Source organism: Humulus lupulus, chromosome 8 (genome assembly GCF_963169125.1).
Source record: "Humulus lupulus chromosome 8, drHumLupu1.1, whole genome shotgun sequence".
In the NCBI taxonomy this organism is placed as follows: Eukaryota; Viridiplantae; Streptophyta; class Magnoliopsida; order Rosales; family Cannabaceae; genus Humulus; species Humulus lupulus.
Window position 1 is genome coordinate 81,800,271 of NC_084800.1, and position 72,089 is coordinate 81,872,359.

The 72,089-nt window shown below is 36.4% G+C and overlaps 1 protein-coding gene across 9 annotated transcripts; it reads left to right on the top strand.

Annotated features, from left to right (window-relative positions):
• The first annotated feature begins 33,445 nt into the window (after positions 1-33,445).
• On the top strand, positions 33,446-43,066 carry LOC133797950 (uncharacterized). Of its 9 annotated transcripts, none has more exons than XM_062236089.1 (10): positions 33,446-33,718; positions 34,019-34,153; positions 36,281-36,370; positions 36,604-36,666; positions 38,342-38,415; positions 39,031-39,132; positions 40,542-40,658; positions 41,050-41,110; positions 41,720-41,872; positions 42,343-43,066. In XM_062236089.1, exons 5-10 carry the CDS (start codon positions 38,384-38,386, stop codon positions 42,442-42,444), a joined length of 567 nt encoding a protein of 188 aa, XP_062092073.1. In that variant the 5' UTR covers positions 33,446-33,718; positions 34,019-34,153; positions 36,281-36,370; positions 36,604-36,666; positions 38,342-38,383; the 3' UTR covers positions 42,445-43,066. The 9 variants fall into 9 exon arrangements, 6 of the variants coding, with proteins under 6 accessions (XP_062092073.1, XP_062092072.1, XP_062092071.1 ...); XM_062236088.1 differs by having other exon boundaries at positions 33,447-33,718; positions 36,281-36,321; XR_009875746.1 differs by lacking the exon at positions 36,281-36,370 and having other exon boundaries at positions 33,448-33,718; positions 42,343-42,582; positions 42,799-43,066.
• The last annotated feature ends 29,023 nt before the right edge of the window (positions 43,067-72,089 follow it).

The following is a 72,089-nucleotide window of genomic DNA, read 5'->3' on the forward strand; positions in this document are numbered from 1 at the left end:
AGAAAGGTATATGCTCAAGAAACACAACATGACGAGAAACATATAGTTTTTTACTAACAAGATCATAACATCGATATCCTTTTTGACCTTCACCATAACCAAGAAATACACAAAGAGCGGAACGAGAAGTAAGCTTACTACGTTCAACATGAGGACGGAGAAAAAAACATGTGGAACCAAAGACTCTCAATGAAGAATGACATTTTTGGAGTGCCATCAGCGGTCATGACAGATACAGAGGGTGCTGATTTAATGGACAAGAATGAATTGGAATTAGGTGACATATGATGTGAAGCTCCAGAATCAAGAACTCATATAGAGGAAGATATACCTGGTGTACTACTAGAAGGAAAACCTATGTGTGAGGAGGCTGACATGGCATGTGGCTGCGAGGCAATGAACTTCTGAAACTGCTCTGTGAGTGTAGCAATCGAGGTACTAGGAGTGCTTCCAGAATCTGCAGGTGGAATAATAGATGCCATGTTCGAAGACATAGAGTGAAGAAGTCGATGAGGTTGGTTGCTAGATTTTCAGTGAGGAGACCGTTTGGGACATTGAGCCTTCCAGTGTCCCTTTTGCTTGCAAAAACTGCATTCGTCGTAGCCAACCTTGGCTTGAGTCTTGTGTTGATTGTTAGAGGCTGTCCAGTGAGGAACTGCAAAGACAGAGGGATTCGGAGAAGGAAGAATCCCCTTTTCTGCCCCCCCCCCCCACTTTATCAACACGAGACTTCAAGCGAATCTCTTCTGCTAACAACTCATTAACCACCGAATCAACCGATGGAAGAGGACTGCAATGTAGGATTGTTCCACGAAGACCTTCAAACTCATCTCGAAGAGCCATCAAAGACTAAATCAGACATTGTGCGTCTTTCCGAGCAATGTAAGGGGCAAATGCCCGTAATTTCGCTGATTCAGTCAAAGCAAGCTGATCCCACAGATTAGACATAGCAGAATAAAATTCCTAAACGTTCATGCTATTCTGTTGAAGGGCCCGAATGTCAATCTCCAACTGGTACTGCTTCGCGAAATTAGAATGTGCATACAGCCTTTCCAAGTGCTCCTAAACTTCCTTCGCCGTTTCATATTTCGCCAATTGGATACCGATTGATTGTTGAACCGAGTTGTTGATCCAAGTGATGATTTTCAAATTGTTGGCATCCCAAAGATCCAACTGTTCTGCAAAGCTCTCATCCTTATCGTCCTTCGGTTTCGTGGAAGTTCCAGAAACATAACCCCACATACGTTTCCCTTTCACAAAAAATTTTCATAACATAATGCCAATACGAATAATTTTTCCCATTCAATTGCACATTAATGAACTGAAGCGAATCATTTTTTGCACCAGCCATGACGAACAATCGAAATCCAAATAGACAGAACAAAGTGCGAAATCCCCAAGATTGGTGCGAAAACCTTAAAATCAAAGCCAAAGACAGAGCCAAATTCCTAAAAAAAGGAGATTGTAATCCTAGCGCAACCAAATCAAGGGTATTCAAGAACATTGCTCTGATACCATGATAATTTTGCAAAATAGACAAAAGGAGATTTGAGAGAGAATCAAAAGGGAGGCTAGGTTTTCATTATATCGAAAGAGATAAAAATAAGAGTACAAGAGCAACAAAATATATAGTCAAAATAATGAGAGGCTAAAAGACTAAACTACCCTTACATATTAATAAAACTTATATTATTAACAAATCTCTACATGCCCACACACGTCCTGTTGTGCTGAGATTACGGTGTGGAAGACTTTAGTGTAAGTCTTGTGTGCTTGAATAGGATATACTAGAAGATAACAATGACACTTGATAGGTTTCAAGAGGTAAATCTTCTTCTATTAGATTAATATATATAAATTATTAGGTCGTATGTATAAAATAGTTTTATATATAGAACTTTTGTAATATACTGGGGCCATAAATCGCATTCCGCTGCGTACTCGGAAAATTTGTTTCCAACAATTAGTACCAAAGCAGTCTATGTATGTATATATATTGATCGTTGTATGGGATTCTTTGCATGTTTACAATAGATGTTGATATATATATAATATGTTTATGAATGAATTTGAATTTGGTCGTTAATTATATGATCTCTAAAGATTCTTTTTAATGACATTTTTTTTTCACTCTTGTTTGAGTAAGTTTTAATTGCTCTTACGAGAGCCAATTTAGTTTTTGCAATTTTTTTGTGGTTCTTGCGTGAGTTGTATTTTTTTTTTATAATCGATTGTGTGTATATATAATTATATATGATATAATTTATATTTATGTTAGTTACCTAAATGATAAAGTAAATGTATATTAGATATATATTGTTTATTGTTTTAAAAACCTCATTTTTTATGTAAATTATTTACATAAAATATTTATTCATTAAGTTATATATGTGACATATATTAATTTAATAATATATATATTAGATATATAATATGGGAGTATTCTATGGTAGGGGCTTCAAAAAGAGTCCCACTGACTTGTGAACAATTTTTTGTGGGATTTTTTTTATGATTGTGTATATTGTAGTTATTTAGAGCATCCTACAAATTTTCAGAAAATTTCGAATAATTTACAATGCCAAAACTAGGTTAAAACATGTTATTTTCCACTCGCATAAAAAAATTAGTTACTTGCGCAACAACCTGTTTTTAAACTAGTTTTCGGCACTGTAAATTATTCTGAATTTTCAAAAAATTTATAGGATGATCTGAATAACTACAATATACACGGTCATTAAAAAAATTGTGCCAAAAACTGTTCATGGGTTGAGAACACAAAAAAGCTTCATCGGTAGGGCTCTTTTTGAAGCCTTTACCATAGAAATTTCCTATAATATGTAACTAACTAATAACATTATATACGCTTTATATATATTGATATATATTGTATAAATAATATTATATATATAAGTTACGTGTACGTAACAGACTGAGAGACTCAGTCTTCTTCCTCACCAACGGTCGATTAGCACCACCACAGTGGAAGTGATCGACAACACTTATCCTCTTCTCCTCAGCGTCGCTTCACGGTGGTGACTTGTACGAGATCGAGAGAGTCCCGACTTTGCCACCATTCGACGATGCGGGCCACCACCAACACGACACCCTCTCGGGACCACCAACACGACATGTAATATTCGTTTTCCCGGAAGGACAATTTCGTAATTTTTTCTACTATGTGCATCTTTGTCATATTTTTTTTTCTTTTCCTTTGATAGAATATTGGATATGCATGATTTCCAATGGCGACAAAATTTATGGTTTTTTATGTTTAAATATCTTGGAAATGATTGTAAAATCTCGGCATGTGCATAATGCCAAATAAATAAATAATGACTCCGGTTAAAGTTATTATTTATTTTATGAATATTATTATGAGTATAATAATAATAATAATATGGTATGAATTTTTTTTATTTTTTTGAGTTATTATATTATTATTATTTAAATGGATTAAATAATAGTAATTATAAGCAATTATGAAATGACTATAACGTCCCCATTTTTGGGATTTGTTGAGGGATATTTTGAGGACATTTTATGATAAACAATATCCCAAATATCTGATTAAAAATTCATGATATAACAATGTAATGCCCCAAATTTCCTAATAAGGTTTAGGACCTTGATTAGGAGGCCGGGAGGGCCATAATTGATTTAATATGTTATAAAATGAATTTTTGCATGTTAATGTGAATTATATTATTATATGATGATAAATGCATGCATATGGGTGTACTTATAATGATAAGGGCATTTTGGTAATTTGGCCTATTGGGTGCATATTGTAATTTGTGAATGAGATTTCATTATTAGGAGATATATTCGAGCTATTCGACATGAGACGGTCGTATATAATGGATTAGCGGTTTTGTCATAACGGGGTCAATTTTGGGGTAATAGAAATATTTATTTGGTGATAGATTGGGAATATTTGAGATCATGGTGAAATTCTGGAAGTTTTGACTATAGTGTCCCCGGGGGGTGTTTTCGGGACCCCGAGCACTAGGTTTTATTAAAGGTTACTTAAGCTTGAAGTAGCTTGTCAGATAAGAATGTACGTTAGAAACTTCTCGTTCTCTCTCAAAACAGTCCGTTTTACCGTTTGAGCCTTTCTGAGGGAATCTTATGTTCTAGGAGTCGAAATCAAGCGAGGGTCGAGGCATAGCAATCCTAGGAAAGATTAGAAGCTTCGTAACCGAAGGATTTGACGAGAAACAACCCAATCGAAGGTAATCTAAGTTTGAAGTTTTAAGTTTTTTTAAAGTTTTTAAGCTTAGAATTGGACTTTGTTAATTGTTGAGTTTTTGGTTGGTTTGAGCTTTGGGTTTTGAGGGTTTTGGAGTATTGGGAAGCTTGGGAACTTTGATTTGATGATTGGGGAATGTTTGGGTGTGTTTTTGGAAGATTTGGAGTGTTTAAAACGCGTTTGGGAATGGCCCAGGGTTGGGGGCCGCGACCCTAGTTTGAAGAAGCAGGTGTCAGGAATTTGTCTTCGCTGGGCACCGCAGCCCTTGATGGAGGGAGCCGCGGCCCTTGCCTCAAAGAACCCTGGGGGCCGCGGCCCAAGGTGCTAGGGCCGCGGCCCAAGGTGCTAGGGCCGCAGCCCTTGCCCTGTTTTCACCCCGTTTGCTCGTTTTGACCCCGGGAACTTAGCTATGGGCCTCGGGAGTGTCCCTACTACTTGGATTAGTTTGGATTGATCTCTTGGGGGCTAGATGTTGGTGTGAAACCTTTTATTATCATGTTATTGATGGTGTTTCATACTTGGTTATGATTAGGTGACCGCTAAGGGCTTAAAGGTTGATCGTTCTCAAGGATTGTTCTTATATTGGTACTAGCTCGAATCTGAGGTAAGAAAACTGCACCCTGTGTATATGTGACATGCATGGCTATTATGGATGCATGTTGGTTGGTTATTGATCATGACATGCATGGATATTATGATGCATTTTGATTGGCTATTGAGTATGACATGCATGGCTATGATTGATGCATGTTGGATGTTTAAATGTAAACATTGTTAGCATAATGAATGCTTGGCAAATCTTGCCCATTTGCATATGCTGTTGTTGAGGCATGCTAGATAATTAAGTGTGATGCATGTAATGCACGAGAAACATGTGATAGGGCATGCCATGAACGATGAATATGAGATTGGTCAGAGCTTGAGTCTCTAAGTTTGTGCATGATCATGACTGTGCTAGAAACTGTTTAGTAAGCATGATGAATGCCCTATTCTTGGATAACTGGCATATGATACATATTGATAGCATTGCTTACTTGTGTATGGTACTGACTAACTAGTCAGATCGACAAAAGTGTTAGTATCAGCTGTGAAGCTGTGACTTACTTGTCAGGTTCGGCAGTGATACTGGACACAGGTCAGGAAGCGCTGACTTACTTGTCAGAACGGCCTTAGCGTGAATCACGCAAGCCAACAGAGATTAGATCTAATCGATTACTAGCATTGAATGACTCAAGGAGCATAATGCCTGACCGACCCTGAGGGTCGATGAATAAACAGAGCTTGAAGGCTAGTGGCTTACCTATCAGCCACTCTCTTGCTAGAAAACAGAGCTTGTAGGCTAGTGGCTTACCTAGCAGCCACTCTCCCGCTAGAAAAGAGAGCTTGGAGGCTAGTGGCTTATGTAACAGCCACTCTCCCGCTAGAATCATGTGATGTGCACCCATTGGTTTGAAAGCTTTATATTCAGTGTGATTATAATGATAATCATTTGATAATGTTTATGAAAAGTGTTATGTTTTCTTGCCGGGCTTCGGCTCACGGGTGCTATGTGGTGCAGGTAAAGGCAAGAGGAAGCTAGACCATCCTTGAGTTGGAGGGCTTAGGTGATGACGTGTACATATGCAGCTGCTCGTCCGTCATGGCCGAGGTTTAAAGTGGAACTAGGGTTGAACCCTGTTTTGCCGCTTAGAACGGCCTGTTGTAAATGTTTTCTGTAATAGACTCTGAAACTTTATTTTCGGGATCCCAATGTATATATTAAACGTTTTAGTGAAACGTTACATCCTAACCAAATTTTTAATCCCTAAACCGCTAATCATACTTAGTTTCACGATTTTGGCCAAATGACTCGATTAGCGAGTTTAGCACTGTTTACAAGGCACACCGTAACGGTCCCTGGAGTTTGGGGCGTTACAAACAAGATATTATTTATTTTAGTTGTTTAATTTTTAAAATAAATAAAAAATCTCTAGTTTTGTGGGAATTAGAGGAAGAATCGTTCTAATATCAACAAGTTATGTTTTACTCGTTTATTTATTGTTATATCACGATCAAGAGAGTTCTGAGGGAGAGAAACCGTTTTTTTTCACAAAACCTAGAGAGAGAAAGCATAATTTCGGGTTTGGGAAGCTTAGGGAAAATCTGGGTTGTTTTGATTATTTTAGATACATTATTTATGATCTAAGGAAGGTTTTTGATGTGATAAAAGGACCTAGAAGTGTTGTTTTCGAAATCCACCATTTTTTCACCATTAAAGTTAGGGTTTTTGCATAATTTCGGATTTGAGAGTGTTTAGATGAATTCTGGGTGTATGGAGGCATGTGTACAAGCTTAGGGGACTCCAAGGATTAATTTTGACGTAAAGAATCAGAGTTTAAAGGCTTAGAACGCAAAGTGCATTTTTTTGCTCCATTTTTGGCGGTACACCGGACTTGGAGAAGAAGACTTCGGAACAAGGGGTTACAGACATCCTTTTGGGTTGGGGACTATTGTTTTGAAGTTCTGGACACAAGGGGATCATTTTCCAAGCAAGAGAATGGTTGGAACGCAGAAAAATTCAGCCCTAGAGTCGCGATATCTCCGGAGAAGTCGATCTGGGCATTTCCAGAGGTTTTTTTTTTTTTTTAAAAAAAATTATTGTTTTAGATTCTACATGATAATTTAGAGTGTTTGGTAAAGTTTGGTATTTTTTTGATAAATCCTTGATTTATTATGAATTATTTAAATTTTCTTAGGAAATAATTATGAAAAATACTTAAACTGTTCAGAAAATTCTGAGATAATGTTTGTATGATCTTTGATTGATACCAAACTGTTCTGTATGTTTAGATTGAAGATGTAAACGTTTTTTGTAATTTTCATGAATTTATTTGGTTATTTCTTAAATAATTATAGAAAATACCTAGGCTAATATAAATGACTCTGAATAATTATTGTAAGCATGTTTAAGGATTAGAAGCTATTCTGTGCAATTTGGGATAATTATTTACTGTTTTATTATTTATCTTGAATTATTTGAATTAAAATGGGTTATCTACGTAGATAAATTATAGAAAATAACTTGGTGTTGCTAAAATTATTGTTTACTGTTTGGGCACTGTTCTTATGAAGTTAAAATGGTATCTTAGTGTCTGGTATTGATTTAGAACTATATTAGGTTGATTTGTTATTTTTGGTTAATTATTTGGTATTTTATGCATGTAAAAAAAAGGGGTAATTTATGCATAAATAATTACAATAATTTGTATACATTTCTAAGTTGTTTAATCATGTTTCATAATCTGTATAAATGGTTAGGAAGCATGTTAGTTTCTGGTTTGGGTAATTTTATTGAGTATCCAATAATTATTTTGGGAATTATGTATAATTAAAATGATAATTATTAAATACAAATAATTATAAGGAAATAATTAGTTTAATCTGACTTTATAGGAGTAAAAATAAACTTAGAATCTGATTTAGTAAATTGTGGTCATTTATTTGATTATTTTATTATGATCTATTTGTTTTGTACATAAAGATGATAAGAAATGTGATGATTAGTATTATTGGTTGTAATTTTGTGGTGAAACCTTGATGTGGTTCATAATTGTGTTTTTAGTGTGTCATTGTATTGTTGGGTGTTTAGGATCTAGTTCTCAACAAGGACACTCAGCGAGGGGTTCGAGGTAGAACAAAGGAATATTTTTGCAATTGAGGTAAGAAGAGTGGACATCTACGCACAGGGTGTATGTTTAAGCATACAACCTTGTTTCTTGCTTTGTATTTATTTATGTTATGTGGTTGATTACTGTATACACTTAGTATTATTAGCATGAGAATAGTGCTAGGGTTTTCACTGCTTGTGTGAACATAACACTTGCATGTACACTAAGAGCTTATCATTGGTGAATACAACTTGTGCTAAGTGAATGCCCCGTTGGATGCCAAGTGTGAGAATAACAGGAGGCAAGACATATTACATTTCATGTCTGATTGATTATCGTATGTGACCATAATGTGGGGTATGAGACTTTATTTGTTAAGTGTGTGAGTATAACTTGCATTGTATCAATATTATATGAATTGTTATTGCTTAAGGTTTTGATTAAGCTATGTTGTATTATCTGGTTAGGGGGGGTTATGTCTATTAGCTCATGGGTACTCTGTGTGCAGGTAAAGGAATAGCAACGTAGTGAGTGAAGCGGGCTCGAGGCATGGATGTTACATGTTAGTGGAGGGTTCACAACGTTTTAATGTTTTAAAGACTTATGAAATTTTATCACTTTTGGACTATGTTTTTTTTTTTATGTTAGATTAAGTTTTAAGACTTGAAAATGTTTTATTTTGAAGAAATAATGAGATCTCATGCTTTGTTTATTTCAATAAAATAGTATTTTAAATGGTTATTTTATTTATTGATTTAAATGGACTTTCATAAGTGACGTCTCGGGAAATCGGGGCGTCATACGACACCCTCCCAGGACCACCACCACGATAAGCTTCTCGCCACTGCAATCGCCATAGACTTCCTCCCATTGCCAGCAACCATCTCCTGCCACGTAAAATTGACATTTGACGTTTCCTTATTCTCGGAAGCTGTTTGAGCTTGAAAGAACGTTCGACGTTCTTCCGAGATGATCTTGGTCTAACAAATTTCACCTTGACACCACCATCTTCGACGGAATCCGATTGGGTTAGACTCAGAGGTGATCAGGATTAAAGAGGAGAACCTTGAAGCTAGAAAAATGGCAGTCATGGCTGCTCCTCGATATTGCATGGTTTCATGCATATTGTTTTTAGGTTTGGGCCTAAAGTGGTATTTTTGAAAGAGAACTTTACATAAACATGGAAAAAAAGTAGATGAGTTTTTATATTTATGGGCAAAAAATAAATGCTACAAAATATGTTGAATTTTAAAAAAAAAAAAGCTTAAAACATGGGAATCCCATAAAATATAAAAAAAAATTACCATATTTTTATACAAAACTCTCTCATACTTTCTCATCCTTTTATTTCTCTCTCATGTTTATACTCTTCATTTTCTCATTTCTCAATCTCTCATTCCTCACTTGGTTCTTTCTTCTCAGCCCTCCACAGAAGACACGACCTCCGCCCTCCGCCGGTGACGCAGCCCCCCATCCACCGACAATGATGCAGCTCCAACGCCCTTTGGTTCTTCTTCTTCTGGCGGTGGTGGTTGTTTTAATGTTATTCTTTTGGTTGTTCTTGTTGCTCTTTTTTTTTTTTCATATTTGGTTTTGCATTTTAAATATGATTTTGCACTTTAGATATGATTTTTTTTATTCCAGCCCTAATTGTAACTTGGTTACCTGTTTAAGTAACCAAGTACTATGGCGACTAATTCTTTTTATTCATATTTTTTTTTAGACTTAATTGTAACTAGTTACAATGACGATCAATTTAGATTTTTTTTAGATCAGGTCTAGATAAGTAACTAGTTACCATCGTAACCATTTTTTTTAAATCTAATTTTTTCGCAAACCTAGTTGTAACACCAGTTACGATTATAATCATTTTAGATTTTTTGTTTGAATCCTATTTGTTTTCTGGTCTGGCTAGGTAACTGGTACCATCGTAACTAGTTAATTTTCATATATTTTTTTTCAAACCTAATTGTAACCAGTTACCTTCACGATCAATTTAGTTTATTTTTCTCCAAATCTCACTAAGTAACCAGTTACAATTTAACTGGTATTTTGATAATAGTACATTACTAAAAAATCAAAATTATTTTTATAGTTGTAACCAGTTACTACAACACCACATAAAAAAGAAACGCAGGTTTTTATAGATATAACCAGTTACCACACATCACTAAAAAAAATTGACAGTGGCAAATGATCCCTACCATAAAAAAAAAATCAAAATTGTTTAGATAGTGGTAACTGGTTACAACAAAGAAAATGTCGATTGAAGAAGATAAAAAATATAATTAAAGAATAAAACAAAACATTTTTCAATATCTGAACAAAAAATAAATTAAAAATAATACCTACAGTTACTGAAATACCATCACAAAAATTCAAAATTAGCCAAAATAATGAATATAATTAAATATGGTAAAACTAATAAATTATTACACATACATGGGAAAAAAATCCCATAAAAAAGCAAGAAAACATAAAATACCATATAAAATACACACACAAAATGTCATATTTCTCAAAGTTTAGAAAAATTTCCCATATTTCATGTAAATTCCTCTTTCTGAAATATCACTTGGCCCAAGTGTTATTTTTAGAGAAAAATAAACCAAATGATATTTTTAAATTTAGTCTAAAAACTAATAGTATTTATGAAATACTAATTAAGTCCAAATATTATTTCTGAATAATTATTTGGCCCAACGTTATTTTTATGAAAAATAAAGATCTATTAGTTGTTCTTAAATAAAATTTAAAAATTGTGGTATTTTTGAAATACTTATTAAAATTAAATTTTAATACTTTTTAAATAATGAGTTTGACTCATGGGTAATGGAGAAGTTATGGAAGCTTAAGAATGATGGAGAAGAAGTTGAAGACCCATTTTTTTCTAATAGATTAGATTTATTTTATGGGTTGTAATTATCCTTAGAGACCTGGTCAAAATCCAAGTGTGCTTTATTATATGCTTATTAATATGATTAATAATATGTTCATGCATATAACATGTCATACATGAATCTCATTCAATTTATATTTAAAGCATGCATCTTATTTGATTAGAAACATGTTTTCAATAGGATCAACATAATTGATTATTTGTTCATGTTTAATGTGATTAAAAGGAGACAAATAATTAATTTAAGTTTAATAGTTAAACTTGGTAAGTCACACCTAATGGGCGTTTGCTTTATGTTAGACCCATAAACCAAAATTAATAAATGTGATTTATTAATAATGTAAAGGCATTAATTATAATCTAGGTTCACCTAATAGTTTTAGGGTCAATTTAAAAATTGATTTAAAATGTTTAATGAACATAGGCTCAATGTGATTGGTAATTAAAGCCATTTACATATATAAAATTAATTAGAATAATTTTAATTAACTTTATTCTAATTAAAAAACATAGGATGTTTTGAGAAAACATATATTTTAAAATAGTGAGTGGGAGAGAGAATTATGACAATAATTCTCATGGTCTCCATTATTGGTTGAACATCGAGAGGCATAGGAAGGGCATCGTGTCGCCTCCGTTTGCGGCCTCCCTAAGGAAAATCTTCCGAATATGTTTATTTTATCTCAAGGTTGATTTCTCCTACGAGAATAAGATCACTGATATATTTCAAGTTTTACTGACCCTAAGGCACACTCTTGAGTTAAGTCATTGATCTAAAATAATGGGTTACACTCACAAAGATGAAATTAGGCTTTCGAGCGAACTAGTTCATCTTGACCAATTTAACGGTTGTTCGTAAGTCGAAAGAGAAAATATTTGATTTTAAGTTTCATCTTATGAATTTGAGATTGTCTCAAAATTAATTTGAAATTAATCTGACCTACCCTAAGGCTGGTCCATTAATTGTCAAATTAATTTATCGTGTTTTAGCAACAGTTGTTTTTTATGTGTTATTTTGAAATTTTTGCATTCATGCATCATGTTTACTTTACTGAAACTCGATATTTATATTTGATTATATTAAAGATATTTAGTTTATTATTTCAACAGTCAATATCTTCAATTAATAACCTCTTTATTATTGTTGATTTACTCAACAAACACAAATTAAAATGGTGATAATTTCATGTTAATATTGTATTAATGTGAAAAGTATAAGTTTGTCTTGAAAGAGGAATGTCCTCAAGTGCCAGCTGCCACAGCAACTAAAGAACAAAAGAGAAGTACCTTAATTAGATATGATCTGATGAAAAGGCTCGTGATTACGATATGATGAAAAGGCTCATGATTACTTACTGTTAGGCATGCCTAATGTTTCTTATTAAGAAACATGAGAGGTGAGAATTTCATATTTTGATATGTCATTCTATACATGCTATATTGGAGATATATAGCAAAGTAATATTAATTACATAAAAGCCAAGAATTTTGTTTTCTCTCCAATCTTGCAAATAAACACAAAAAGTAAATTTGATTTACTTACTTTAAAGCCTATTAGTGGGAGATTTTTGTCATCTTGGATAGTTGACCCGAGAGCCACTAATCATGCTTATTATTCTTTATGGAAACTTAGTATTTTAAAGAAGTTTGATGAAGGCAATGTGATCATGAGAGTTGGCAGTGATGTCATTGTTTCTAAAAACCTAACGAACGATCGATAAATAATTTGGAATTAATTACATAGCTAACCCTTGATTAAAATGACATACAATTTCTCAAAGTGATGATACGTATATTTGGCGTCTTAGGTTAATACATATCAATATTGATAAGATTAGTAAATGATATTCCATTAAGAGTGCTAACAATTAAAACTCTTCCAGTTTGTATATCATGTTCGAAAAGATAAATGACTAAGAGACCTTTCTTTGCAAAGGGCCAAATTAATAACAACTTCAACTAGTATATAGAGATGTCTGCAGTCCTTTCATTGTACGAGAAAAAGGACATTATGAATACTCATCATCTTTATTGACAATTATTCGAGATACGTGGAAATCTAAAACTTTTAAGAAGTTCAAAGAATTCCAAATGGAAGCTGAAAAGCTGTTAGGGAAATCACTTATAACACTTCGATCAGATCGAGGAGGTGGATATCTTGATTTGAGTTCAAGGTTCATCTGCTGGAGAATGGAATTCTATCCCAACTCACAGCAACTGGAACACCATTGCAGAATGGTGTTGCAGAGAGGAGAAATAGAACCTTATTAAATATGGTTAGGTCATTGTTAAGCTACTAATTTATGCCACTCACTTTTTGTGGAAATGCACTTCAAAGAGTGGTATATATTTTGAATGAAGTTCCATTCAAGTATATGAAAAGACACCTTTAGAGTTGTGAAATAGCACTAAAACTAGTTTACGCCATGTTTGTATATGTGGGTGTACCTAGGAGTGAACATTTGACTCGCAAAACCTGAAAACTCGCCCGACCTGAACACCGAGAACCCAATTTTTCAAAAAACCCGTTCATTTCAGGCCTAATCCGATCTGAACCTAACATGTGTTGGGTCAGATTCAGGTTCTAAATTTTTGCATGCACGAATTCAGGTCGACCGAGTTTAATTTAAAAAAAAAAAACTTGAACTAAAACCCTAAAAAATATACACTTTCTTTCTTCTCTTTCCCTCTTACACTCACGCACGGGGGGAAGCCTCTCTCTCCACTCTACCCACACACATAAACGGCACGGCAGCACTAGCACCTGCACCAGACCAGACCAAAACTTCCTCGCCCTCCCTCCCTCACGGATTCACCACCACGACCTCTCTCCACTGTCCTTCTCTCTCACGCACGGGCAAGACCCACCATAACCACATCCTCCCACAGCCATAGCAGACCCCGCAGGCGCAGCCAGCAACCAGCCATCTCCTCCCACTGCCGGTGCAGCCACCATCCAGCCAACCACCTCCTCTCCTCCCATACTACTCAGTGAACACACCTTTAATTATTTATATTTGATATGTAATTGCAGTTTGTTTAATTACTAAATAGGTAAACCAATACCAAACTATCAATAATTTATTTTATATAAAAGCAAGTAAATTAATTAATTAGTTAATGACAACAATGTCAAATTTAACTAAAAAATATATTATTTTTTGTTGTAATTACCTTTACCAACTATTGCTTAATAATGACCACACATTTATGTTTGCTTAATTGTTCTGTTTCCATGTACGTAGAGTAGAGATAGGCAGCTACATAAATGTGAGAGCTAAGTAACATCTTCTATTGACCCCAATATCAATAGATATTTAAAGAATTAATGATAACTATTAATTAATAAATTATTTTTTTTATTTACATATTGGAGTGAAGTCAGACTAGTCTAAAGTTAAGTCAGTATTTCTACTTTGAAGCTTGAGGTAAATATATTATCTTTGTTTATTAGGTTTATTGTAGTGGATTATCTTTGTTATACTGGATATTAGGTTTGTTCATTGTTGTGTGATGCTTTATTGTAGTGGATTATAGGCTTGTGTGTTGCTCTGTTGTAGTGGGTTATACTTTATAGGCTTGCTTGTGTGCTGATCTGTTGTAGTGGATTATAGGCTTGTGTGCTGCTCTGTTGTAGTGGATATAGGCTTGTGTGCTGCTCTGTTGATTAGTTTCTTCTTAAATATGTTGTATTAGGTAATGGATATTGATGAGGTAGATGAAACTCTTCCTCCGATAGATGATCAATATCAACCACCTCTCACACAGACTAAAAACCCTACTCATCCTACTCCTACTGACAAGGATAGAAAAACTAGGGCTAGAAAGAGGAGTAGACCTCCCATCCTTACTAGGAAAACAAAGGGAAAATGGTCATATGTTTGGGATCATTTTACTAAGGAAGATCCTCCTCCACCCATGGCAGATCCTAAGGAAGATCCTCCTCCCCCCAAGTGTATATGTAATTATTATTGGTCTAACTTCTTGTGTGACACTAGAAAACATGGGACTAGTCATTTGTGGAACCATTTTAAGAAAGTATGCAAGCCAAGTTTGTTTAAGATTGATGAGCAGACACAAAAGACTTTAAGCTTCCAACATGTAAAGGGAGGGAAAGAGGAGGAAACAAGCTTAGTAGCGGTAGCTTATAACAAGGAAGCTTGTAGGGTAGCCCTCACACAATATATTGTGTTGAATGAGTTGCCATTTAGACATGTCGAGGGTGAAGGGTTCAAAGGATTTGTTAAAACACTCCAACCTAGGTTTGAGATCCCTTCTCGAATGACTGTTGGTGGGGATGTAATGAAGTTATATAAGGAGGAGAAAGTGACATTGAAAAATATTTTGAGCCGTGAGAGGATATTGATTACTACCGATACTTGAACTTCCATTCAAAATTTGAATTGCATCGTCATCACTGCTCATTGGATTATCAGAAAAAAATTATCGATTTTTGCCAAGTGGTAGATCATAAAGGGGAAACCATTGGCAATGATATCGAGTTATGTCTTTTAGAATAGGGCATCTCTAAGTTGTTTACCATTACGGTAGACAATGCTTCCTCTAATGATGTTGCCATTAGATACTTGAGGTGGAAGTTCAAGGAGAAAGTATAGGGACTAATTTTGGATGGAAAGTTGTTACATATGAGGTGTTGCGCTCATATAGTGAACCTAATTGTGACTGAAGGGTTGAAGGAAAAACATGGTTCAATTGCAGCAATTAGAAATGCTGTGAGGTTCATTAGGACTTCTCCTTCTAGGCTAAATTTTTTTAAGGAGTGTGTGATGGAGGAAAGGATTGAATATAAAGGTCTTCTGTGTTTATATGTCCCAACAAGGTGGAACTCCACATATCTAATGCTCAATTGTGCAATGAAATTATGGAAGGCATTTGACAGGATGCAATCAGATGCTAATTATATGAAATATTTTGATGAGGTTGACAAAGATGGAAAACCAAAGGAGGGCGCCCCACTGATGTTGATTGATAATGCTCTAGTATTTTTGAGGTTTTTGGAGACTTTTTATGAAATAACATTAAATTTTAGTGGGTCTACTTATGTTATTGCTAATAAGTACTTCATTGAGATCTGCAATATGCAACAGGAGTTGTATGACGTAGCAGTTGACGATGATGAGAACGAGTTATTAAGGACATTGGCAATGAGCATGGAACTAAAGTATGACATGTATTGAGGAAAGCTTGATAAATGTAATGAGGCACTTCTAAATGCCTTGGTCCTTGACCTAAGACACAAGCTTGAGTATCTCAGGCATTGCTTTAATGCTACTTATGATGAGATGATGTGCAAAGAGATGGTGAAAAGGGTAGAGAACACAATACATGCAATGTTTGATCAATATAATGAGACAACATCAAATCTTCATCCATCAACATCTACGACTCAGCTACAGTCTTAGTCTATTGTCAGTGCTTCATCCACATTCGTCATGCCTGTTAGAGGTCGACCTACTCCCAAGAAGTCACATAATTTTCATGATGAGTTTGTGGCACAAAGATTGGAGAAGGATGATAGAATGACAAAAAGTGAGGTCGATAAATATTTGGAAGAGGAACTTGAGCGACCAAGTGAGAATTTTAATGTTTTGGGGTGGTGGGCTGGTAGTGGGTGCAAGTACAATATCTTATCACTCATGGCTCGTGATGTGTTAGCTATACCAGTTACCACCGTTGCTTCTGAGGTGTCATTTTCTATAAGAGGTCAAATTTTAGATCCTTTTAGAAACTCACTAAGCCCAAGGATGGTCAAAGCATTAATTTGTCTCAATAACTGGTGGAGCAGATCGCATCAACCCATCATTGTTCGAGACTATATGGATGAAGAAGAAGCGCTTCAAACATCAGAGTATCTTGAGTCTGGTAATTTATTACACAAACATCAGAGTATCTTGAGTCTGGTAATTTATTACATTTTATTTGGATTTTCAAGGTCTAACTTGAAACTTATAACTTATAAATATTTATTTTAAGTGTGTGAATGTTTTTATAATCTAATATTTATCTTTTATATTAATAACATTTGTAGAGATGACTGATGATCCTACAAGTGCTGGGCCAACTTCATCTTTTGTCAATTTTCACTCTACGACCTCATCAACTGCACAACAATCTACGAATTGAAAGAATTGCTTGTAAGAATTTAACCGTGCCTTATTTTACTTAGTGTATTGTTATTTATTATCCTTGATTTCTTTTCTTTAATAATTTTTGTTTTATTTGAACATTTGAATTTTGAAAGGAAGGAAGGAGTGGTCATATGTACTACTAATCTCTTTCTTTGTATTTTTAATTTGCATGGACTTTATGTTTATGGTTGTAGAGTTATTATTATGGTTGTAGTTAACTAGTTATGTATTTTATGGACTTTATGTTTGTTTATGGTTGTTTTTTGTTACTTTTGACAATTTTATGTTTGTAATTTGGACTTTGGACATTAGACAATAGATAATAGGTAAGTGATTGGATTTTGGACTTTATGTTAAAGTGTTTTAGTATATTACTTTGGTAGTTTGTTTCTTGAAATACATTAAAGTCACATTTTGTTTCTAATTTCTAATTTTCTATAAACTTATGTTTCATGATTATATTTTTTTTCCAAAATTTTTACCAAGACCTAATTTGTAAAAAAATAAATTTGTAAAAGCCAACTTTAAAAATTAAAATAGTGTAAAAAATTGGTATTTTTGAAAAATTGGGCTTTTCGACCCAAAGCCCAATTGGCCCAACCCAACCCAAAACCCAACCCGAAACCTAACCCGACCAATCTTGCCCAAACTCGAAACCTGAAATCGAAAAAAAAACCCAAAAAATTTGGACCAAATTCAATACCACTTTTCTCCACACAAAACCTGAACCCGATCCACCCGAAAGCCAAATATCTGACCCGTGTGCACCCCTAGGTGTACCACTCACATTTTCTTTCAAAACAAAGACTGGGAAGTTGGACTAATAGTCTGAAGTTTGCATATTTGCTGGCTATGCTCTCTAAATAAAAGAAGGTTACTTTTATAGTCTTAGTAAGGAAATAGTGTTTGCAACCTTTCTCGAACATGACCAAAAAGACAAACTTTATACCTCAAAGTAAAGTTGTACTTGAGGAAATTAGATTCTAATAAGATTAGTTAATCTGTACCATAATGTGATGTACAACATCAAGAAATTATTAATTCTAGTCAGAATACCTGAGTGCCTTATTGTAGTGGGAGGATTGTAGGACAATCTGTTCGCTATGAACACTCGACATAAGTTTTAGTGTTAAACACGAACTAGGACAGTCCATTTACTTTAGAGAAGGTAATGGATGATTCTGACAAGATGCCATGAACCAAGAAATAGAATCAAGGTATTCATTTTCTATCTAGAAACTTGTAAGATCCACCTAAATAAGTCAGACCCATTGGATGTAAATGGATCTTCAAGCAGAAAAGAAAATGTATATTTGAAAGTACAGACTTGTAGCCTTGCTCAAGTCTATATACACTATTTTATCTATTGCCACTAGTATTGGACTATGAGATTCAGCAAATGACTGTCAAGATAGCATTTCTGAATGACTATTGTGACAAGACCATGTATATGGTCAACCAGAAGGGTTCAAGGAAAAATATCAAGAACAAAGGGTTTTTATGTTGCTAAGGTCCATCTAATGAACTAAAGCAAGCATCTAGGTATTGTAGTCTTTGATTTGATGAAATGGTGAAAACGTACAGTTTTGAACAAAACATTGACGAATCATGAGTTTATGGACACATCAAAGAAAAGAAGGAGGTTTTTATATTGATCATATTTTACTCATTACGAATGATGTAGAAATATTATCAAGTGTTAAAGAAATAGCTAGGTGTGAAATTCCAAATGAAAGACTAGGAAGGAGTAAGCTATGTTCTAGGCATTTAGATCCTACGAGATCATTAGAACAAAGCTCTTGATCTGTCTCATGCATTTCATATTGATAAGGTGCATATGCATTTTAATACGCGAAACTCCGTGGAGTAGTGTCCTAAGACACCTAGTGAGGAAGAGGATATGAGACAGATTCCCTATGCCTTATTTCTAGGCAGTCTAATGTATGTCATGTTGTATACGAGACCTAGCATTTGTTATGTAGAAGGGATGGTAAGTCATTATTAATCCAATTCAGGATTGGAGTAAAGCACATTCTCAAGTTTCCTAGGAGAATGAGAAACAATATATTGGTATACTCAGGAGTGAACCTGGACCTCAATGGATTCATTGATTCTGATTTTTAATCAGACAAAGATGGTTGAAAGTCGACATTGAGGTCAGTGAACCAAGTGACGTGACTATTATGAGAATAACGTCAAAACAGAACCTTATGGATCTGTTAAACAAGACTTTATCTGCCAAGTCTTTTCAAGGTCTTGGACTAAGTATGTGATTGAAGAAGATGCATCATTTGCTTTAGGGCAAGTGGGAGATTGTTGGGCATAATTCACTCAAAGCAATGAAAGTAGTTCATTATTTATGAAATTTATAAGAGAAATATTTTTATATATAATTAATGTTTATTATTATTGAATAATATTTAGATAAATATCAAAAAATTCCCAATTCATTAATGTAGCTATAATATTATATTGGTACGAGAGGATTAAAATTATAGATAATGAATTAAATAGTCTGCACTTTATATTAAAGTTATGGAATCTTTAATTAAACATTGCTAGAACGGTCCACTAGTATTATGAATACATGTGATCTAGATTCGGATCACTGGTGTAGTAGGACATCTTAGTGGAGGTGCTTTATACAATAAGATTGTATAGGATTGGACCAGATATGTATTTAACTCTTAATTAAAATATTGTTTACCATAAAGAGTTATAATCATATCACTTGATGATCATATGCAAATCAATCTAAATCCTGAAGTTATCATGAACTCTTGTTTACGTTATTTGGGTCCTTTGATTCACTCGTTAGGGTCTGTCAGAATGATCAGACTAAAAACTTTTGTTTCGGGGGCTCATTAACGTAGATGGCTGGGGACATGATTTACAGATATGAAATCCAATCCTTCTTCATAAGAAGATTGAATAATGGTTCCCTTAAGTGTTAATTCTGGAACTGGACAGTTTGAGGCCTCTAATTTATAAAAGGTTTATAAATTAACTGTTCTCTAGTGTTTTAATGGTACTTAAGGATAAAAAGGTAATTAGAGGGGTAAAATGATAATTTCACTTAAATCTAATTATGAACCAATTATTGGAGGATTAAATTACATGAAGTGATTAAGACAATGGACACTAAGTACTCAGTAAATATAAGTATATAATTGCAAGAGTGCAATCCCATATTTTTAGTGGAATAATATTATGATTAATAAATAAGATTATTATATTAAAGGATTTTAATTAATAATCTAAATTTATTGGAGCTTGGAATTATAGGTCCATTGGTCCCCAGATCGGCTCTATAAACACTTTACAGGGTAAGAGCATCAATAGAACAAGTATGAGTATATTTGTCAAGAAAATTAGTTTCTGGGCAAATATGTAATTATGAGATAATTATGGAAAATATATTTATTATTTAATTGATTGTAATTTTCGTCATTATTAATTAATTAAACAAAATAATTATTTTTGAATTAATTATGTCATTTTATTTTGAAATAGTTTGAGAAATTAATTTAATATTTAAATTTTAGAAATTTAAATTTAGATAACTGATTTGAAATAAATCAGATATCTTATTTGGGTTGTTAGATTGGTTTTGAATCAATTAAATATATTTTATTGATAAAACCCTAGATGACTAATATAAATATATAGATTATTATATTTCTCTCAAGAGAAGATATAGATCGTAATATTCAGTCTGACTAAAAGAGAGAGTTTTCTCAGGGAGAAAAGTAAAGAGAGAAAAGAAATTGTTTCAACCTTCTCTTTACCCAAAACTCATTGATCTCATGTGTCAAGAATATCAATGGAGTCCTAAATTGTCTTATTGAATCTCTACATGCCCACACACGTCCTGTTGTGCTAAGATTACGATCTGGAAGACTTTGGTTTGAGTCTTGCGTGCTTGGATAGGATGATCGTTTATTATACAAGAAAATAACAATGACACTTGATAGACTTCAAGAGGTAAATCTTCTTCTATTAGATTAATATATATAAATCATAGGATCGTATATATAAAATAGTTTTATATATAGAACTTTTGTAATTTAGTGAGGCCATAAATTGCATTCCGCTGCGCACTTGGAAATTTTGTTTCCAACAATTGACCACTTCCAGATGCAGGGATATTTTCAGTGGGTGCAACCATTTTAGTGATGGACGGAAGGTTTGAAAGAATGCTTAATGCTCAGAATGAAAGCACCAAATTTTTTACGACGTTTTTCGTCAACCAAAATTAAACAAGTGCAATTAAGCACTTATGAATAATAAGGAAGAAAAGAAAAGATAGAGCTTTTTTTACATGGTTTAGTAGTTAAATCTACCTAGTCAACGAGTCACTTTTATTGATATGGTCTGCATTAAAGCTTTAAAATAAATTTCAAAAAGTTTGACTACAATATTTGTCCATTCAAATAAATGACTACTATAAGAAGTTATGACCCCGAAAACTGGGCTCGTCAGGTGTGAGCTCGGAACATATGCGGTCATCATATGATCCAACCGTCGGACCTCTTTGAATGACCTCGAGGATGTGTAGCGTCTAATATTCTTTGAGCTCGCAATGGCATGGTACGACACTTGAATATATTTTTCACTGATTGCCTTCAAGCGAGGTGGTTCGAGCTTGGGAAGTACAAGCTCGAATGTGACAACATCGTCTACATATACCTGTTCCGAGCATAAGCGAAGCTGGGCGGCGAGCTCGTGAATGACTCATGGTCTCAGCAAACTCAATGCCAATTACTCATCTCGAAGATTTGATGAATCATCTGGGATAATCAGTTATGTTTGAACACGTTTATTGTTGTACAATCCTTATATCTATGGGATATCATTTAATCTGCTATCCGTTCCTGATTATCATGGGAAATTTCCATGTATGTAGGATGTCAATTAAATCCTATCATTCAATGCATTATATTAATTGATTTACAGAATATCTTCCCGAAATATGTGGGAATGAATTCTGCAACCTTCTCTATAAATAGAGAAGGAAGCACCATTTGTAAAGGACCGATTTTGTGATTTCTTGAGAGAAAACTTTGGGAAATTCCTCTCTAAAAAGTTCCCAGGAAACTCCCAAGTCTTAGTAACACAGACTTGTGGACTAGGTAGAGTTAACTGCTGAACCACGTAAAAATCCTCTGGTTTTCTTCTTCATTCATTTGCACCAATATTTCACTGTTTAATCGCTCTACTATTTAAGTTGACGAAAAAAGACATCAACAGTTTGGTGCTTTCATTGAGAGCCATTAGACAATACGTGTATGAGTTTGTTCAGTCAGAGAGCCTCCCAAATCAACAATGGCAGCAAATGATCCAATGTTCCTGAGGTGGAAATTTTAGATGAAGCTGAGTACCCTCGACGCCGTGGAAAGCAGCCTTTGGTGAATTCAGACCCTGATGAGAGGAGTGGTTCATCTGACTCGAGGGGACCACCAGCCCCCAGGGACGACGAGGACATGTACTACAATCCTGAGCGATATGTCCCGATAGTGGAGCTCAAAAATCTTCAATTGCGAAAGCAGTTGGTAGAGGCTAAGAAACGCGACGAAGAGCTAGCCAGAGTAGCTGCTGAAGCACAGGTGGCTCAAGCTCCACCTCCGCGAAATTCCCAGGCTCTGCCTCCGCAAGACTTTCATGTTTCACCAGGTAGGCCTTGAGGACAGCCACGCAAAAACGTCGCCACCTGAAGAGTGGAGCAACCTCTGCCTCCAGTGGAACAACCTACTCCGTCAAGAACCCGTTGAAGTAACCAGGCTGAAGGCCCTGCCAACCCAACTACGGAGGCACCTGCCGGGTAGGGAATAACCAAGCTCCCTCGGAGGCTCGGACCCGAAATCTTGGTACCGTGCAAAATATGGCAGAACTTGATCTAGCAAACTCAGGGCCTTCTAGGCCCCGTAATGGATGGCAACCGCCATCACCAATAAGGCACCCACCATCACCAATATGGCATCCCTCATCTACTCGCACTACACCAAAAAGGGCATAGGATAACACTAAAATCTAACAAAATTAAAAAAACGTATTATGCTTGGTAAAAGACCACCATAAGCGGGTGACTCAAAATTTTGGGCGCCAACATTAATTTGTCACGTTTCTCTCCCAATTTCTCTCTTATCTATTTAAAAAATTTATATTAAAAAATATTAATAAAGTAAAAATCCCTAAATCTCTTTTTCTTCCTATACGTGCCTCTCTCCTCTCAGTCGCCCCCTTCATATTTCTCTCTATTTCTCTCAAATCATCTCCTCTCAAGCTCCATGTCTCCTCTATCTTCCTCTCTCACTTCCATGGGAGACCACGACTACACTCATGGCGGCGTGCAGTGGCTCACAACGATGATGTGCGGTGGTTTCCATGGAAGCCGAAGAAGATTGACAGATGGAGCTAGCTCGGTGGTTAGTGCTCTGCCCACTGTTATTGAGAATCCAAGCCCACCCAAATCATCCTTCAATGAGGTATGAGATGATTTTTTTTTTAGAAAAAAATTGGGTTTTTATTCAATTTGGATGATGGTTTCTGGGAAATTTCTAAAATGGGTTTGATGGATTTCAACAGTTGATTGAATCATTAATATTAGTGGTTTCTCTAACCACTCCCATTCGTATAGTGCTAACTAAGCAGAGGAGACGAGCCAGAGTTCAAAGCAATGTCTCCTAATGTGACTCACTCACTCTCTCTCTTCCGATCTCCTCTCTCCCAAGTTATTCGGTAAGCCATGAATTTTGGATAATTATACATATATATGTGTGTGAAGAGAATGTGTTGCACTACAAGAAAAAACAGTATTCATAACACTTAAAAACTGCTAATCGGGACTATTGATAGCACTTCTGAAAATGCTAACATAGCCCCTGTTATTAAAAGTCCAGTCTTTTCTATAACAGTTTTTGAATGTTATGTTCAGTGTTATCTTAAACTATTCAATAACACATTTCTAGGTGCTATAATATTCAAATAATAACATTTAGATAGAATTTTTGGTTATAAATTTGAAGTTTAATCTTGTACTTTTTTCATAACACTTTTCAACTGTTACATTTGATTATTTTGATAACATTTTTAGTTTGTTATATTATATAAACCATAACGATTTTTTACGCTTATAATATGTTTTTAAATCATAACATATAGTAATAAAATTTTAAATTTTATTTTGATAAGTATACTTATATGGTTTTTTTTTAATTAAAAGATTTTCATTATTGTATTTTGATAAAAAAAAATTCAAAATTAATCATAAAATGTAATTCTCAATAGATTGATAAACCATAAGTATTACATTAAACAATAACTAATTCAAACCATGAATGTGTCTACTTCATGAGAACTTAGTTCTAACTTAAGTTTGAAAGCATAACATAATAAAGTTTTATAATCTTGAACAATTTTTCTTCAAAAATGAAAAATAGAAACATTACAAGATACACAAAAGTAAACCATGCGTGAAACTTGCTCCATCCTTCAATTCATCATCCTTTGTGCACTTGCTCCATATCTCTCTTCAACAACCTTATCCATTTCCAAATTTAGTCTAAAGCTCTTCCTCTTTTCATTGAGGAGTTTAACTAATTTTCCTGTAGGTATGTGTTTTGGCCTCTTTCCTTTTGTAGATGGAGGTGACATATTTTGTACTTGGCAAACTCTTTGAGTAGTTTCTGATCAACCGTTTCTATAATTAGTACGGATTTTGATGAGTTACAAAAATCATATATAACAACATATTATCAATTATCACAAAAAAAAAAACTTATAATAAAAGTCAAAAAGAAAGAAATAAACAGTCATTCTTGGCATCAAAGAAATAAAAATTCAAAGTTTCATACTAATAGTAAAAGAGCGGATAAGCATCTCTTGGTCCATTTTTGCCACTTTTATCCTCGTTATTTTATATTTAATTTTTCCACTCTATAAAAATGTAGAATTTTTACATTACATACGACTGTTTTAGTAGCCACTGCCAGCAAAAAATAAATAAATAAAAGACATATGTTGACTAAGAGAATATTCTTAGTGCCAGCACTTAGTCTACTTAGTTACTAAGAGAATATATATATGTGAGAAGGGTCTTTACTTATGCCTTGTGTTCTTGTTTAGGTTGTCACAGAAAGCGGGTCTTCACAACATGGGTTATGGTTCTAATAGTGGTTCTCAAGATGGAAGAGATGAATGTTAGTTTGATGCTAAGGGACTAAATTGTAATTTCATTGTGTGGTTCAATGTAGTTTTGCTATTCTTGTTTCTTGTGAAAACAAACAATTGGAGCTGCTTAGGCAACTGGAAAACCAGTAAGATTTCATTGTGGGGTTTCCATAATGTCTATCGACTTTCTTTTAATTTTTGGTGTCTTTTCTATAAGATACATGTATGACAACTTCAAACCATTATTTTGTTTTATAAGATGAAAATCACATATTCTTCCCTATATTTTGACTGTATCCCAAATGCTCGACCAATTTTCCATTCTGTCATAATTTCTCTATCAAGCCATAGTGACCAGCAATTGATTCTTTCAAGCCTTATTTTGTTTAATAAAGAAGAATAAGGACGATTCATTAGTGATGGTTGGTACTTTCTTCAGCATTTACTAAACATGTTTATGGTATTTTTTTTTCTTTCTAAACTAGGCTCATTACCTAACCTTACAAATTTGAGGACTATAAAATTATAGCAATTGCTATGTAGGACCTTAGGTACCTATGAGGGACTCAAACCTTAAACCTTGCGGGAGCAAACTACATGCCTTACTGTTTGAGCTACTGCTTTTGGGCACATGTTTGTGTTATTTAGACCAATAGCCACCCTCAACTGTCTCATGGGTATGTTTATGTTATTTAGACCAATAGCTACCCTCAACTGTCTCGTTTAACCCTGAAATGGAGCTTTTTTGTTTCTGTCATTTTTTTTGGGAACCATATGAATTCTTATTTTCTTTCTATTTTGTTATTCTACTTATTTGGGTGTTTACATCAGAGTCATTTATAGTCCTCCGGTTTATATTGAAGAGGTTTGGTATGGTCATTTATAGTCGTGTGTCTTACATTGAAGAGCATCTTTCTGGCCAATAGCAGTGGTTACTATGTTCTACATCTTTCCTGATTTTGATTGTTTTTAGTTGAATGAATGGATTGTTCAACTATATGTTTTCCCTCACTAATTTCTTTTCCTTTTTTGGTCATGTGGAATTTTGTTTCCTATATAAGAAAAGTGTCTTGGGCTTCTCTTTAGGCATTCTTGAAACATCAGAAAAAGGTCACCAACAAGGCAAATTTTAGGTGAAGTTAGGAGTACCTTGAGGCCATTTTTTTAATGTACATTTTTCAAGTAACTAGTGAACAATTTGAGAATATTCTCTACTATTCTTACACTTTGGGTTGCTATAGTTTGCAGTAGTTTAATGTGGCTCTTAGGATGTAGCTAAGATGATTAATATTATATAAATATATATATATATATATATTTTTTTCAATTCATCTCTGTTTCTTATCAAAAAAAAAAAAAAAAAACACATCTTCACAACATTTTACCTTTCATGCTACCCTTGGCCTACCTTTGAATGTGCTGAAGATCATTTTAATTTTTAGATCTTGTTCATGTTGCTTTTTTATAGTTTTCTTATCTCTAACCTTGATGCTGAATTGTGACTACATTTTTCAGGACGCGAAAGAGCATCTTTCTGCTCTGGCTGACAAGCTGGGGTCATCCTTAACAGATATAGACGTATGGAACTCAATCAATCCTATGTTTTCCTTAGTACTAGCTTTATTTGAGTTGAATAATCATTGTTTCATATTGGCTTGTCACCTACTCATGAACTCATGAATATTGGTTATTACATTACATCTTATGAAGCATATTACATTAAATCTTTCATGTTTACAGAGGTTTAAGAAAATAGATAATTAATATATGGTAATAATATTGATCCTCTAATCTTTTATAGGTGTATACAAAAGGGATACTAATATTTTGAAGTTTATTAGATATACATCAAATAACTAACAGAAAATCAGAAAACATTCCAGCCATATTTATTAATCAACCATCAATCATTATCAATTCAAAATATTCAAACAACACGCAAGTTTTCTTCCTTATCTCACCGCAGCACACAATAATAATAATCTCAGAACCTACTTCACTATGGATGAATATCTAAGATATTCAAACTCCTCTAACATTTGCAAAGTATTTTAACAAAAATAAAAGAAAACATACCTCTTGCAAACTGCTGCAAATAAAGTTCCCTCCAATTTGAAATCCAATGAAGCCACTAAAATGAAAGCAAAATTACATGAAGAAGAGTGATATTGGTTCATTATCAATGGTTCAATGGAAATAGATATTAAAAATGATAGGTTCATATACAGTTGCTTTACCACCATGGACTGTCTTGACTCTTGAGACCAATTTTATTCCCATATAAGCCTTTCTTTACATGACTTATAGCAGGGAGAACACATTTGGATTGTTCTGAGGGAAATCAATATGGAAAATTTGAAATGTGTAAATAAGGACTCGAAAAAGCAAGATGGAAAAATGTACATATTATCTGTTTTAGCTCATGTTTATTTTCACCTTGCTGTGGGGATTGTGTTTCTTATGGCTCTCAACTGTTAATAACAGTTGTGTCTAGATTTAAAAAAAAAAAAATTCAACACTTATACTCACTTAAGGTGGTGTCTTTGGTGTTATACTTATATGAACTCCTTATTTCATGCTTTTTACTAAGTTAGGATAGAGACTGTATTTAGAATATTATTCTCGTTAATTAGCTATATTGATAAAGTCTAGATATAATATTTATTAGTAGAGTCTAGATATTGTTTTTCTAAGTTTATAAATGGTGGTATATACATATTGTTATTATTATAATTATAATATTTTTATTGAGAAATTTGAAGAGCTAAGCAAACCTAATAGACAGACCTATCATTCGCACCGCAACTAAGGAAGCAATAATTGACATAACTTGTGCAAATGACCTAATCCATATACCAAAGTAAATAGTATGCTTCTAAGATATTACCTTGAAGCTCCACCATGGCCTTCTTGATCACAGGCTTAAACTTTCCTGAAAGACATGAGATTTCCATAAATTTCAAATAAGAAACGAAGCATCAAGAAGGGCAATGAGCAGAAATTTTCAAATATTTGTCCAAAATTATCCTTGCAAACTTTTATTTACAGATGGCAGAGAACTTTGATGGATGATAATTAAATTGAAGTGTATAAAAAGAACATCTAATATACTTTCTCAATTAATTTAGGCTAAAGACATTAAATACCCGAAAAATTACATGAACAAAGACATAGATATTATTTACATACTCAAATGATCATTGAATAAAAATATAATAACCTCCTTTTTTTTTTGATCAAGAAGAAAGGATAACTTCATTAATTAAACCAACAGTACAATCAATACATCAGTAAAACAGCAACAAGAGGCTAAGCTACAGCCACTACAAAACAACCAAACACCAGTAATACTACAAACCAGAACACTAACTACAGAGGCTAATAACAACAAGCCTCACCAAACTAGCCAAAACAACAGAAAAAATGAGAAGCTAGCAGACCAGCTAAAACTTCAAGTTGTTGCAGCAAACTGAATTATAAATCGATGCTCCTTAGCAGAAAGTTTATGATAATAACCTCCTTTAGTTCAGCTCTTATTCTGTTTTTTTTTTTTGAACAAAGAAAACTAAACCATCTTATAGATTTCAATGTTATAATTATTTAACATATTTTGGTTTCTGTAGATGAAATTTGTAAACCCAATAGAGTTACAGATTTCACATATACTCAACACCTATCTCTGAATGCAACAAGCATCTTTTTTCTTTGTACCACTGTCTCTGTGATCACTCATTCTATGATCTTTCGGATGTTGGTAGCTAAGTCAACAAATTATACATATTAAACATATTGACTATATCAAACAAATAATAAGCATATGAATTACATATGGAAGAGCATGTAAAATAAAAAGGTTAAAAAAAAGTATTATTTACCATTCACATAAGCATACATGATGGAGATAAATAAAAATATAGAATAAACAAATTATATAAATTTATGAATTAGTTTAAAAAAAATACTTTTAAATATAGAAAACTCAGATCTTGTAAAACCTCAGAGAAAGTCCTGATGCTTCAAATTTGAAAGTATTAGTGTTTAAAATTGTTATAGAATAATATGAAATGTAGATATTTGACAAAAAAAAATTGTCATAAGATGTGAAATGAAAACAGACTTATAATCCGCCTAACAACTTCTCTGATTTTATACCATTTCAATCAATATATTGACCAAAGCAAAAAAGAATTTATTGAAAACAATATAAAGGAGAGAAAAAACTAACATTAAGTATTCAGAGGTGCTTAAACACTAAATATGCAAACTATTAGAACACTATAATAAAGGTTGTATTGTGAGAACTAACCCAGTACATAATGTCCTTTATTTATTTATTTTTTGAGTTTTTGCTTTACAGTGGCTCTTTTCATCTACTTTTATTTTTATATATATATATACATATATTTATCATTCCTACAATGCAAAAAAACATAAAGCTATACATTATTTCCTGAAATTTTCAATCACTTTAACCAACACATTGACTTCAAAAATTTCTCTAGGTATCACTACAAAAGAAAAATGGTCACAAGTTAGTTCATACAATACAACAGTAGAATGAAGTAATTAAACACCAGTTAGCAGAGGCGACGTTTATGGAATCCATATTGTGTAGGCTTCGGTCTTACCTCTGCTTTCTCTCGAGGATCAGCAAGTTTGGGGATATATTTTAAGGCCTCTCCCTTCTCATCTGCTTCAATGCATGCTTCAACGAATGGCCTAAAACCTATTTGATTCCAAAGGGAACTTTTCTCATGAAATGGTCAAGAAACAACAATATTTATACCTAGAGGGCTCCCTGAAAATAAGTAGCGAACCCCAAAGATATCCCTCCTTTCACAATTTTTTTTTAATCTTTGTTACATTTTATTTATGCTTCCACTATGAAGAACTCACAGACAGAAGTAAGCGGCACAGCTTACATGCAAAAGAGACTTGAAAAATATTCAAATAGTAAGAAAAATTACCAATGGGTGGTCTCTTTTCTTTTGAGAACTTTTCTAGAGCATCCCATTCTCTGATTGTAGCCAAAGCAAAAACTTTAAGCCAGTACCATCTCTTCTTAGAAACCTGAAACAAGTCCAGAAGCAAATAATAAATAGAAATGATTACAGATTACATATGAATTGACACAAAAAGGAGCCCCCCATTGACTATCGCATAACATTTTTGAAGTCAATGTGTTGGTTAAAGTGATTGAAAATATGGTTAAGGAGCCCCCCAGTGTATATATGGATATCAATAAGATGATTGAATGTAAAAATTATTGAGAGAGAGAGAGAGTTGTGAGAGGTTAGTTGGAATGATTTTTCCTTGTGAAAAATGTTCAAGTGATTAGCTAGTATTGATCATCATTATTAATAAGCTTTCTAACTATTTGGGAAAGTAAATAATATATAGTTGTGGATATGGGCCATCATTGCTGCAACAAGCAGAAAGTCAAGAGAGGCCTTTGGTCACCTGAAGAAGATGACAAGCTCCTTACACATATCACCTCTCATGGCCATGGCAGTTGGAGCTCTGTCCCAAAGCTTGCAGGTTCTATTTCTTTTGCTCTATCTGTAAAAATTAGTGATTTTAAAGTTTACATCATCTTTTCTTATATTGTGAGATGTATAATATTTTAAATATGTATATATATTTCAATAATTTGTAAATATAAATGAATAGAATGAGTACTAGAGTGCAGGATTACAAAGGTGTGGGAAGAGCTGTAGATTAAGATGGATAAACTATTTGAGACCAGACCACCTCATTTTGCTTCATTGTTAAAAAATCCTTGCTCTTGCCATCTAGTGGAGATAACAACAAGAAGTTAGACAGTGTTCGATTTGACAAATCATGTCTGTAGATGGCTTAACGCAGGCTAGTGGGAATCATAATCTAATTTATACCGAGTATATTAATATAAAGCAAACTGCTTATGATTTCTATACGGATAAGGGGGAGCATGCAACAGTACTCTATCAACTAGTGAGAACATAGCAAAATAACTTAAACTCTTATAAGTACAACACGACTCTCAACTCTCAAATCTGACTATGCATATCATCAAAACTTATATCAGTTGACAGCATATAAAAAGCACAAATTTCTCCGAAAAGAAACACACACAACAATCCCATTAATTAAAAAAAGAATGGGTAACTTCTTTAGAAAGGTTAGCCTCTGCCCAAACAAGACAAGAAATTTGTGTTATGCTTTTTAAAAAGTGAAAATTTCACCAGATACAGTCATGCATAAGAAGAATCTAATTCCTTAAGCGTTACATATTTATAAAAGTCCACGATACTAATCTCAGACATGAAGCAAATAATACAAATATTGAAGAAACCCATATCAGACTACCAAATAATTCAACAACACACGAAGCTATATCAGCCAAAACATAAAAGTTCAATAAAAATAAAGGAAGATAGATTGAGAGAGAAACCTGTGAGATCACCAGTGATGAGAACCAGAGAAGGGTTTATTAAGATTAAGAAAGGCTCCTTCACACAAGAATAAGAACAAATCATTATCGATACTAAGGATCCATGGGAAATCAGTACCTTCTCTTGCTGTAAAGTTACGTGGGCGTGAGGCAGAGAAGCTCCACTCTGGAGCGTGACTTTGTGAGGCGGAGAAAGAGCTCGACTCTGGAGCGAGTCTTCGCGAGGCAGAGCTGAGTTAAGGGCGGAGAGACTTCGTGAGGGCGGTGAGGGCGGTGAGGCAGAGATGAGTTGAGGACGGAGAGACTTCGTGAGGGCGGTGAGGTAGAGATGAGTTGAGTTCGGTGAGTCTTCGTGAGGACGGAGAGGGCGGAGAGGGCTTCGTGAGTGAGAGATGGAGGCTGAGAGAAAGGATAACTTAGAGAAAGGCTGAGAGAAAGGGAATTTGGCAGAAATTCATTTTGCCGCCTGAGTTTTTAGTCATATGGCGCAAAAAACAGACCGTGTGTTTTTAATCCCCACTATTCAGTTCCGTGTTTTTTAATCCCCCACTTAATAATAGCACTTCTAAATATATGCTATTCTTTAATGTAATATATACTCAATATTGTTGTAGTGTTGACTACTTTGAGCAATTCCATTTTCTACTTCTACTCAAAATGTTTGCCGAATTGCGATGATTCAATTTTTGTCAGATCGTAGCTAAGACCTCTGCTACTATTACTATGGTTGTTCCTGTGGAAGAAGCCATTGAGGCGCTATCTACATTCTCACTCGAGGTTTTTCCTGTGAACACACTTTTTTTCATTTCTATTCTTGCGAAAAATGATTAATTCTTTTTTTTTTTTTATGTATGTATGTATGTATGCATGCATGCATGTATGTATGTATGTATGTTTGTATGTATGTATGTATGTATGTATGTATGTACGAGACTTAAATTTAGCTGGTGTATTATTTGTAATTTTTCTGGTTAAAATTTGTTTGAGATGCGATTATCATGTTAGCTTGGTGGAATTTGAGGGGCAATTGAATGAATTTAGCTTGAGAAATGACCTAAATGCATGTACATTTTAATCAATACATGTACGAGGGTTGAGATTTGAAGTGCAGTTCATTCTGTTTTTTATTTCTATATTTGCATAATAATTAATAAATATTCATAGGATGAGCAAGCAGAAGTGCAAGGACCAGGAATTTGGGTGTTAACAGAGAGAGGTGCAACTAAAAGTCCAATTGGTATGCGAATTTTTTATTTTCATCGTTTTTATTTATTTATTTTTCTATTTTGATGGTTCTGTGAGAATAATGATGGAATGTTTCTTTTTATGTCGTGGGACATAAAAAGCTCAACTTAAATTTCATTAGTGCTACTTCAACAAGTTTAGTTATCACTATCCTTGCTTGAAAAATTATAGCTATATTAGCGTTTTAAGTTAATAGAATTTTGAAGTCTAAATGAAAATTTGCCATGGTTTTCTTAGTGTTAAATGGTTGTGTTTGTAAAAGTTTGAAGTATATCTCATTTGTAAACTATTACTTCATTGTTGTAGAGTATAATGATGTTTCAGCATATCGTCTATCTCTATCAGAAGATACAAAAGCTCTTAATCAACTGGTATGGAGCTCTTTTTGTTCCTAAGGGTATTCTAAGAGCTATATTCATATAAATAACATATAATGTTACTTTAATGCATTTATTTATACAATAGTTACAATGATTACCAGTCTCTTAATCTTTTATTCAATATAGTTTAATCACTACACCAATTAACCCTTTCTACAACACATGATGATAACTTTTGTAAAAAAGTATTATAATAAGTGATGTAAAATACCGGGAGAGTAAAATTTTTTTAGACCAAAAATTAGGCAGTAGCTTTTCCTAAAAGCCCGTATAATCTAAAAATTTTATTTACTAAAATTTTGGACAGTCGCATTCCTCTTTTGCTATCATTCCCCTTTCATTATGAAGAGACTCTCTTCATTCCCCTTCTCTACTAAAATTTTATAAATTTGTGCTTCGATTCCTCTTGTTGTCTTCACCATCTACCGTCATCTTCAACAACTCTGATTATCTTTGCAAGTCTTCTATCGTAAAAGAGAAACAAAGTGACTCTGGCCGAACTTGATGCCGGGCTTCTTCTCGGTGGATTGCCATTATCATTTTCTAGGTGTGCTTCTCTCTCTACTAATTATTAATTAACTAGACTTCTCGGACAACTCTATAGGTCTTTCTATCAATACATATTTGCAATTCTGTCAATAGAATAATAAAGATTATAAGACCAGTCTCCTATCGGGTCTAGTAATGTCACTCTCTACGTGGTAAGGGCTTTGTTTAGGGTTTGGATCTTCATTTTGTTTTTGGATTTTTTCTGCTGGCCTTTTAATTTTTTTTTTATTCTATTGACATTTTCCTTTGTTCTTATTATTGTTGATTTTCATTGGTTCTCTTTGGTTTGGAGCTACAGTGAGATGAAATATTAGGATCTTTTTAAATAAACTTCCTTTTGAGATTGCTTGGTTACAAAAGTAAAAGAGAAACAAAGTGACTCTGGCCGAAGATGATGCAAGGCTTCTCTACGTCTGCCATTATCCTTTTTTAGGTATGCTTCTCTCTACTAATTATTAATTAACTAGACTTCTCAGATAGCTCTATGAGTCTTTTTGTCAATACATATTTGCATTTGTACTACTGTTATCTTATATCTTGTTTTACCATCATCATATTCATGTGGGCTTATTATTAATTTAACATATTAAGCTTTTTTTCTCCATTACTTATTCTATACTTGTAGTTTAAATCTTAACACATTAAAGAAATAAGCATTTAACATTTATTTTGTAAAGTGACCTTGCAAGTGCTTCCCACGCTTATGAGTGATATAGTTTTTTTTTTTTTTTTTTAAAGTACTGATATAGTTTTGTTTAGAGTAAGACTTATGTTTATGATTATGTTCCATTTTTACATAAATGTCTTCAACAATACTAAATGACATGTCGACCTTCTAATCCACTTGGCTTTGGTGTCAAACCAAAACAAAGATTAATGAAGACAAAATTACCCCAAAAAAATAAAAATGTTCAATCTTTTCATCTCTTAATCAGAATAGTTCTCATCTAAAATCCCTTTCAACATCATCATCTGGACTAACCATAAGAAACACCAGTGGTAGCACTCCCCTCAGTTACTGCATCAACTCAGAGTAGGCTCTTTCCAAATCATGAAATCTGAATAATCCAAAATCACACAATAAAATGTAACTCAAATACAATCAAACGTACACCCTACAAACCAAAAATAATTATTTGTCTCATAATAATATAATATTGTCTCATAATAGTAAAATTCTCAGCCATGTTTTCTATTAATTCCTACACCTTCCTGGGCAAAAAATTTGCATAGTTTTTAGTCAAGAAATAAGAAATTGATGAAAAAATGTCTTAAAATGGGAAACAATTCCTATGTCAATGAAACTATTTAACATGTATATAATATAGCAATACATGCATAAAACTCTACAACATCATTGTTTTTACCAGAAAACTTTAGAATTAGTTTGTTATGAAATGCACAAATAAAGATCATTACATGGATCAAAGAAAACACATGAAAATAAAGAACACTTACTGTCTCACCTTCCTACAACCAAAGTCTCTTACAATCTGAAAATATGAAAATGTAATCATGAGCATTCTCTTTACTCTTCCAAAAATAGTGTTTCCAAATTGTACAACACACAAATTGAAGCTGGTAATTCTTGGAAATCAGTGTTTTTAATAAGGATCATTATTATTTGCTTTAGCTGTGGTTCCAAGAAGATGCCAAGAAAGGTTTCTTACGAGTTAGGAGGGAGTTGAGTGGAATGATAATATTCCTATATATATATGTATTAATTAGTATTCAATGGATTGGTATGATGGTATTCATTCATATTATAATAAGAAAGCCTTGGTTTTACTTGAGCAAAATGTAGCAGAGCTAAAAACAGAGAGAAAAGACAATTGCTTTGTGTGTTTGTTGACAAGTTTATAGTCAAGAATTTATATAATAGATACATGAGTACACACACATACATATATGTATATATGTGCATATAAAAGTAGCTTGGTGAAGATTAGTATATTTGATATGCGCTTTGAGTGAATAATGCATAAGATTATGCATATAGCAAATCACCAAATCTATTAATAAGAATTCTTAAACAAAAAAATACCCAAAATAATTTAGTAAAAAGAATAAATGTAAGCTGCAATAAAAGGAAGCTACATACTTCAACCAAAACTAAGATTAGAAGTATAGTGCGCTCACAGACACAAAAAAAAAGACAAAAGGAAAAGAAGAAGATTATTATAATTGAGGGTTGTGGAAAAATAAGTACATATATTGTGTTTGTTGGCAGTTGGTGAACCAAATAGCTAGTACATACTTGATATAGTGGTTTCAATGTGAAGGAAAGCTGGACGGCTTTGCCTGCCAACACCTGATATTCACTGACCAAGATATTACTAATGAAAGAATTTGAAATTTTCAATAATGCCACAACTATATATAAATATATAGGTTTTTATTTTATATATGACGTTTACCTTATATATGAATTCAGAGCTCAAGTAATTTGTTATCTCGTTTCTTTTATTTGATTTTTTTTTTCTTATGTTTCTATTTCTTCAGATTTGAGACTGTTACTAAAATATTATGTATTTTGATGGATTGCAACTTACTGATATAGGTTGTGAATGAGTTCTTAAGGAGATGAGATGAGTCAGAATGGTTAGCCTTTGTGATTTGGAATTTGGGTTCGAAGTTCAATTTGGTTTTGGTTTGTATGCAAAATTGTGGGTCAATTTTATTATGTTACTTTTAGGTTCATCAAATGGTATTTTTATGCTAATGAGAAAAATATTTTCAACAACCTGAATTACTAGTAAAATGATATGAATCAAAGTGTACTACTTTTATTACATTCTACTAATTTCTAGGAATTTTGTATCTTGTTCATGGATGTATTACATTTCTGTAGTTAATATATCTCTTGTTGGTATTGCTCTGCAGGTGCTTTGCTGTCTATATCACCACTCTTTCCAAAAAAATATTAAATTGTTTTGGCCAAATCAGGTACAGTTTAGTGAATATTGATTTAAACTTTTATGGTTCACATTTGAATCTCTTCTGATGGTTGCTGAGTTATATGAATTCAATTCTAAGTGTAGACATATCAAATGCAACAAATACTTAATATATATATATATATATGCACACACACATATTTATATATAGTGATCTTATCATGATTGAGAGAGATAATAGATAAATATTGTGATATATATATTATTGTTTCTTTGGATAGTCTGATTCCACCATACTGTATTAATGCGTTTAAAATATATCAGATTGTAATAATAGAACAAAATTGATAGAGGATCAAATATTGCATGAAGTCATCCTCATCCCAACCACTTGAATAATTCTTAAAACATGAATTATTTTCTCATCATATCCATACGTTTAATAAAGAACCTAATACATAATTTTTTTTGAAAAAATATGTCAAAAAACTGATGGAAGATAAATTAATATCTAAGTTTAAAAAATATTTTATCAAAATTCTGCCCATTCTACTAATATGTGATGTTTGGATTTTTTTGGAGTAAAACCTGAAATAACAAAGGAACATGAAAAGATTAAGATGTGACAATATTAACAAAAACAAGTATGCACATATCCATTTTCCCACCATGAACTCAATACCAGATCTCTACCCAGAGCCCTAAGAGTGTCCTACTCAGCATCAAGAAGCTTAACCCTTTGAAACCCATTCTGTCTCAGAAGCCTCACTACAGTACTTGCTTTTGTCCCCCAGTTTGCACCTATACTATTTTCACTACTCCACACCATAGAAACTAAAACCAAACACACTAATCCAAAATCACAAGTTACAACTTACTTAAATCAAATCAAAGAAGCTAAAAAATACTAGGTTTACTATATATATATCTTTTTTCTCCAACTTGGTAAGTCAACAAGAGTGAGAAGAAGTGAAGAAGCAAGAAAAGGAGATCCCTTAGATGGTTTAGCATAGTAGCAAATACACAACATCAAAGCAGAAATGGAAACCAACCCATGATTAAGTTGAACAACTCTAAATTAATGCATGCATGAGCCTTGTTTTTTAGTTCTCTTAAATTTTACATCATTGAAAGAATGGGAATATGCTAGTTTGTTTAGAATGAACATTAAGTTAGGTGATTAATTTTCCTCATCTTGTGTATTTATTTGGTATTTCTATTTTTGCATCAAATAGTCTTGTGACTAAGAAAAGACAATTCATTATAATTCTTTTTTCTTTCTCTGCAAGCTGTTAATCTATTTAATAACCCTTGTAATATTAATTATCAAGAATTGACAGAAGTTTAGGTTTATCAATTTAGGTAGGATTTTTAAAGATTGATTATAAGCCCCTGAAGTTTCGTTTTATTAATTTAGCTTGGACTTTTAAGTGTCTATAGTTAATTCTAAACCACCTCTATGTGTTCTGCAAGGTGAGAGCTGCATCAGTAACATGTTTTGCAGGCATAACTTCCTCTGTATTATTCTCTCTTGCGAAGGAGAAACAGGATTTCATTCTTTCTGCTGTATTAAGCGTTCATTATGTGTTTTTGACTTGTTTCTCTTGGAAATTGATTATTTGCAGACAAGTTTATGCTTTAGAACTAAGAGACTTTACAGAAGCTATTTATTATTTTCAACTACTTTATTTGAAAAGTTATTAATGTATTATACTTTTCCTTAGGCTATGCTGCAGTCTCTGAATCAGTGGCATTACTAACTGATTATGCTTTACGTCTATCAAATGATGGAGACAAGGTAATTATTATTTTTACAATCACCATGCTTGAATTTTATGTGTTTATATGCATTATTTTTTACTAATGATATATAGAGATGTCATTTTTCCTGTTTTGTTAGACATATCCTGTAAAGTATATGTTAGTTATTGGAATTTTAATGAAGCAATAATACAAATCAAGAAACTTCTCTTGGTTACAAAATGCTTGAGTAGAAAGTATTCAAGATAAATTTGTATTTTAAACATGCTTTAGTAAAACTCTTTGAAGAGGAAGATATATATTCATATGATATTTAGTCTGCTTTTTTTTGCTCAATGTGCATAGACTAATCTATGTTAGCAATAAGATATCAAGTTTGTGAAAACGACTCAACAAGTGTGAGCACCTTTTCTTGGATTTATTTTTGAGAAACAATGGAGCAAACAAAGCATTCTATTGTCCAACTGCATATTTTCTTCTCTTTATAAACACTGCCCCTGTTTTTCCTATAGCATCTAAATTAAGTTGAGAATATTAGATTAAGTATAATTAAGTTGAAGGATATTACACTTTCATTCAAATTTTAAAGTAAGTTTTATTTTCATTACTGATAGCTCTTCTCTCACCTCATTCACATTCTCTTACAATCTAGGTCTTTTGGAAAGAGTCTTAGAAATCCCATGTCCTTTTGGCCAACTGAGATGAGTAGAACGATCTTATTTGCTCTAGTCTCCATTGTCAGCTCTCATATTAGGTTCATTCTCTTTCATTCTTTTTTACGTTCTCTCTTATAAGGGTAGAGGTAAGTTTTCTGTGGTTTTTTTTTTCCTTTTTAATCAAATAAAGTCTTATGAGTTTGATCTGTTCTGACTTTATATGGGTGTGTTCTATTATGAGTTTCCAAATATATGGATAAAGTTTATGAGATATTCAAATTTTATTCAAAGCTTCTATGAATGTAGTTAATTTACCACTTTTTTTTTTTTTTTTTGCTAGATCCATTTATGATTGATTTTTGTAATTCTGAGACTTTTTTGGCTGGGTAGTTAGTATTTTATTTCTCATGCACTCAAGGTGTTTGAAAAAATTGCCTAAATAATGAAAATTAAAAACAAATATGTGTCCTCTCCACTTTCTTCTTCTCACCACTTTCATAAAAAAAATATTAAATAATCTATTGATATCTATGAACTAACTCTTTTTTGTCTTCTATGCCCCAGAGATCTCTTTCTTTTTCGCCATGTATTTTTTTTCTTTTCTTAAGTTTTATTTCTGATTTTGTTTTTTAATCCCAAATTAGGGGTTAGGGCAGCATTGTCTTTAATGATTTATTGTTCATATATTATATGCATTTATAACTTGTAAGAATCATATAGTAGCATACAGTAAAAAATAAATAAATACCATTCCTTGACCATAATATTTTGAATCAATCATCTCACTTTGAATTTAGGGTTCTAGAGAAAATGTGTTTATGAGAATGGGTGAGAAGAGTGTTTTTTTTTACTTTACAGAAATGTCAATGAGTAACATTATATTTTAAATACTAATTCGTTATTTCAATCAAATGGACCTAAGAGGGTAGCTCAAATGTTTGGGCATGTGGTTTGCTCCCACAAGGTTTGAGATTTGAGTCCCTCCTAGGTACCTGCATAGCAATTGTTACAGGATCCTAGCTTTTTTTAAAAAAAAAAAAACAAAGAAAAGTAATATCAATCATGGGTTACTACAAAAAGGATTTGGGCAGTTGTCATGCTATTAATAGGTTTTAATCTATCTCAGAAATCAACTAGGTTTTGAAAGTTGACATGTCCACTATATCAATATGATATGGCATGTCCTTATAATGGAAAATTATGTTGAATGCTGAAAGTTAAGTATAAGAAAGTGTTTGTAGAAGTCTTGGCTATTTATAGTACGGATACTGCTGAGTTAAACTACCCTTTTTATACATTCTTTCAACTTTTTTTTTCACCCCTGTTTTTCAATTCACACAGTATGATATTGTTTATAGTTTTCGTATATATTTAATTCAATCTTGGAATGGATGCCTTTTTGATGTGCCACAGTTACAGTTTCTTCAATTTTTCTATTTCTTAATGTCCCTTTTTCTCTTTTGTTTTTGCCTAAACTCATGGTTGATTCCCTTTTGATGTGCTGCAGATGCAATTTCACCAATTTTGCTAGAAATATCTGCTGCCTGAAGTGCAAAGCTGAGGGACCAAAGAAGTCAGGAGAAAGTGATATTGAAATGAAGAAAGGTAATTGGAATTGTCCAAAGTGAGTTTCCTTTTTTTATTGTGTCCTTCTAATCTAAGGGGAATAAAAAGCCTGATATTAATCATAAAAAAGTATGCAAGAAAAAGTACATTTGGCTGTTACTGAATAAGTTTTGCTTTTCATTTTCAATTGCTTCATTCCTTTAAACCACTGTAAATTCTATTTGCAAAAGGGCAAGTTTCAAGAGAGAGCTTGATATTAATCTTTGAAATTGTGAAAGAAAGTACACTTGGAGATGAGAAGTTCAAGTTGGATTTATTTCCCCTAATTAGATTTTTATTTGAAAAACTACACCGTTTTTCAAATAATGGTCAGTTTATTTAGTTCCAATATATGAACAGCAGTCTGTTAAACTGCATTTCTTATTGAAAATTTCATTTTTTTTTTGAAGGAATATGTTGCCACTCGATGGTGTCGTGCTCCAGAACTCTGTGGGTCAATTTTTCTCAAAAGTAAGCTGAGATTGATCTTTGTGATTTTATTTTCAATTTCTATTGATTGGCTGATGACATATGCATAAAGTATTGCATTTTTTTGTTGATTTTCTAATGATCTTTCGAATTTCTTCTTTCATGTTGTTTCTTCAATTTCTTCTATTACTGATTCCACAGTATACTCCAATACTTTTTTTTCAAGCATTGTTCCCTTGCAATATATGTATATATGAGTTGGCATGTTGTATTGGCTTCTTCTACTGTATATACTACTGGTATGTGGCCATCATTATTTTGTCTATAAGCTTGAATCACCAAAATACATGTTTCTCTCAGCACCACCATTGATCTATTGCTCTTTATTTTATTATATGACAAATTGACAATGGCTCAGTCTACCTATTACGTACTCTCATACTTATTTCTGGTAAAAGAATAGTTGCGGAGATTATTTTTGATTGGCAATTAACAAGTAGCAATGCTTTTAAGTGTTTTCCAATATCTTTGAGGGGATTGGCCAATGTTAATTTTTATGTTACCTTCTTACTCTATATCATATCAAGTGTATGGTTGCTTAGTACTTTTTTCTAATACTAAGAGTCTAATATCTCTACTTTTTATCTTCAGTACACTCCTGCAATAGATATTTGGAGCATAGGATGTATTTGCTTAAATGCTTACAGGAAAACTAGGGTTTCGTTGGGAAAATTGATACACCAATTGGATCTCATGACTGATTTGCTTGGCACACCACCCTCCCCAGTCGAATCCACTGGAAGGGTTCATTTTTATTCTTTCTATCCATGCTAGTTACTCATACGTAGCAAAGATAATCAAGATTCATGAGATAAAATATTTAAGTAGCTTTTCCCTGAATTCTCTTGCTGTAAACACTATATTCATCATGCTTAAATACTTGATTTTTAGCTTTTGTGTTTCATTTTATGGCTTGTTTCTTAACTTTACTGCATAATTATTTATTTTACAGCAATTTTATAGTCTAATTATTGATTATGAGCTCTCTTTTTGTTGTTTGGTTTGATAGTACTAATACTTTACAAGGATAATTGGCCTAGCTGCTGATTTTTGTCCAAGATTCATTCTATAATTAAGACAGAAAGTATGTTTTTTAGTTTGGAAAATTACAAGAGATGAACATCAATACTCTAATTTTAGTCTTACAAGAGATATGTTATATGTTATTTTCATTATAAATTCTATCTTATGTTGTTTATCCTTGTATAATGCAGATGCTAAAGAAGCTAAGCAAACAATTACATGGCAAGGATTGGAATTTGAACAACTTAAACACATTATATATGTTGGGAAATAGGGTCTATATTTGGATTTGATTATGACTGTGTTGATTCTTTATGACTATGTCTTTCTTCAATTTTTTCTAGTTGACTATTTATACTCTGGCTTGGAGCTTTTAGAGTTTCATTTGGGGTCTGAGACTGTAATGCATGTACAGTACAAAGTCACTATTAGTAAGTATAGCACATACTTTAATCTTAGCACTAGACCTCATATATATATAATTTAGTTAAATCAATTAGTTTAGTTAAGTTATTGAGAGTAATTTTGAGTTAGTACTGGACCTTATATGCCTAAATTAGTTGAAATAGATAGTTTATTTAAGTATAGAAATGTATCTTACTTTTCTTGATTCTTCTTTGTGGCATGTATATATTGGTGCCACTGAGAGAGCTAGTGTGAAATATGTCTTCACTCACTTCAACACTGATAATGAGAAAGGAATCGGCGAATCGGTGACCCCAATTTTTGTTCTATGTAACAGAAGGGCCAAACTAATTCTTCTTGTTTTTCTTATTATTGTAAAACACTTGCACTATTCTTAATTTTGAAGGCTTTGTGTTGGGCAGCTGTAGAATATTTTGTGTTGAAAGTAGTAACTTTTCAATATGTTGAATATTTAAGAATACTTAAATACTTAAAGAACATTTTGTTGCTGATGACAGTGTTGAATGTTTTAAACTAATTTGTGGATTGTTAATACAATGTTGAGTGTTTTTAATTTTGTTATTTGAAAATCAAGTTCATTTGATGATGCTAGTATATATTAAAAAGCTAATTTTAATTATATAAAAAAATTAAAATATAATAGAATAAATTAGTGTTATATAAATGAATATATAATGAGAATTTAAACTTCTCTAAATATTAAAATAATACGAAAATTGTGTTATAATATCTATTACAATAACACTTTTTATGTAAAGAATTTTGTTATGCAAACTTCATTATATAACACAAATAATGTGTTATACTAAAGTGTAGTATAACACAAATTTATAAGTATTGAAATGTGTTATATAATCGACTATAAATAATATAATTAAACACTTATCTATTTATTAAAATAACACAGAAAGTGTGTTATCGTTGACATTATAATAACACATCTGTATAACAATGATAAAGTGTTATATAAAGTACCCTGACCTACGATAACATAGTCGGTCTTAACACATCAAAAAGTGTTATGGTATGTTTTGATAACACATTTTTAGTGTTATTAAAAGCATTTTTTCTTGTAGTGTCGGAGGAATGCATATCCAACCCATGGTGATAAGGAAAGGTGAGCTGGGCGAAGGCATGGAAATGGGGAAACTACTAGGGAGCATAGGGGTCCCCAACCCACGAGAAGCCAAATGTCTCGATCTCACACTATTGAGACGAGGCAACCGGCAAGAAATACATCTCGAAACAACCATGCAACAAGCCATGTCAGTGAAGGCTCGGGTGACACTAGATCGGTTAGTATATATGACCAGGAACGTAGAAACACTGTAAATTGAGGAGATCACCCAGATTTACGGGAGCATTTAAACCATAATCGGGGGCGTGACAATCCCCCATATTCGGATATGAGAGACCATCTCAACGGGCGCAAGCACCCCACGCCGAGACGGGGAACTGGAGTTGTAATAAACGATAACCAGTTCTCGCTGATTCAAGTTAGACCCCCCATAGATCCAATCCAAGAAAGGATTGAGTAGTTGGAAAGAGCATTCAGGCTCTTACAAAATGAACGGAGCCGGGAGAGGGACGATGAGTTCGATGAAGAACTCGAACCCTTTGCCCTGCACATCTCTAGCACCCCGTTCCCTCAGGGATTTAGAATTCCTCATGTCCCACCATTTGATGGGAATTTAGATCCATACAGTCATTTAATACAATCATGTGAGCCAGTAATGTGGGCTACGAGCTCAGATGCATGTTTTTCCCAGCCTCGCTCACGGGACCAACGAAAATCTGGTTTGAAAAGTATAAGAGACATTCAATTGCTTCTTGGGATCAATTATCAAGAGATTTCAAGAAACAATTCAAGGCCATGGTCGGCATTAGGCCTGAGGCATCTGCCTTGACCAATGTCCGACAATAGCCAAACGAAACACTAAAGAGTTATTTCACAAGATTCAATTTGGAACTCTCGTGATGTCGATGACAGCGGCTATTTAATAGTTGTTCGAGCTGGATAATGCCTGGAAGTCCTCTCTGGGAAGATAAAGGAAGCCATTAAGGTCCTTAACCAAGTTCGATTGACGAGCTCAGAGGTTTGTTAATGTAGAAGAGGCGAGGTCAGCGTTGAATTTGACTTCTCAGCCCATAACTACAACAACAAACACAAACTCTGCCTCGACCTCGGCAGATCCTACGACCTCAAAACCTTCTGGGGATAACCCTTCTAAAAGAAAGAAAAATGAAGGGAATAATCCTGAGGCGGAAGGGGGAAAGAAGAAGAAAAGGGAAAGGTATTTCTCCGTCTACAAGGTGTATACCGAGCTCAATGAGTCTCAGGAGAATATCTACCTGACTAATGAAAACCAGGTCCCTTTTAGACGGCCTGACCCCATGAGAAACCAAAAGGGGAAAAGAGACTCCAACAAGTACTGCAGATTCTATAGAGATATCGAACATACAACGGATGAATGCAGACAACTAAAAGATGAGATCGAAGGATTGATCTCGAGAGGATATTTCAGGTAGTATGTAAATAACCAGAACCTCAATCAGGCTTCTACTAGCCAGAGGGTAGCAACAGCAACACCGTCCCAGAATAATAACTCCCGAGCAAGGGAGGACTGTAGAGTCCAAGAACTTTACTTAGTTAAGTTAGATAGTAATATAATAGTAATAATAGTATTATCTTTATGACTGTGGATTTTTGGTTCAGACCGGGATTTATTTGGACACTCATAGTAGTACTTGTAGATTTTCTAAGTTTAACCTATAGTTTAAGAATATTAATTTTAACCTAAGGTTTGATTAATATGACTGATATTGAGGATAATATTTGGTATACTATAAGGTTTAAATAAGAACCAATAGGATTATAGCACATGTTATGTATGGGTTTATTAATGATTAAGTATTTTGAGCATTAAATTTATTAAGGTTAAAATTTGAATACTCTAAGGCCAGTCAGCAGCTTTGAAAACGTTAAAGGGCTTAGTCAAGGCTATTTACTCAATTCAAATTAAGCTAAAAATGTGTAATTTCGTGTTTAAATAATCAGCGTATGCCGATATATCGCTCCTATAGGGGGCGATATATCGCAGCACGAAGATACGAAAAACATGAAACGGTGCACGATTGCCTCGGGCATACTGGCCCAGGCGATATATCGCCTACAGGGGACGATATATCGCCCCTTTCAGCATAATTTGAAAGTTTTTGAAATCATTTTCCATTCAAACCTTCAACCTCTTGATAAGTCCAGCACCTTTCTGAACGAGTCTTCAGCCTCTGCTGAACGATAATTCAAATTATTTTCACTTAAAAATCCATTATTTTTATTCAAGTTAAATGAGATATTTTCATTCCTAAACTTTATAAATAGGACCTAGTACCCAGCCATTTATTCATCTATTACTCTAAGTTCAGAGGCTGCAAGTTGCTAGGTGAGTGTGAGAGTGTAAACACTTGGGTTGGGAATCATAAGCTTGATCATCATAAGCTTATCAAACACTTGGGAAGTAAGATTTTATAGCATTTTGGTTCAAGGTTTAGATTGGTCTTACAAGTCTTCAAGGTATTTCCACACTCTAGTTCATTGGTATTATTTTATTTAAGTTTTCATAGTCTTCTACTCAGCCTTCTAACCTTATTCTTTATTTTGGTTAGGAAATCTAAGTTCTTGAGCATAAGTTTTTGGTAAGTATATTCTCAATGATATAGTCCTCCCATTCCTTTCATTTATTTTCTTCAAAGTACTCACTCTGTTACAAATGGTTTTTAGGAGTGTTCCAAAGTCCCAACTCTGTCCTCATATCCCGGTAATCTTGGTAAGGAAAATATGATAGAATTTATATGTTATATGTTTTTATATGTTATCTTATGATTTTTATGTTATGAAATATGTTATGTTAAGTATGTTTGTAGGCTTGGGCATATGACCTATATGACTAACAAGCCCCAAATAGATTATGGGCATATGACTTGCTTAGCTAGCAAGACCCCACTAATCTAATGGGCATATGACTTGTTTAGTCTATGGGACCCCAAGTAATAATGGCCATTATAATATGTGTGTGATATAAGTGTTATGTTATGTTTTTATGAAATTTATGTATATGGACTATGTGTTAGATTTTCCTTGCTGGGCATTAGGCTCACTCCTTTTTGTTTATATGTGCAGGAAAATAGTCTTAGCGGCGGAGAAAGATTCTTGGAAGCTTGGGGAATGTGTATTGAGGCAGAATGGATTCAAGGAGTCGAGAGTTTCGGTTTCGAGGATGTAGTTTTTTGTTTTCTTATGGTTTTTATATGTATCTTTCCGCATTTTATTATGTAATCTATTTTTCAAATATCATTATGTCTTGTTTTGATTTTAAAACAATGGGATCCCATATCCTACTTGATATTTTATGTAAGTTTAATCTTTATTTTTACAAGTTTCTTAATAAAGTTATGGTCTTTTCACTTGTAAAGTTTTATTAAAGATTAGTGTTTATGTATAGTTTTCGTTAATGGTCTAAAAGTCTAGAGTAGTTGGATCATTACAAGGACGAATGACCCCCTCCGATTGATGGAGAAGATGTCATAACCATCTCGGGAGGACCACATATTGCAGGATCGGGCAAGAACGCCCAGAAAAGATATGTGAATGAGCTGAAAACTAGAGACGAGTCTCCCTACAAACTCGAACCCAAAGCTCCAAAACAATAAAGGGTTGAATCTCAACCTATAACTTTTACTGAAGATGATGAATCCCATGTACAGTTCCCTCATAATTACCCATTGGTCATAACCCTTCAGCTTGCGAACAAGAGGGTACACCGAGTCCTGAATGATAACGGGAGCTCAGTAAATATCCTCTACAGGGCCACTTTAGAAAAGATGGGACTCGCACTTCGCGACCTAAAGGCCTGTGCAATGACATTGTACGGATTTTCAGGAGAAGGGATTGCTTGTATGGGATCCATCGAACTCCCCGTAACCTTGGGAGACTTCCCAGTTTCGACAACCAAGACGATGGAATTCGTAGTGGTGGATCTTCCATCGGCCTACAACGTACTACTCGGGAGACGTGCCCTAGTAGAGTTGGGGGCAGTTTCGTCTGTTAGGCACCTGGCCATCAAGTTCCCGACTTCTAGTGGCATCGGGATGCTGAAAGGGGACCAGCTCGCGGGAAGGGAATGCTAGAGCATTTCCGTGAGGGGAAAGAAGCAGACAAGTGCACAAACACTTGTAGTAATTCAAAGTAAGGATGGGATAGTCTTCGAGATAGATGAAGAGATCGATCCAAGAATAAAAGAAAGGGCTGGCCTCAAGCCTCTAGAAGAGCTCAAAGAGGTTGATCCCCCAAAAACTGTGAAGGTAGGGAAAAACTTTCCAGAAGAAATAAAGTAGTAATTAATTTTCTTCCTGAGGAAGGACTAGGATGTTTTCACATGGTCACATTCAGACATGGTAGGAATAAGGCCGAAAGTGATAAGCCATGTCCTTAACATTGATAAGAGCTTCCCCCTAAAGCAACAAAAACAAAGACTCCTGAACGATGACAGGAAGAAAGCCCTGAAGGAGGAGATCGACAGATTAAAGGCGAATAAATTTATACGAAATTCCTTTTACCCTGATTGGGTCACCAACCCGGTACTAGTTCCAAAACCTAACGGAACGTGGCAGACTTGTATTGATTACTCTGACCTCAATAAGGCATGTCCTAAGGACTGCTTTCCATTACCTTGGATCGACCAGCTCGTAGATGCCACAGTCGGGCACAGACTTATGTCATTCATGGACACTTATTCAGGATATGACCAAATTCCCATGCATGCCCCAGAATAAGAGCATATGAGTTTTGTGACAGAAAAAGGGCTATACTGTTACAATGTCATGCCTTTCGGACTCAAGAATGCTGGAGCCACCTACCAAAGGCTCGTAAATATGATGTTCTTTGAGCATATAGGTAATAACATGGAAGTGTATGTTGATGATATGTTTGCCAAATCTAAACATAACAACAACCATGTGGACGACCTCGAAGAATGTTTCGTCGTGCTATGAAAGTACAATATGAAGCTCAACCCCCAGAAATGCTCCTTTCGAATATCGTCAGGTAAGTCCTGGGCTTCATTATGAATGCGCGGGGAATAGAGGTTAATCCTGACAAGATCCAAGCGTTAATTGACATGCCCTCACCTCAAAAACATAAAGATGTCCAGAGTTTGACTGGACAGATGGCAGCATTAAGTAGGTTTATCTCGAAATCTACAGACCGTTGTCTTCCATTTTTCAACCTTCTGAAAGAGGGAAAAAAATTTGAGTGGACAGAGGAATGTGAGCTGGCATTTCAGGACCTCAAGAAGCATCTCGCAGAACCTCCTATCTTGTCGAAGCCTATCATAGGAGAAATTTTGTACCTATATCTCGCTACAACCGAGCATGCCATCAGCGTCGTGCTCGTCCGAGAAGATCAGAAGGTACAAAAACCAGTGTACTATGTCAGCAAAAGGTTACTGGGGGCAGAATCGAGATACCCATTAATGGAGAAGTTAGCTCTCAGCCTAATCCACTCATCTCGAAAGCTCCGACCTTACTTCCAAGCACACCCCATCCATGTGTTGATTGACCAACCATTACGACAAGTCTTTTCGAAACCAGAAGCCTCGGGCCAATTCGAGATCACTTATCATCTGAGAACAACCATAAAAGGGTAGGCTTTAGCAGACTTCATAGTGGAATGTACTGGAATGACTGACGACGAAGTTATAACCCCAGCCCACGAGCCGTGGAAACTTTATGTCGATGGGTCCTCCAACGAGAATGGGTCGGGGGTAGGAATTATATTGATCACTCCAACAGGAAGTCAATTTCACTTCACCTTAAGGTTTGGCTTCGAAGCATCTAACAATGAGGATGAATATGAGGCTCTATTGGCCAGACTCTAAATAGCCAAGGAACTCAAAGATATGGCGATACATTGCTACAGTGACTCGCAGTTGGTGGTCAACCAAATTTTAGGGGAATACCAGGCTTGCGAAACAAAGATGGCTGCTTATTTAGAAAAAGCAAAAATGGCACTCAAACATTTTGAGTTCTATACAATAGAGCAGGTTCCCCGAGAACAAAATTCAAACGTAGACACCCTAGCCAGGCTCGCCACATCCACCGAAGTCGACGAGCTGAATGTTGTGCCAATCGAGCATTTGTCGACACCCAGTATAAGCGAACCTAAATAGGAATATGTCTGCATGATTAACTCTGAGCCAACGTGGATGACCCCAATGGTTCATTACCTTGAAACAGGCATTCTCCCAGCAGAATAGAACAAGGCTAGGAAACTGATGTATCAGATTCCCAGATATACTATTGTGGAAGGAAGGCTATATCGGAGAGGATATTCTATGCCACTACTCTGATGTGTAACTCCACCTGAGGCCAAGAAGATCCTAGAAGAGATACATGAAGGATTCTGTGGGGACCATACTGGGGGGCATAGCCTATCAAAGAAAATTATATGACAAGGATACTTCTGGCCCACTATCAAAGCAAACTCATTTGCTTATGTCAAGAGATGCGATAAGTGCCAATAGTTCACCATAATCCCGCGAGCTCCACCTTCTGAGCTAACTATGATGACCTCCCCATAATTGATCTCATAGGCTCGTTGCCAACTGGCAAAGGTGGAGTTAAGTACGCAGTAGTCGCGGTAGATTATTTTACAAAGTGGACCGAAGCTGAACCTCTGGCAATGATCACCTAAAAGAAAGTATTGGACTTTGTGGTGAAGAACATAATCTGCTGATATGGAATTCCAAGGAAGATATTATCATATAACGGAACTCAGTTCGATAGTGAATTGTTTACTAATTTTTGTGAGAAAAATGGGATAATAAAGAGCTTCTCCTCTGTCGCCCATCCCCAAGAAAACAGACAAGTCAAATCTGTAAATAAGACTCTAAAAAGTTCTATGAAAAAGAGATTGGAAGAAGCTAAGGGAAAATGGCACGAGGAGTTGCCCCAAGTCTTGTGGTCCTATCGAACCACAGCTCGCACTTCAACAGGACATACCCCTTTTCTCTGGCATATGGATGCAAGGCCATGTTACCAATTGAGGTTGAAATACCCACTATTCATAGCCATGCTTATGACCAGGCCTCGAAGCAATCCCAGCTCGAAGTAAGCTTGGACCTGATCGAAGAAAGACAGGACAAATCTCAACTAAAAAATGCAGCATATCAGCGGCGAGTGGCATATTTCAATAAAATGGTTCGGGACAAGAAATTCAGATTGGGAGACTTGGTTTTAAGGCGTGTATTCCTAGCTACTTGGGACCCAGCCACTGGCGTGCTCAGGCCTAATTGGGAAGGGCCTTATCAAATCGAGTCAGTTATTCGATCTAGCGTGTACAAATTGGCAAGATTGAACGAGGAATTGGTACTGCGAGCATGGAATGGCGAACATCTATGACCTTACTATCAATAGTGTAGGAATGATGTCTCCTGTAACCATGCTTATTTATCTTTACTAAGCTTCTAAATTGTTCAATTCTGAATAAAGTTCATTTTCGTCTCAATATGTTGTATTTTTTGCAAACTCTCGTAATTTAATGACCTATGGTCACACTCATAGGATATTAAGGGGGGCATCAGTGGTATACATACCATAAGTTTGAAAAAATTGCTCGAAAATAAAGTAAGCAAATGTTTGGATCGTTAAAATTAAAGTGTTTGGAAATAACCAAATGCGCGAGCTAAAATTTGGACATAACCAAATTATATAAAAGAAAGTGTCTGGATATGACCAGGTACACGAACCAGTACGATCTGGATATAACTAGATCGAAAATAAACAAGTGTATGGATTATGAACCAAACACGACCTAAATAGGTTTGGAACAAACCAGCTAAAATTGATCAACGCAAGTGGGAAAAAATTAACCTCGAGCTAAGTTGACACTAAGGTTGGAGTATTTTGCAACAAATGTTTCAACCTCACAACTTCGAGGAGCAATCCGAGGATGAGGAAAAGTAACTAGAAAAGCATAATACAACTGAACTACTTATCTTACACACCATATAAGTACTTTCGAGTGCATGGTAAAAGTAAGCTTTGACCTTGACAGATAACAAGATCAGACACGGATGTATCGAAAAAACTATGCGAGAACGCATGGAAGCTCGAACTTAAATTCGACATGTGTTTGTATGAATAAACAAACATAAAGTCAAACTTTTAATATAAGTTGCTTGAAATATTTCGATTCAAGGGATGTAAAGCAAAAATATTAAAGTAAAGTCAAATATAGTATTACAAATATCATAAATAGCTCTTTTACGAGCTATAAATTGTTTTTGCCTCAAGGGCATAAAAAGCAAAAGGTAAAAACTATTACAAAAGTCTGAGAGGGACGCAGCCCAGGATCGAGGTTTAGGCAGTAGGAACACCCTCCTTAGCCTTCTCAACATCCTCCTTAGCCTTCTCCGCATGATCGAGAGTACTACCCTCACCTGGACGAATAGCATGACTTTCCTTCCGAGCAGCTTCCTCCTCATCTAGCTGAGGTTGCCATTTGGCCACAAGCTTGGCCTCAAAAGAGCCTAGGAAGCTGGTGTCAAGATTGACATTACTGGCCCAGATCCTATACATGCCCATGTCTACTGCCCGATCCTTCCTCTGCTTGAACTCTTCGAGAAGACGAGATTTTTTATCCTCCATCACCTTGAAGGTGGCCTTTTTCTCTTCCTTAAGCTTGGCATTGATCTTCTCAAGATCCTCAACCTTGGAGCTCTTCTCTTTGAGCTTATTTTTCACCTCCTCGAGCTCGGAATTTAGCTTCTCAAGCTCCTCAACCCTGAAGCTCATCTCTTTGACCTCAGCCTCCAGTTTTGATTTCGCGACTTTGTACTCGTCTACGAGCTTTAGTTGGAGATCCTTCACCTCCTGGGCATAGGACCTGCTCGTATGAACCTCGTTGTTCAACCTGTAATTTAGCTGAGCAAGTGCGGTAAGAGATTGGCACACAAACGAATCAAGTTAGAACATGCTCTAAGAAAAAACAATTTTTCTCAACAAATAGTAAACTAGGGTGGCCCCGTGATCCCCGGCAGCGTTATTGACAACATACTCATCAACGTGAGTAGAAATTGACAACAAGCGCCCCTTCATCGCCGGTTTCTTAGGAGGTGGGCTGAGCGTTGGGAGGATCTTAATGGCAGTAGGCAGGGGAGAAACATCTATTATATTATTTTATAATATAATGTAATATTATATTGTATTATAATATAATGTTTTAGATTAAATAAATGTGACAAAGAGTGTCACATATTGTAACATATAATAGAGAGCTACAATATTTAGATATATGAGATATATCCAAATAATGTAACATATTTGGTGTTACAAATTTGTAACTTCCAAATATTACCCTTTATTGTGTAAATTTGGTGTTACATAATATTGAGATGAATTTCATAAATCCATATGTGAAATGGGTGTTAGAGATATGATTTTAACCCCAATAATGTGTTTTGGGAGTTACAAAATCATTTGGGAGGGTTTGGAACCGTTTGGAAAAACAAAACATTTTCAAGTGCTGAAACTGGGCTGTGGCCACGGCCACTGAATGATGGTGGCCGCGGCCGCTGATGTCCCTGGCCACGGCCATAGGTGCATTTCAAGACAATTTTTCAGTTTTTTCCAAATATGTTGAACGGTTCCAAAAACCCAAATAACTCCCAAATATCATTTTTAATTCCATATTAATCCAATTAAACATTGGTAACAGCCATGGGGGTTGGTGGAGTTTGAAATTCAAAGGGTGTCTCTAAACTCTATAAATAGGAGCCTATAGCTCACTTGAAAGACACAACATTTCTATCCATTAGAGCACTTGGCTAGAAACACCTTGAGACTTGATTATTCCAGAAAGTATTTCCAAAATCTGTGAGAGATCCCTTAGTGCTTGAGTTAGGGGGAAATAAGCTTTTGGACAAAGGTTTCAAACCTTGTTCAAGTTAGTGATCCCCAACATTCTTCACTTTGGTTGTGTGAGTGAGAGTTTATTATTTTTGTTCTTGTTCTTATTTTCTTCTATTGTTTTTTCTTCTTTTTCTTCTTGTTCTATTTACTTGTACTTTTGTTTAAGAGTTGTAATCCTTTTATTTCCTTTGTTCAAACACTTCTAGTTTACTTGTATCTTTTTGTAATATAGTTGTACTTTCTATTTCTATCATCTTACATCTCCTTCTCCTTTTATTTGTATTTTCAGTTATAGAGTTGTAACACTCTTTTTAATCAATCTATATTTATTTGTAATATTATTGCATAGAGTTGTATTATCTTACCATTTCCATTGAGGAAATACATATTTTCCTAACAACATCTGTTGTGGAAGGCAAGGGAGGAACATCTGTTGTGGAAGCATCAACCTGGGAAGTAGGGTCTGCTACCGGGCTTGGAATAGTAGGAGTTGTGGGGAGGAGTCACCTCGGTCCTTTTGGGGACCTTAGTAGGCCAACTAGACCTCTACGAGGCTCTCAAACGCTTACTCTGCTTGGCCCCCTCACTCCTAGCGAGCTTGTTCTCGAGATCATAGTCCATAGTACCTACGCAATCAAATCACCTTAGAAAGCGATCTCAAGACGCTAAAATTAGCATAATGTATGCAGATTAAGGAATCAAAGTCAAGTGACAAAGGACCTAACTGGAACTCTCCCCCGAACTCCTAGGATGGCGAGCTGGGGATCGTGCCTTTGAACTACGCCTCAGAGGAAGGTTGCTGGTGGGGAGTGGCACAAACTCCCACTTGGTGTACTTACTGTAGGCTCTATCGTCTGTGGATTGATCCTTCCCCAGGAGACCACAAACTCGAAGATTATCTTCATGCAGAAGACAGGACAGAGATTTCCTGCGGTAAGGAAGCTGGAACAAAGCCTCTTTATGCTCCCTCATTGCGTCCGTGGGAGTGGGGCAGTGATAGTTGGCTGAGAACACGGAATACATTATGAGTGGATCGAACTTAAACGAAATTCGAGCATGAGAGGAAATGGATTGTATACTTACGGATTAGTCTAAACGAAAAATATCTGGAGGGAGCCAGGCCGTCCGTCCAAAAGAACACCACCTTGAAGTTGAGAGGATGGTTCAGTAGGTCCTCGAAGATTTTCTTCTCTCGGGGATAGCTCGAGAGATAGTAGAAGCCATCTCTTACCCAGGGCTCGGGAGGTATTGCTTTTCAAGCAAAATAGATACAAAATCTCTTTTGGTGAAGGTCCTTCCTAGTTTAGCTCGTGGTAAAATGACCTCAGGGCTGACAAGACCATGTACGAGTTGGTCCGGAGTTGGAAAGGCACGAGCCCAACGTAATCCAGAAAGTCTTTAAAAAAGGACTTCAAGGGCAATAAGGCCCCTGCCTTCATATGCTCATGGCTCCAAGCCCCGAGCTTTAGCTTATTGTCAGGATTGCCATCTCCCAGAGCATGGCAGCTACGCTTAGTTGAGGTCAGAGCTCGACACCTTAACGAGCCTGATAATCCCAGGCCATGTTAAGCTAGGATGTTTGTTATCTGCCCCAATGAAGAGACCGAGCTCCAATAATGCTCGGCCTCAAAAAATTCTCCCCTCGAGGTAGGAATAGTGGTTGGCTGCAAGGTGGACGGTTGATTTGTTGGTTCCCCCATTAGTGAAAATATAAGTTCGCCTGGTTTGAAAGCCACCGTCACTTTAAGAGTAGGGTCGAGGGGGCTTGGTCTAGGCTCGTGGTCTAGGTCTGGATAGATTGTGACCCTAAGTCTCTTTCTTTTTCTCTCTTCGACCTCGTCGATCTAGCATAAAAAATGAGCTCGAGTATCCTCTTACTCACACTTCAGTTTGTGCTCTCTAATCAGCCGCTGGTTCCGAGTAAAGGGTGACTCCGGGCTCGGAGTTGTTGGCGAGTAAGGAATCGCAAGTATTGACCCCCACCGCTTTTTCAAATTCTGCAACATCTAGCAAGAAATAAAAAGGGTGAGGGCCAGGGCTACAAGAAATTGAGGATAAAAATCGAAATGGTCCAAGCTTGAATGCTCAAGACCATAGAATAAGCTCGATTAAAAGAACGAGATCAGGTTCGGAGGAACTTGAGCTATCAAAAGGATTAAGCCCCGAGCGTGTATTTGATGAAAAAAGGGGAAAGTGGATTTATTTTCAAAAGATCTCGAATTTTTAGGGAAAAAGTTGGCGGTTACTTGAAAAGTCATATAACGTGTAATTTATAAACCCTAATCTTATACCCCGTTTCTTGGTCTACACGATATGATATTCAAAATCAAGACAACCCATTAAAAGAGTGATATTTGCATCTGTTATACCCAAAAATTGGAGAATGCATCCTAGGAGGCTAAGGAGAATGCATTCTAGGAGAGCTAAGGGGAGTGGTCCTAGGAGACCCCAAGGAGGGAGTGGTCCTAGGAGACCCCAAGGAGGATGTGGTCCTAGGAGACCCCAAGGGAGTGATCCTAGGAGAACCCAAGGATGAGGTCCGAGGAGAACTCAAGAAAGTGGTCTTAGGAGACACCAAGGAGGATGTGGTCCTAAGGGACCCCAAGGTGTGTAGGAGGCAAGCCTCCCAAGGTTTCCTAAGTGTTGGCTCGAACGTGTCCAAGGTAAGTAGCTATGGAGGAGGAGTCTCATGCAAGATAATGGAGACTTAGATTTTGATAAGGAGAGCCTATACAATGTTCGATCAAACATGTTTGGGAGATGCTAAAGGAGGTTGCCTCAATGTTGTCCAAGGTGAGGTGCCAAGGAGGTTGCCTCGGACCACCTTGGTCTGAGGAGAAGCCAAGGAGATTGGTTCAAGGAGGAACATGGCATGCTAGAGGAGAGTGCCATGTTAGAGGAGAGAAGTGCATGTCCTACCACCATGCACGTTCAACCCACGAAAACATGTCCTACCACCATGCATGTCCTACCACCATGCACGTCTGACCAACACTTGCATGAGTGGTCAGTAGGAGGTGGATCAACTAGCTAGAGGAGACTAAGTCAAGATTCCCAGAGACAGCTTCAACAACATACGCGGGAATCTCTCATTCTTCCCACAAATGGGGGGCTTGTTACATTTCGAATTTTGAATGTTTAAATGTAATAAATATAATAAAATATCCATATCATAAGGGGATATCAGTTGAGGATCCCAGGCCTATAAATAGAGAGCTTATGGGATGAGAGAGGGGGTTATTCGGCTTCTTCTTTCTAGAGAGAGAAAATTGGGTCTGTGTATTCTAGAGAGAGAAAGTGCTGATATTTGAGAGAACTCTTGTATTTTCACAATCTGTACTGAAGAAACTCAGTTGGCTCAGTCCATCTGATCTTGAGTATAGATCTATAAATCACAACTCTAAGTGGATTAGGCTATTACCGACAATCGGGGCTGAACCACTATAAAAATCTCTTGTGTGTTCTTTATTTTATTTATTATACCGTCTGTGTCGTTTTTATTCTCTTGAAGGCTTGTCGTTATTGACGTTCTCACGTCGTTGGCTAAAATCACAGTCAACAGCATCATTCATGCAAAACCTGGGTTTGGAAATCCATAATCTCAGAAGAGCCTAAAAATTACACGACATTGACTAAAGCATTCTGGAATTAAAACTGGTGTCCAAAAATGCTACTATAGCATAAACATGCATGGAAAAACAGAATGTACATGATCAAGAATAGATACTTACACAGTGTGGTTGGTGGGTACAGAGAAATCGATGACCGGAGGATCGGTTGTAAGAACGATTTCACAGAGTCGAACAGGCTAGCATTGTTTTTTTTCCTTGGCTTAGAGAACATGCAAGAACCGAATGAGTTTTTGAGTTCTGGTTTTTTGTTCTTCTCTTCTCCGTGAAAGCTCTGAATGCGAAAGTAAGGGTAGAAGATGGCACAGGCATATTTATAGGCCATAAGAGAATGTCAAACGATGAATCAATCTGGGTCGTTGGATGAGTTTGGTATCTGATCGAACGAACGGGTACAGGCGTGGCAATGGCGGCAAAAAGAGTGGCAGATGAGAAGACATGAGCATGGTGCAAATATACTTAAGTACTCTGATCTTCCAATACATGTCTGACACGTGTCTGCACTCGAGTACAATCAATGGTACAGTTTCCAAGAAGGGCAGTTCAAAAGTTTCCTTCTCATGGGATTCGAACTGATACTTTTGAGGGGGCAAAATGTTACACCCAGATTTCGAGATAAGAAGTTATGACCCCGAAAACTGGGTTCGTTAGGTGTGAGCTCGAAACATATGCGGTCATCATATGATCCAACAGTTGGACCTCTTTGAACGACCTCGAGGATGTGTAGCCTCGAATATTCTCTGAGCTCGCAATGGCATGGTACGTCACTTGAATATATTTTTCACTAATTGCCTTCAAGCGAGGTGGTTCGAGCTCGGGAAGTACAAGCTCGAATGTGACAACATCGTCTACATATACCTGTTCCGAGCATAAGCGAAGCTGCTCTCGGAAAACTCAATGCCAATTACCGATCTCAAAGATTTGATGAATCATCTGGGATAATCAGTTACGTCTGAATACGTTTATTGTAGTACAATCCCTATATCTAAGGGATATCATTTAATCTGCTATCCGTTCTCGATTATCATGGGACATCTCCACGTATGTAGGATGTCAATTAAATCCTATCATTTAATGCATTATATTAATTAATTTACAGAACATCTTCCCGAAATATGTGGGAATGAATTCTGCAACCTTCTCTATAAATAGAGAAGGAAGCACCATTTGTAAAGGACCGATTTTCTGATTTCTTGAGAGAAACTCTAGGCAATTTTTCTCTGAAAAGTTCCCAGGAAACTCCCAAGTCTTAGTAACACAGATTCGTGGACTAGGCAAAGTTAACTGCTGAACCACGTAAAAATCCTATGGTTTTCTTCTTCATTCATTTGCACCAATATTTCACTGTTTGATTGCTCTACTATTTAAGTTGACGAAAAACGACGTCAATAACTATCACCTAGGCTATTTATAGACCCAATTTACAAAATATATCTTCCCTTAATTATAGGGAAGTTACATAATATCTAATTTGAATTTAAACCTCTAATAGAATAAATCAATATACAATTTGATATATTAAATATCAAATATCCCCTAAAAACAAGGTTGTTTAAGTGTGATTATAACAAATCCAACAATTATAGGCGTGTAGCAACTGTCTGCTTTCTACTAATCTAACGTGCGCTCGAGCATGCACAATAGTTCGAGCCACCACTACACGATTATCCACTTCCTTATTTGCTGGGCTTTCGAGACTATCCTTCGGAACGAACCATACTCTTCGAGCTCACATCTCATGCTTGAACCATGCTAGTATCATGGCACTTAGGTATTCATACTTCTTTTTTATATTTGACCCTCATTACTGCTAGCTTACACTAATAAAGATATCTCAAAATTTAGAATGTAACACCTATTACATTTAGAATTTTTACGAATTGAGGGTAGAACTTATTTAAGTAACAAAGTAAACTACCACTAGGTCCCACATATATAAAAATAAAAATATTATTATATGGTGAATCATTGCAGAAACAATAATGCTAGTGTTGATTTTCTTCTCTAAATGATTACTGCGTCTACAATTTATTTAGTGTTTTGGTTTTAGACCACCCACAACCCTAGAGCTAGACCCATTATTATTATACATCATTATTGTGGCTGACAACATACGAAGATATATATAAAAGCTTTTCTTTCAATTCAAATATAGCGACGTACGAATATTATTATTGGGTTATTGGGACCGATAACCCATTATTTTGCCTTCAATGAATTTAATAAAGAAGAGTAGACATTTGTCCGTTTTGTAGTTTCATATATAAATATCCCGATCGAGGACACTTCTCAGGCAATCATAAAGTACCCACAAGATCATATCAATATATTTCTATTTATTTATATAAAAAGTATTATTATATTAATATAAATTTAAATATTATAAAATATCATTATTATTAATAATAATACATATTTAATAATTATATTAATATAAATTAAAATACTATAAAATATTATTATAATAATAACATATAATATATAAACTTAAATTTTACCAAATCAAATATTATAAATATTATTATTATCATAATATCTAATACAAAATTAAATTTTTAATACTTATTTTAATATAAATTTAAATATTATAAAATATCATTATAACTATAATATATAATATATAATCTTAATTTTTCTAAAAAAATTATCATTTATATTTCAAATAATCAAACATGTTATTTTTATTTATTCTAACTTATATAAATATATATATTTATATTGAATAATAATAAATATTATAAATATATTGTATATATATTTGTGTCGTGTGTTATTTATAATATAAATATTATAAATAACTCTGTAGCTGTATAAGAAATTAGAGTAATTTTATATTTTATTAAGAATAAACAAATTTATTCTTCAATCATTAAAATAATATCATAAATATTTTATAGCTTAAATAAGATAGTTTATGATCTAAAAAATTGTCATACTATATATATTAAAAAAAATCATAAACAATATTTTAATTTAATTTTTTTAATATATTTATGTCATTATTTTATATGTAATATTATTTATTTATTTGAAATTTATATAACAATCATATAAATTTAATAAAAATAATTAATAAATTCTATAAATAAAACTAAGTAAATATACATTGGGAAATTTCATATTATATGCATAATATCTTAGTGAATTTTTTTAATATGCCAACATAAGTTACTATCTCAAATATATGACAATTTCATTTTTTTAGACAAAAATACCCCTGACATTCAAATAACTATTTTCTCTCTCAATCTAAACTTTCTCTCTCTAACATCTCTTATTCTCTCACTCTCTCTAACATTCTAATCTTGTAGATCTCGAAAAAATATCAAAATTAAAAAAATCATCTGAAACCAAGTTTTTCGTCAAATTTCAGTGCAGAGCATCGAAAAAGTATCGTTTTGGACAAAAATCAAGTTTTCATCATTGCATCGAAACATCATCGATGCACCATTAATTTTGCATCGAAATACCATTGATTTAGCATCGAAACACCATCGATTTTTCATCGAAAAGTCATCGTTTTGGCCAAAAAACAAGTTTTCATGATTGCATCGCAACATCATCGAAATACCATAGATTTTGCATCGAAACATCATCGATGTACCATCTATTTTGCATCGAAATACAATCAATTTTGCATCGAAACATCATCAATGTACCATCGATTTTGCATCGAAAAAGCATCGTTTTTATCAAAAATCAAGTTTTCATGATTGCACCATAACAGCATCGATGCACCATTGATTTTGCATCGAAACATCATCGATTTTGATGGTGTTTCGATGCAAAATTGATGGTATTTCGTTGCAAAATCGATGGTGCATTGATGGTGTTTCGATGCTCTTGTGATGCAATCATAAAAACTTTTTTTTTTTGCCAAAACGATGACTTTTCGATGGTGTTTCGATGCAAAATCGATAGTACATCGATGATGTTTCGATGCAATCATGAAAACTTGATTTTTATCCAAAATGATGCTTTTTCGATGCAATTTCGATGCTCTGCATTGAAATTTGACGAAAACTTTGGAGATTCATATTTTTTCAGTCAAATGTCGGTTCCAGATGATTTTTTTTTAATTTTGGTATTTTTTCGAGATCTACAAGATTAAAATGTTAGAGAGAGTGAGACAATAAGAGATGTTAGAGAGATAAAGTTTGGATTGAGAGAGAAAATGAGTATTTGAATGTTAGGGGTATTTTTGTCTAAAAAATTGAAATTGTTATATATTTAGAATAGTAACGTATGATGGCATATTAAAAAATTTCACTAGGTTATTATGTATATAACATGAAATTTCACTATACATTTCACATTTATTAATGTTAAAAAGAGAAACTAGGTTCTGAAGAAGAGTGCTAAAAAGGGAAGAAAAGGAAGTGTGGGAATACCAAAAGGTCTTCATCACGAAGGCTATCCTTTGGAACCATGATAACTCTACAAAATAGAGTTATTTTACCGTTTTTTATGTGCTAATTGTTGCTTAATTCTTGAGTTTTTAATTGATTTATTAAGTTTTTAAATAATTTTGAATTTATTAGGTTTATTTTGATTTTATATATTTTTGTGTGTTTTTATAGTTATTTTGTTATAAAATGTTATATTCAATAATTTGAATTGTTGTTGTTAGTTTGAGGTAAAAAAATGTTGTATTATTGAAATTAAATGTTAAATATAAATTAAGTTATAATTAATATTTTCAAAGAATTAAATTGATTTATTTTATAGTTGAAAATATTTTATTATGATTTATTTTATATTTATTTTGTAGGGAAATTTATGGCACTTTTGCTCTTGAAAAGAAACAAAAAAAAAAAGGAAAAAAATGGCATTTTCAAGGAAAGAAAAGAAAAAAATGGCATAGCAGCCGCCAGCCCACTTGCAAGGCACATTCCGAAACCTGCCACTTCAGCAACCTCCAAACACCAACCTGCCTCCTTCAGCAAACCGACATCAACCATTGCTTCAACATCTGTAATGACCCAACTATTTCTAAGACCCTGGACCATTAGATCTACTATACATAACTACTATTTTGGGAAAGATACATAAGAAATAATATAACTAACTTTATTAAATCTTGAAATATTGTATCAAATACATAATAATAGAAAATATGGCATGGGTACCCATTGTTTAAAAGAAAACATAAACTTTAATTCAATTGTTTAAAAAACTAAATGCGGAAAAACATGATCTAAAAGACTAAATATAAATAACTTCATCATCGATCGACAAGCAGTCCACTCAGCCCGTTCATCCTCAACACACATGCCAAGCTTCCAAGAATCCTTCCACCTCCGTATCTAGTGTTGACGCGGTTCTTCGCCAACAGGTAATTAAGAAAAGAAAGAGGAAGGGATTAGTGCTTATGTTGAACCAAAATAAATGGAAGATCTTGGAAATGGGATGGTGACACAAAAATACGTTTTTTAGGTGGTTCGAAGGTTAAAATCCTTCTACTCCACCAGTCAGTATTAATACTATATGCTTGGTATTCTTCTACAGGGTATTTCTTACATACTCGAATCCAACCCTTTGCAACTCACAGGGTCTCCATATTTATAGGAGAAGGCACCTGGGAGTTGGTAAGAAGGTCTTCCCGTGACCTTCTTACCTATCATGTCAACTCTGTGACATTCATGATTAATTCCTAAACCTGACACATAAGTGTGGTCAAATCAATAGGTAAGGGGGTAATGGGCCGCATGGCCCAACCCAGTCGTGGGTGTCTGAATACGCACGTTCCTGCTGCGTGCCCGAGAAGTCAGGGGGATATCAGACACGTGATGTCTGATATATGCACGTTTACCTTGCGTGGTTGACTTTATAAAGGGTCGAAGCCTCCAGCTCTAGCTCGTACCACGAGCTGGATGCTTCCCTCGACTTGCGGCCTTCAGAGTCCAGACTCAGTCCTTAAGCAATCTTGGCGAACCCTTGGGCTACCTCGAGCTAAGGAGGTAGGATCTTATGATGGCAGCTTCGGTCCTGGGGATGTCCACGTGGTTGTCATGATTAGGCCGTATCTTAGCTCGTGAATCAGCCCGTGAGAAAATCAGGGCGTACATCTGCCCCCCAAGCCTCTGCTCGTGGCACACGACGTCGTGTAGGGCCACAGCAGGGGCTTTTAGGCTTCCCAATGAACTCCTCACATTCTACATTTTATGCAGGCGCCGGATACGTGGAACATCATGGTTGGTGATGGTACGTCTTCCGAGAACCACATTTTATGGCCTAGCCTATACTCAGCCGCCGCTTCGTTTTTCGAGTGGAGGGCCTTGGATCTCACATCAAGGCAATCCAACGGTCCTCCCCACGTGGTCCTTCATGTATATAAAAGGGGTGACCACCTTACGCATGGGCCACCCGTTCATTTGAAATTTTCCAGAATTTTCTCTTCTCTTTGCTCTCAAAAATCCCCCCTTTTTCCTTTCCTGTTACCATCTTCCGCGTCCTAGAAATCCAGACGCGAGGGTTCCTTTGAAGCTTCGGAATCAACTACTCCGACGAAGTCCCCACCTAGGCGATCCGTTCATCCTCTTCTCAACCAACACACACTGTAAGTCTCTTGACCGTGCATGTTTCAAAATTATCTTTCACTGTATCTTAGGTAGATATTTACTGTAGCCACATGCAGGGTTTTGTTGGTTTTTTGTGGGAATGAAGGGTAAAAGCCTTTTAGGTCAGGGTATCTTTGCAGTAGAAAATCGTTTAGGAGCATTGGTGTGTTTTCTGGGGAATTTTCTGGGTAGGATTTTAGAAATGCTTGTTTAGAGTACCCATTATTTTGGGTGCAAAACCGGGTAGCTTAGGGGACACGCTTCACAGGCGGTTTTGCCTTGTTTGCCTATCAAAACTTTCCCTCCAAGGAAAATTCTATCTTGACCCTCTTGGCACACGAATTCCGAGTAATCGGGGATTTGCTGGGAGCATAGGCGCGTGTTCATAGAACCGCGTGGACTCACTCTCCACGGGCTGGGCTTACCTTAGCTTGTGTCAAGAAACACATTAAGATTTTTCTCCATTTTTAGGTTGCCTTCTAAAATTTCCTCTTTTTGTTCGCTAGGCGACCAGATGGGACCCAAGAAGAATGCTCCCAAGAAGCCCGTAGGCAGCTCGTCCTCCCAACAAGACAAAGGAAAGGAGGTGATGGTTGAATCCCTGATCCCCCACTTCGGGCCAGCAGTGGAACGAGAGCTCGAGGAGGCCCCCGGCGCATTCTTTGAGGCGGAGAGGATCGTCTCGAAGATCACTGACCAAGCGAGGGTGAACAAGATATTCCTCTCCCATAACATCGAGCTGGGTAGAGAAAGCGTGGTTGCACGACCTCCGTTGGAAGGCGAGCGGAGCTGCGCGCCGCTGGATGAGGTATTCTCGGCCTGGAGCGACGAACACTTCAAGGCGGGGGCCTTCCTCCCGTTGGATCAGTATTTTACTGACTTCCTCAATTACGTGAGGTTGGCCCCATTCCAGCTCCCCCCCCAACTCTTATCGTTTGTTGGCGGGGTTAAGATACATGTTCTTGAAACAGGAGTGGGAGGTCCTCACTCTTGCGGATATTCTTTATTTCTTCTGCCTCAAGGTCAGCCCGGAGCAGCGAGGGCGAGGTGACGGGTTTTATTACTTAACCCGGTTCCCCAACACGGCCGCGGTCATCGAGCTGCCCAGCCACCCCAACGACTTTAAAGATCAATTCTTTATGTCGACGGGGTTCCGAAACTGTGAGCTGAACTACTTCAACCATCCTCGTAAGTGCCTTTCAATCTTAGCTCGTAAGTTAAGTTCCATTTAGCTCCTCCTATATCCCTTTCTGACTTAGATTACTTTTTGCAGCTATCTTCGCGAGGACAGAGAAATCTGTGGTCCTTGGGAATCAGTACGAGACACTGGCAGCTCTGCCCCCCAGTGAAAAGGACTACCGTCAGCTCGTGACTGACGAGACTATGGTAGCCTGCAAGCTGATCGCCCTAGGCCAGACTTTGAACCTAAGGAGGTCCCGGGTGCCTCCCCCTGCTCGCGCCATGAGGCCTATCATCGTGGAGGAGGTCGCAGGGGATGAGGATGAGGAGGACAATGACGACGAGGTCCCCCTCGTGAGGAGGAAGCCCAACGAACGGACGAGGAGAGGGTCCGCTCCGGACCAGCCGCAGGTCCCTCTGGCCAAGGTAACCCTTTCATATTTAGGAACTTAGATAGGGCCATTGCAGACCCCCGGCTAGCTAGGTTCAATCCCAGACAGGTCGTCCAATGCCATCGGAGTGACCCAGACTTAGATGAAACCCTACTCCACTGCGTCGACCAGCTCATGCTAGACTACGAAAGTAGCTGAACTAGGGGGACCATAGTGGTAGACAACACCCTAGCTTTTAGGTCAGTCCTATTCGAGGAGTACGGGACTAACCTTCGGTCGTGGCCCTCACTCCGGGAGGGTACCGTAGCTCCAGGACTTAGGCAATATGTAGAAGAGTCTAGTCCAAAGCCAGCCTCGGATCCAGAACCCGCGCCAGCTTGAGAAGTGATTGTCTTAGATTCCCCCGAAGAAGCTCTGGGGCCGATGGTCATAACCGTATACTCTTCCTCTAGCTCGGGGGGTAGGATTCCCCTTTAGTACATATATATACTTTGAATTTTGCATTTTTTTTTCTTTGCTTTCATTTTTGCATGAATGCTGACTTGTGTGCTAATCATATCTTTGTTTTGACAGAAGAGATGTCTCAGTCCGGGGGAAAAAGTCTATGGGCTGCACTCATTGGGGGGAGCTCCCCAGCGGGGGCCTCTGGGCCCAAAATGAAGGAGCTCCGGACGCTGAAGAAAGCTGTCGGGACCCAAACTAAGTCTCCTGCCAAGGAGAAAGAGCAACCCCCAACCGCCCAGGTCGCGGGAACTGTTCCTCCCACTGCAGGGGAAGCAGTTTGCCCCCACCCCGCGAACCCCGGCCTTCGTCCGAGACACAGGGGGGGAGCTCGGGGCTTCGACAATTTCAACCCCCGAGGTGCGAATCCCGGTTGACCCCCAGGACCTGTAGAAGATTCCAGAGGCCTTCCGGGGGACGCTGTATGAGACGGCAAACTACGCCGTCAGCCACATCTACAAATTCAACGAGAAGGAGCTCAGGGCCATCGAGACAAGGAGCCTGGTGGGCGTGCTGGAATCTTCACTGGGCATGGACCTAATGGTAAGCTGACCTCAACCTGTTATGGTTTCTGGACTATCATGCCTTACCTTGTTTTTTCTTTCTCCCTTATCTTTTTTTTTTTCTAAGGCGGTTGCCTCTCCTGTTTTCGCAGAGTGCCGCCACCCTTCACCGAAGCATAGCTAGGACCAAGGCCCAGCTCGAAGATATGAGGGGCGAGCACCAGGTGGTTAAGGACACCCTGGCGGCCACGCAGGCTGAGTTGGAAGAAGCCCCACCCAAGCTTCAGGAGGTCGAGGCAACCAAGGCCACCCTTGCCGCCGCGCAAGCGGAGCTAGACACCGTGAAGGCCGGGGCCGAGGAGGCCAAGACCGCCCTTGCCGCTGCTCGGGTGGAGCTAGATATTACGAAGGCTGGGGCCAAAACCGCCCTGGAAGCCGAGCAGGCGGCCTCCGGCACCGCCCTGGAGGACATGCTCTATAACTGCTGGGCCTACAACCTGGATGGTGACTTCTCCTTCTTGGCAACAGACGTTTGGGAACCCTTGCTGGAGGGATTTAAAGCTCGCCTCGAGAAAGAGGCACCTTCCGAGGCTGGGGAAGCCTCTAGTGCAGCTGAGCAGGAGGGCGAGACGGCTACCTCATCATCAATCTTATTTTTAATTGACTTATTTCCTTGTCTTTGCTCACTTTAGTTACTATTTTGAAAAAACTTAGTTCGTGTTAACTTTTTTATCGATATCTCGTGCTCTTTAGGGAGAACAACAATCAATCGATTTAAATTAAATTCCAAGTTTTATGACCTGTTTATATCCAGGGACTTAATTTGAAAACTTAGTTCATGTTAACTTTTATCCACATCTCGTGCTCTTTAAGAAAAGCAACAATCAATAGATTTAAGTTAACTTCTAAGTTTTATGACCTGATTGTATCCAGGAACTTAATTTGAAAACTTAGTTTGTGTTAACTTTTATCAACATCTCGTGCTCTTTAAGAAAAGCAACAATCAATCGATTTAAGTTAACTTCTAAGTTTTATGACCTGGTTGTAGCCAGGAACTTAATTTGAAAACTTAGTTCGTGTTAACTTTTATCAACATCTCGTGCTCTTTAAGAAAAGCAACAATCAATCGATTTAAGTTAACTTCTAAGTTTTATGACCTGGTTGTATCCAGGAACTTAATTTGAAAACTTAGTTTGTGTTATCTTTTATCAACATCTCGTGCTCTTTAAGAAAAGCAACAATCAATCGATTTAAGTTAACTTCTAAGTTTTATGACCTGGTTATATCCAGTAACTTAATTTAAAAACTTAGTTCGTGTTAACTTTTATCAACATCTCGTGCTCTTTAAGAAAAGCAACAATTAATTGATTTAAGTTAACTTCTAAGTTTTATGACCTGGTTATATCCAAGAACTTAATTTGAAAACTTAGTTCGTGTTAACTTTTATCAATATCTTGTGCTCTTTAAGAAAAGCAACAATCAATCGATTAAAGTTAACTTCTAAGTTTTATGACCTGGTTATATCCAGAGTACAGCTTAGTCCGCGTTAATTTTTGTCAATATCTCGTGCTCTTTAAGAAGAACAATGATCAATCGATTTGAATTAACTTCTAAGCCTTTTAAGGCGACCTGGTTATATCCAGGTACCATATGCCCTCCAAGTAACTGGGAAAGGGTCTTTCATGGTTACTTAGGATTACACTTGTAAATATGTGCAACCATAAACGAAAAAATCAATTCTCATTGCGTAATACATAAAAATGACCTTTTAGGCCTTACAAGGGAATTATTGATAATATCTCTTCAAATGGATGGTGTTCCAAGTCCGTGGGACTGCCCCTCTATCAAGCCGAGCTAATTTATAAGTTCCCTCTTTAATGACCTCGATGACTTGATATGGTCCTTCCCAGTTTGGTCCCAATACTCCATCTTTGGGACCCTACCAGCTAAGAAAACCCTCCTGAGGACCAGGTCGCCAATGCTGAAGGCGTGCTTTTTGACTTTTGAGTTGAAATAGCGAGTGATTTTCTGCTGATAATGGGCAAGCTGGAGTTGCAAATCTTTTCATCTTTCATCAACCAAGTCAAGGGAAGTGCAAAGTAGCTCGTGGTTGCGGTCCTGGTCGTATGACTGGACCTTATGCGAAAGTACCTTAATCTCCACGGGGAGGACTGCCTCACTCCCAAAGGTTAGTGAGAAAGGAGTATGACCCGTAGGAGTCCGATGCGAGGTCTGGTATGCCCAGAGAACTTGGGGGAGCTGTTCTGGCCAGACCCCCTTCGCTTCGTCTAGTATCTTCTTGAGGCTTTGCTTTAGAGTCTTGTTGATGGCCTCGACCTGGGCATTCGCCTTAGGATAGGCCACGGAGGAGAAACTTTTCACAATTCCATACCTTTCGCAAAATTCAGTGAAGAGGTCGCTATCGAACTGAGTCCCATTGTCGGAAATGATTTTCTTGGGCAGCCCGAATCGGCAGATAATGCTCTTAACCACAAAGTCGAGGACTTTTTTGGAAGTTATCATTGCCAAAGGTTCTGCCTCAGCCCACTTCGTAAAGTAGTCAATGGCCACCACGGCGTAGCGGACCCCGCCTTTCCCAGTAGGGAGGGCGCCAACCAAGTCGATTCCCCAAACTGCAAACAACAATGGGGAAGAGATCATCTTCAGCTCGACTGGGGGAGCTCGGGCAACTAAGGCGAATCGCTGGCACTTGTCGCATTTTTTGACGTAAGAGATTGAATCCTTGGATAGGGTGGGCCAATAATATCTTTGCCTCAAGATCTTCAGGGCCAAGCTTTGCCCCCCAGTGTGATCTCCGCAAAAACCTTCATGCACCTCCTGCAGGATGGCCTTTGCTTTGCCTGGAAGAACACATCGCAGGAGAGGTAGGGAGAGACCACGTCGGTACAGCACCCCGTCCACTATCGTGTACCTGGGAGCTTGATACAGAACTCGTCGCGCATCATTACGCCCTTCAGGTAGCATTCCCTCGTCGAGATACTCAAGGATGGGGGTAATCCAGGTCAGCCTAGCGTCGATCATCTCGACCTCCGTCCTGGCTTCTTCTATACTTGGTTTCTCCAAGAATTCTATCGGCACTAACCCCAAGGTCTCCATCTCCCTGGAGGTGGCGAGCTTGGCAAGAGCGTCTGCGTTGGCGTTTTGCTCCCGAGGTATCTGCTCGATTGAGCCTCGCCCAAATGCGGACAGTTCCATTTTTACCTTTGCTAGGTAGGCAACCATCTTGGGTCCTCGTGCTTGATACTCGCCCAGAACCTGGTTTACCACGAGCTGGGAGTCACTGAAGCACTGGACGGAGCTCGCCTTTAGCTCCTAGGCTATCCTCAGCCCGGCCAGCAAAGCTTTGTATTCGGCCTCGTTGTTGGAGGCTTTGAATCCGAATCTCAGCGCCAAGTGGAATCTATGTCCCTCAGGGGATATTAAAATGATTCCAGCCCCAGAGCCGTTCTCATTGGATGAACCATCCACGAAGATCCTCCACGATGCTTGGGCCGAGGCGACCTGGGGTGAGTCTTTTGCAGGATCCTCCTGGAATCCGGTGCACTCTGCTACGAAATCGGCCAGGGCTTGAATTTTTATAGCAGTTCGTGGGGTGTACAAAATCTCGAACTGACTGAGTTCAATAGCCCACTATAACAAACGTACCGATGCTTCAGGTTTTTGCAAAACCTGCCTTAAAGGTTGATCGGTCATGACGTGTATTGAGTGGGACTGGAAGTACGGCCTAAGATTTTGTGAGGCCGTGATAAGGCAAAACGCCAATTTCTCCATCAACGGGTACCGTGATTCAGCTCTGAGAAGTCTCTTGCTGATGTAGTATACTGGTCTCTGAACCCGGTCTTCTTCTCGGACTAATAATGCACTAGCTGCATCCTCTCTGACAGCTAGGTAGAGAAAAAGAGGCTCCCCTGTCTTTGGCTTGGATAATACGGGTGGCTCGGCCAGATGTGCCTTCAGGTCGAGGAAAGCGCTTTCGCACTCTTCTGTCCATTCGAACTTCTTATTTCGTCGGAGCAGGTTGTAGAATGGCAGGCACTTATCGGTGGACTTTGAAATAAACCGGTTGAGGGCTGCCACCCTTCCTGTCAGGCCTTGGACATCTTTGTGCGACCTGGGTGAGGGAAGCTCGAGCAACGATCTGATCTTTTCGGGGTTTGCCTCGATTCCTCGGGTATTGACGATGAAGCCCAGGAATTTTCCCGATGCGACCCCAAAAGTACACTTTTGTGGATTAAGCCTCATGCCATACTCCCGTAGTATCTTGAAGCATTCTTCCAAGTCGGAAACATGGTTATCGACAGTTTTAGACTTGACTAGCATGTCATCAACGTACACTTCCATGTTCTTCCCGATCTGATTTGCGAACATTCTATTTACTAACCTCTGGTATGTAGCACCGGCGTTCTTCGGCCCGAATGGCATGACCTTATAATAATAAACGTTAGTCGGGGTCATGAAGCTAGTGTGCTCCTGGTCCGCCGGATTCATGGTGATCTGATTGTAACCTGAGTACGCGTCCATAAAGGACATGAGCTCGTGCCCTGCCGTGGCATCCACCAATTGGTCAATCCTGGGCAATGGAAAACAATCCTTCGGGCAGGCTTTATTCAGGTCAGAGAAGTCGATGCAGGTCCACCACTACCCGTTGGGCTTTGGGACCAGGACGGGGTTGGCAACCCAAATCGGAAACTTGGCTTCACGGATAAAGCCGCATTTCTTGAGCCGAGCTACTTCTTCCTCTAAGGCCTCAGCCCAGGTTGTTCCTAGGCGTCTTTGCTTATGAGACTTTGCAGGAACACTTTTACCCAGATGAAGGGTGTGCATGATGACACTTAGGCTGATTCTCACCATGTCCTCGTGGGACCACGCAAACACATCCAGGTTGTCTTGCAGAAATTTAGTCAGCTCCGCCTTCCTCTTGCCACAGAGGTTTTTTCCGAGCCTGACCATCTGTGAAGGATTACACGGATCGATGTTTATTTCCTCGAGCTCCTCAATAGCCTGGAGCTCAGACTTATCCTCGCCTATTCTGGGGTCAATATCCTCACTTAAGACGATATTTTCCCCTTTGGCGCTCTGAGGTTTTTCAATCTCAGGATCAGCTAAGGGTTCCTGAGATTCCTCTTCACCACCTTGGATGGCCATTGCCAGCTGCCCGGGTTTCGATTTTCCCTTCATGAAAATGTTGTAGCATTCCCTGGAAGCGAGCTGATCTCCATGGACAGTGCATATTCCCGTTGAAGTAGGGAATTTCATCGCGAGGTAGCGAATGGAAGTGATAGCCTCAAAAGCTATGAGCATGGGTCGTCCCAAAATTGCGTTGTACGCAGCGGAGCAGTCGATGACCACGAACTCGAGGAGTTTGGAGAATGTCTGAGGTCCTTCTCCTAGGGTGATCACTAGTTCGATATTCCCTATAGCCGCTGATCCTTCTCCAGAAAAACCATACAGCAACATGGAGGTCGCATTCAGCTCGGCGACAGTCAGACCCATCTTCTCCAATGTGGATTGAAATAAAAGGTTTACCGAGCTCCCATTATCTATCAGCACCCTCCTAACCTTCCGATTAGTGAGCTGAGCTGCTATGACCAGAGGGTCGTTATGAGGGAACTGGACATGGCCCGCATATTCTTCTGTAAAAATGATCGGTTGTCTTTCCAATCTCTGCTGCTTCGGCAGACGCTGCTCCGGGATGAACTCTACTCCATTGTGCGCCTTGAGTTTGTTTACATACCTCTTCTAGGCACCCCTGTTCGTGC

Coding starts and splice junctions, on each gene's coding strand:
- LOC133797950 (XM_062236089.1), top strand. CDS start 38,384: ATGCTTTACGTCTATCAAATGATGGAGACAAG. Junction 40,659..41,049: donor GGTAATTGGAATTGTCCAAA/GTGAGTTTCCTT, acceptor TTTTTTTTGAAG/GAATATGTTGCCACTCGATG. Junction 41,111..41,719: donor TGGGTCAATTTTTCTCAAAA/GTAAGCTGAGAT, acceptor TTTTATCTTCAG/TACACTCCTGCAATAGATAT.